The sequence below is a fragment of the Primulina eburnea genome, chromosome 7, assembly GCF_022965805.1.
Source record: "Primulina eburnea isolate SZY01 chromosome 7, ASM2296580v1, whole genome shotgun sequence".
Taxonomy (NCBI): domain Eukaryota; kingdom Viridiplantae; phylum Streptophyta; class Magnoliopsida; order Lamiales; family Gesneriaceae; genus Primulina; species Primulina eburnea.
This window is the reverse complement of record NC_133107.1, coordinates 17,218,916-17,291,004: the sequence shown is the minus strand read 5'-3', so window position 1 is coordinate 17,291,004 and position 72,089 is coordinate 17,218,916. Positions and strand designations below refer to the sequence as shown.

Sequence of the window (72,089 nt, the reverse complement as noted above, 5' to 3'; positions counted from 1 at the left end):
TCCCCGGGCGAGCTACGCTTCGGCGAACCAGTCTGCTCGCGCACACATCAACATCCAAATAACATCCAGTACTCAAACTAAACTATAATACCAACTCTTGTTTTAACCAATGATGATTAGCAAAACATCTCAAGCGATTACAGAAGATCCATATTCATGGACCAGAAAAAAATACAAGCTAATTGTTGACATAATTCATTCGATTAATTTCTACAAGTATATTTAGCAGATTTTAAACCTACTAATCGCAAGCAATTTTGAGTCGTGATCCGGAATGAATTGATTGTTAGAAGCATCTGATACTTTTGTGGAGACACGCAGAGTTCCTCGGAATCCAACGGCATGCAACCTTGTCGCAAACTCCATCTGCCTGCGTGTGTTTTCAAACAAAAAATTTAGGAGCATTTGTCTGCATATGTTCTATGTCATCAGAGATCTCAGCTTGGACGGGAAAGATGTGTTTAACTAGGAACATGGTTTGGAAACAGTGAAAAAAATTTGGCTCCCCGGACGAGCCACGCTTCGGCGAACCAATCTGCTTGCGCACACATCAACATCCAAATAAAATCCAGTACTCAAACTAAACTATAATACTAACTCTTGTTTTAACAAACGATGATTATCAAAACAACTCAAGCGATTACAGAAGATCCATATTCATGGACCAGGAAAAAAAATACAAGATAATTATTGAAAAAATTCATTCGATTAATTTCTACAAGTATATATAGCAGATTTAAAACCTCCTAATCACAAGGAATTTTTGCGATGTGATCCTGAATGAATTGATTGTGAGAATCATCTGATACTTTCGTGGAGACACGCAGAGTAACTCGGAATCCAAGGGCAGGCAACCTTGCCGCAAAATCCATATGTCTGCGTATGTTTACAAATACAGAAGTAGGAGCTAACAGAAGCTGTTGGAATCGATAGATCTTAGCACTATTTTTCTGCATCTGTTCTATGCTATCAGAGATCCCTGCTTTGAGGGGGAAGATGCGTTTAACTGGGATCATGGTTTGGAAAACAGTGAAAAATGTTTGGCACTTGTTGCTTGCAAAGTTAAAATTAGAAAAATCCAATGACAGATGAACATATTCTAATATCAATTCATTTTCAAAATAACATGTATGAACAGTTGCAAGCAACATGTGACAAAGTTCTACTGTTTCACTTACAAATCTCAATATCTGATCAACTACGAATTCTACCTCAAGTCGCTAGGTCTTCAAAATTCTGAACATGCAATTTTGCTTAATTTGGTTCAATTATATTTAATCGGACTCACGACTCATCCTTCAAAGTTGTAAGTGTGGATGAAACCAACAATTTCTTCAGGCGTCATATCAAAAAAGAATGCAACATCACCTGTGAATCCAAATTCCACGAGTCGTCTGATAGATCTCATTTTCTGTGGGGTTTCCTGTTGCGATCCCATCCAATAACACCTTCAGATCGTCTGATAGATCCCATCCAATAACACCTTCAGATCGTCAAGCTCCTGTTGCGCTTTGTCAAGTTTGTAGATTTTAGCATCAATATGAAGGAAGTGCAGGTTGCGATTCATCATGTTTCGAATTCCACACATCTTGAAAATTAAACTCATTATAGCATCTCTTCTTGTTATAATGCTTGCTGGGAATGTCCGACGAGCATCGGACTTCAATGTGTTTGAATGACTGAACATCATTTCCTGTTGCAGTTAAGTAGTTATTTCGACATAACTTTTGACTAGAACAAGAGTGTATTCATATAATGGTTTTCGACTATTGCTAGAAACTTCATAAGAGAAAAAACAACTGCTTGGCAAGTCAAATAGTAGGGGAGTTCACCAGGTTCTGCTACCACAAGGAAAATGATCATGAGAGAGCAGACACGCCATTTATGATTCCAACCTGGAAGGAAGACTAGTACAAATAAAGAATGTGATAGATATATATTTAAGGAGCTAGACAATATTTACTGGCTCAACAAAAATTTATTGAATTGGACTTAAGGAGGCCATTAAGCTTCATTATCAGTTAGGTATTCGTGGGGATTAAGTATTAGATTGGTTAATCTTTCAATATGATCTTCCCATACTCCTCAACTTTATAATATGTAATTATAGTGTCATCCGAGAGAGGGAGATGGAGAGGGACAGGGAGGGAGAGAGGGATAGGGAGGGAAACCTTTGGATAAGCATCATTCATCACTATTGTAGTGACAAACGAGGAAGGCACGACATAAAATACTTAAGAAGCTGGTATTGCCAGATGGCTCAACAGAAATTTATGGAACTGGATTACCGACACCAGATTGCTTATTTGTAGACAGTCATGGAGCGCAAAAGGTAAAAACGAGACTGGCGTAATTGCATTGACATGGGGAGTTTAGTGAAGATATGGAACTTGAATAAATTATCTGGTGTAATTATCGGTATTTTTAATTACCAAGGAGCCGAATACTGGTCACTAAAAGGTGGACCATAATACAACCCCATCACATCAGCTAAATCTCTAAATCTTTGTACGAAACTATTATTCCAATGTTTTTAATATTATTACTAGAAATCATAATTATATCATATTTCAAATATGTAGCACAATTTTTAAATGCTTGGTTTAATTATGATATAATTATTCTAAAATTTTATTTAATGAGTTAACATTTGTTATTTCATCCTACATTGATCAATAACCTACTTCAACCTAAAAACAAATATTATTAAATTTAGAATACTTTCTATATATATAAATGTGCTCATTTTGATGATAAAACAATGTGATGAAATCTATAACAAAATCCCGAAACTAATGGTAAATTTTAATTAAACTTTAAATTTCTTCCTCAAAAGATGATATTATTATTATAATATTATAATAAAAATAATTTATTATAAGTAAAAATGCATTCCTAAGATTTGTAATCGTGATACTGTTAGAGTTGGCAAGGAAATGGGTTGGGTCAAAAATATAATAACAATAAAAAGAATATTTTTTTTATTTCTTATTATTAGTTCGGCGGGATCAAATAGAGTCAAAGTGGATATATGGAAGAGACACAATCGACATTTAATTTATATTCAAGCCAGGCATCGACAGGTTATTTTATATTATTTGCAATTAGTAAATCTTCTCTCGTATTAACAAATTGAACTGTGAATTTCGAATTTAATTTATAAGTAGCAAGATTTCATTGTTTCATTAGATGTTTTCTTGATTTAAGTAATTCATAAAACCTTATTAATAGATGGTCAAATAAAAAACCTTATAAAGATTACTCTAGAAAAAAGAGAAACATAATTAATATATATTTCGTTTTAGAAAGGATAAACAATATATCAATATATAAATATATTTTTAGCAAAATTTGTTACAAGATTATATAATAATATATTTTTAGTAAAAAAAAAATCATGATTTGGTTATGGGCTTTTGTATAGGTTTGAAAGTTGAAAGGGAAAAAGAGGAAACATAAAAGAAAAGAGGAAACTAGGAGAAATAATGTATTTTTCTTTTTGAAAATTAAAGAAAGAAAAAAAAAGAAATTTTTGTTTTGTTTGGGAATTGTAGAGAAATGGGAGGAATTTCCTTACATTTCCTCTCTATTGGCCGTGGAGGAGAAGATTTTCCTTGTTTTTACTTTTCTATTATCTTACTTTAAAACTCCTATATAAAACTTTTTTAAAATTTTCTTTCAAATCTTTTATTTTCTCTCCATTGTGATCCTTGCAAATGAGAGTAGATTGGGCCGACCTAATTTACATATGTAATTCAAATTAATATTTTCAACATAAAAATAATAATTTTTTCATCAGTTGGGTTGGATCAGAGTTTTTTCTAACAATATTGATTGATGAGACGATCTGATAAGAATTTTTTTTACGAAAACAAAGTCTGTTTTTCTTGTGATTGTGCTTATAGTCTATTTCTCTTATTTTCTAATGACCTCATTAATGTTGCCAGCGTGGTACATTTTGTCTGATATTGTTACTTATAAAGAGTTTTATTATTTTCAATTTCAAGTGATGATGAACAATATATTTTCCTGTGTAGATAAAAAGGCAAAATGAAAATTTTTGTTATTTACCTCTTGGGAAGATACAAGGTACACCTTCTTGATTTCGTGGCATTAGCTATTCTTTTCTTCTTTGTTTTTTTTTTTTTTGGACAAAAGCGAGAAATTTTGAATCTCATAATACACGGTGATCAAGAAACAGTTTCTGAAAGATTAAGACAACTAGAAGTGAACTCTAATCCCAGTTAAGAAAAGTCACCGTTTTCAAATGCAAAAAAAAAAAAAAAACACTTGTATATTTGCTTTAACTTGATAAGCTTGGGTAGTGTTTAAGAATAAGAGGTATAAACCTATTTATACTACTCATTCTACTTTTCAGATTATTTTACAATTATATACAATGGAACTATTATAAAATATTTCACTCTATATACAATTACACGATTCTAGAGTATTCCAAGTTGCTACATTACTCTAGATTAATTTAATACTAACTAGTCATGTCTAGAATATCCTGTATCTTCCTACAAGATTATAAGATGCTCAAGACTCATAGACAATTCCACAAAACTCTTGAGTGATCTGGAACCTTATGAAGTTTTCTTTGATCATGTATGATTAGAACATGATGGATCTTTCCGGATTGAACTTTGCCTCTTGAAAGCATTTTCCTTCGACTCTCATGCCAAGTTCCGGTCCGTGCCACAAGACTCTTGTAAGGTTGTGAAGTAAAAATTTCACATAAAAACAATATCTAAATTTAATTGGTCACATATGAATTAAATTAATTTTTTGAGACTCCCGAATTAAATAGAACCATTTAGGACGTACCAATAGACTCGAGACTCGACCCATACATAAATACATCCTAACCTACTGCCCAAGACCATAAACCAGCCCGAACCATGCCTGAACCCCGTACCATGCACAAAGAACAATATAGACAAAAGCTGTCCAAAGAGTGATGCGACATTTATGCGTTTCGTAAGACTTCATATCGATTATAACTCGAACCAAACTCAAACCAGGCCCTATACTCGACCCTTGGACATCCCTTAAGCCTCTGTTCCAGCTCGTCGCAGCCCATAACGCACCACACCCCCTTAAATAACCCAATACCGTGCACCCTAGTCACGACTCTCCATATGCGCACATGGCGCGCGTTCCAAACTCCAACTGCTATTCCAACCAACCAGCCCTTAACCGACCCGTACCAAGATTCCACGGGACCCCAGGACCCCACCTAGACCCTAGCCATGCACCCTGGTCCAGCCTAACCCAACAACCCGAAGGGAACCCGTGGGTCCAGCGACCTATCGACCCTTCCTGGACCACTTAATGACACCTAAATGCAGGAGTTCATGCAAAGACGACGATCAAAAACTCGATAAAACGAAGGAGTTCATGTATGTTTCATACTGAAATGACATTTAATAACGTTCTAGCATACATATAATCAAACCAATGTATTTTCAAGCATATTTTTTTATTATCAAAATAGAGTATATAACATGATCAATGCATAAAATATAAGTTTAGACATATATACCTTTATGTTAAACACATGAAATAACGAAAAACGAACACGTGGGAAAACGGAGACTGAACGAAGATGGATTGCTGCGTTAATGGCTTGAAAAGGGGCTAAATAAATCAAGGAATGTTGTATGATGAACGCCTGCTGATGGAAGGAAAAATCGAAAACTCCAATGCCTTCCCTTTGCAAACTTCGGTCGAGCTTGGTGTGTTGCTAGTGTGCATTTTTGTGTGTGTGTCGTGTGGTGTGAGATAACTTAGAGCTAGGACTCTTTTATAGATTGCTTAGGATGTTTATTAGGTGTTTAGTTTAATTAAAACGCCACTTAAAATTACTAATTAAGCTTTTACAATTTAAATTACTAAGTAAGCCCTCAAATTTTGAAATTAAAATCCTAAAATTTTAAAATTCTACCCATAATTAAATACTACTTAATTACATTAATTAAGTCATATAAATAATTATTAAATATTTTATTTTGAGTGAGTATTTAAATCCCCCATTTCCGAATTTTGCTAATTAAAATACTTAGCATCTTTTTATTTCACTTGATAAATTAAATTTAGCCTTAAAATACTAAATTTAAAATATATTTTTAAATAATTAATTTATTGACTTAAAATAAAATTTAACTTATAATTTTAACATCTTAATCGTCTCCGGTTTCCTTTCTCGGTTCGGCATCGAATATTCATATGAAAACTAAAATTTGAGAAAACATTTTAAATTGCATATATATATATATATATATATATATATATATATATATATATATATATATATATATATAAACTAATTTAACACATAACATGCATCACCTAAATTATTAATTAAATAAATAAATTATTTCAATCATGTATGAGGTTTATGTGTACTAGTTTTGGGCATTACATGATCTACTTGTTCTTTTTCTGTCAAGTTTACACCCTGTATATTCTGCATCAGAATATCCAACTAGGTTGAATGTTGAGTCTTTAGAATATCATAATCCAAAATTTTGAGTTCCTTAACATGCGTTGCACGTGGTAAGATAGAGTTCATAAGAATTTAATGGACATAACATGTTTATATATATTTTTACAAAAAAAATCATGTGAAACCGTCCCATAATTAAATTTTGTCAGACGAATTTTCTAAATATGAATCAGATTGACACATTTCATAAATATAAATCTGTAAAATCGTCTTATAAGAGACTTATTCAAGATATATGGGAAACCAGTCTCTTTCCATTGAAAGGTAAATATTAAAACAGAAGTGGCATTATTCATGATTTGAAGCTTTTAGAAATAATAATCACAACAATAATCACAAGAAGATACATTTTGATGTTATCTCTTTTAACACCTGGCAAGAAAAAGATACACACAGAAACACATAATATAAATAAAAATATCAACCATAGACTTGGAAAAGAAACAAAAACTAAAATAACACAAATTGAAAATTATTATATATGAAAATATGAAAAATAAAACTAACATTGATGTTCCACTGCCAGTACATTATCCACTGAGGATAAATTTGTCGGAACAAAGACATCAACGTTTGATTGTCCAACATCATCTCCATGTTGGATCCCGGTTTTCTACACGTCCAAACGCAGCGGAAGTTTTAAAATTTTTATTTATTTTGACAATCAAAATATATTTTGCTTTGAGCGCTCGTATGATCGATTTTAACAAAACATTCATAGGATGTTAAAGAATTATACCTTTGGTGAATAATTTCACTTGGCTCCAACTATTCCGGTGTTAGCGGATATAGCTCTTGTTGAAAATCCCTACGAACTTTCTTCGATCTCCTTCTATTAAGTCCACGACCAGAAAATTTGTTCATCTTCTAATTTGCACTAGAAAATTAGAAGATATTTTTGCGTAGAGATAGAACACTAAAACCCGGCACAATCCTCAAACATTTTGAGTGGCCGAATTTTAGAGAAAGTGGGAGAAATTTTTTTTGAGATCTTCAATTCTCGTGCAATTATCATAAATCAAAACCACCGAAAAGCATGATTTGATAAGGATAAGAAATCCTTATTTTAATACAAATCCTTCATTTAACTTAATTAATCCAATTAATTAAATAAATTAAATATTCTTATTTTAGGCCAATCATGATTCTCGAATATTATGGCTTGAAATTAGTGGAGGCAACCTTTTTGTTTTTTTATTTATAAATTAAAAACAAGAGCTTTTAACCTAAATTCTATTATTATGGATTTAGGTTCCTTAATTAAATTCAATGGGCTTTGTTAATTAAATGAACTAGTCAAACTAGTTTAATTAATTATATTAAAGTCCATTAAGAACTTTAATCATTTAATATGTTGGACTTGTACTCCTACAAGCCCATTAAACATATCTCCTATCATATTTAATTTAATATTTAATAAACTCAACTATTGAGTTTAATAAATTTAATACATTATAAATTCAACATTTGAATTTATTATTATAAATTCAACTCCTTGAATTTTATCACCTCCCTAATTTAATATTTAATAAACTCAACTTTTGAGTTTAATAAATTAAATTATCAAATTTTATAAACTCAACTCCTTGAATTTATTTTCTCCAAATTTCATAAATTCAACTTCTTGAATTTACTATCTCATAAATTCAACTACTTGAATTTATTTTCTCAAAACTTAATTATCATAAATTCAACTCCTTGAATTTACTATATCATAATATAAATTCAACTCCTTGAATTTATTCTCTCAACGGGAACAAACGATCCAGTGCTTGTGTGACCCTCAATGGTTCAGGGATACAGCTAGCCGTGAGTTCACAACTCTTTGTGATTCAGAATAATATTTATTCTTATTCGGGCTTACCCTAGTTAGCCCCATTCTTTTCATCAACACCTTGATTAAGAATGTCAGAACTCATTTCTGATTGCACCCATCGGATCATGGTAAGAGCGTCTAGTAGTATCGCTCCATGATCCCCTAGGTATCACTGATAGTGTCTGGAAGAACCAGTCGATTATGATTAGCGTACAGTACGGTCCCTTCAGCTCATATATCCCGATCGAATCTGCAACCATTGGTTTATCGAGGGTTGCATATTAATTCGATAACTATGTGATAACTATAATAGTGGCATCGCGTGTATTAATGGAGAACTCCTTCTCCAACGTACATCTCGTACTCTGGCCAGAGATTTCATGCATTATTATTTCATCAGATCACACAGGATTTCCACACCCGCAGGTGAGCGGTGAATCCCCGACTACAATGCACTGGCTCCTATATGTGTCGTAACTGTACCCAACCTCGCCACCTGATGACTCTCCTGAAGCCGGTAAACGAGTCAAAGCACAGCCCTAGCATATAGAGCCTCGGTGTTGTCCCGGGTCGTAAGGACTAATGATGTACAATCATAACCACAGACTTATCCTCTCAATGAATGATAACCACTTGGAAAGTCCGATGGAGGGTTGTTCGGTATAATCATCATATGACTACCCATCTGCATATTTGGACATCTCTATGCCCTTACCAAGAAAAGCAGTGCACAACATCACAGATGCTAGTCTCGAGCTCAAGCGGCCTTTATCCTTGTTTTAGGCGGCTGAAACGACTAGGAACGAATTTAGAATATGCAGTGTTTACAAATGAGTTTCAACATCGAATTACGATTCATTTGTATTAAAGCATAATCAAGGACTTTATCTATGCTGTTTGCATGGGTATACATATAAAGTATAACAAGACCATAAAAAGTTAAATTATATTAAAATAAAGATTGTTTATCTCATTTGAGTCAATAAATTCTCTAGCCAACCGTTGGCTTGCAAGGCATCTACTCTAACAATCTCCCACTTGCCCTAGAGCCAACTACCCTTAATCTCATTGCTTCGCGATGCTTTTCAAACAATGGTCCTGGCAAGGGCTTTGTAAGTGGATCAACAACATTATCTGCAGAGAGGACTCTTTCAACTGATATGTCTCTCCTTCCCACAATCTCCCGTATGATGTGGAACTTCCTCAGTACATGTTTGGATCGCTGATGAGAACTTGGTTGCTTTGCTTGCGCAATGGCACCAGTGTTGTCGCAGTACAACGGGACTGGATCAACTCCATTAGGAATAGCGCCCAACTCTTGGACAAAATTCCTCATCCAAACTACCTCTTTGGCTGCATCAGATGCAATAATGTATTCAGCTTCAGTGGTGGAATCCGCAACGGTGTCTTGCTTAGAACCTTTCCAAGAGACAGCCGCACCATATAGCATGAATACAAACCAGAGGTCGATTTTGAATCATCCACGTCACATTGGAAGCTAGAATCCGTGTAGCCTTCCAATTTTAATTCTCCACCCCCATAGACCATGAACAAGTTCTAAGTCCTTCTCAAGTACTTAAGAATATCTTTCACGGCCTTCCAATGCATTGGACTAGGGTTCGCCTGATATCTGCTTGTAACACTCAGAGCGTAAGCAACATCAGGACGTGTCTATATCACACCATACATGATACTACCAATGGCTAACGCATATGGAATACGTGTCATCATCTCTATCTCTTCATCAGTTTTGTGACACAAAGCTTTAGATAGAGTAATACCATGATACATTGGTAAGTATCCTCTCTTGGACTCTTCCATAGAGAATCGTTTTATAATGGTATTGATATAGGTGGCTTGGGTGAGTCGGAGCATCCTCTTTGATCTATCTCTATATATTTGTATTCCCAATACGTATGATGCTTCACCCATGTCTTTCATGGAGAATTTACAGGCCAACCATACTTTAGTTGATTGCAATAATCCTACATCATTCCCAATGAGCAGGATATAATCAACATAAAGTATTAGGAATGTCACTACACTCCCACTAACCTTCTTGTACACGCACGGTTCCTCAGGCTTCTTAGCAAAACCAAACTCTTTGATAGTGCTATCAAATCTGAGGTTCCAACTCCTTGACGCCTGCTTGAGACCATATATTAATCTCTGAAGTTTGCATACCTTATGCTCACTTTCTACTGATGTGTATTCCTCAGGTTGAGACATATAAATTTCCTCTTTGATGTCTCCATTGAGGAATGCAGTCTTTACAACCATTTGCCATATCTCATAGTCATACCATGATGCTATGGCTAGTAGTAATCTAATGGACTTAAACATAGCAACTGGCGAAAACGTTTCCTCATAGTCAACTCCTTGCCTTTGAATATAATCTTTTGCAAACAGCCTTGCTTAGAAGGTCACTACCTTCCCATTCGCTCCAAGCTTTCTTTTGTAGATCTATTTGCACCATATAGGAATGATTCCCTCAGGTTGATCCACCAATGTCCAGACTTGGTTTGAATATATAGAGTCCATTTTTGACTGCATGGCTTCAAGCCATTTGATTGAATCAGTATCAGATATTGCTTCCCTAAAGTTCATTGGATCATATCCAACACAAGACTCATCATGGTCTTGTTCATGAAGAAGCGTATATCTAGCAGGTGGTCTAATAACCCTATCAGACCTCATAGAAGCTTGTACTTCAACTACTGGTTGTTGGAGATTAGGTTCAACTACTATAGTTGAGGGAGTATCTTGAATTTCTTCAAGTTCTATCATCTTGCCTTTTTCTATCTAATAGAAATTCCTTTTCCAAAAAGGTGGCATTTCTTGAAACAAACACTTTTGCTTCATTGGGACGATAGAAATAATACCCAACAGAATTCTTTGGATATCCTACAAAGTAGCATAAAGTGGATCTACTATCCAATTTGTCTCCCACTGTCTGCTTCACGTAAGTAGGACATCCCCATATTCTCTCGTAAGAATATTTGGGAGTTTTTCTCATCCATATCTCATATGATGTTTTATCAACTGCCTTAGTATAAAAATTATTCAACAACATTGCTGCAGTTTCAAGCGCAAAGCCCCAAAACGATGTAGGCAATTCAGTGAATCTTATCATTGATCGAACCATGTCCAACAAGGTTTGCTTATAATGTTCAGAAACACCATTCAATGGTGGTGTTGTTAGTGGAGTCCACTGTGAGAGAATCTCATTCTGTTTTAGATAACCCAAAAATTCAGCACTCAAGTATTCTCCACTTCGATCAGATCGAAATGCCTTAATACTTCTTTCTAGCTGGTTTTCTACTTCAGATCTGAATTCTTTGAACCTTTCAAATGCTTCAGATTTGTGTTTCATCATATAAACATACCAATACCTCGAATGATCATTAGTAAAGGTAATGAAGTAGGATTGCCCATATTTTGTGCTAACACTTAGCGGGCCACAAACGTCTGTGAAACGCCTGCTTATTCGTTTTCTTAAAAAGTACTAGAATATGTTTTTTAAAAACACTCGATTTCTCAGCCATGTACCTTTACCCCAAGAAAATATTTTATAAAAAATACTTTACCCTTTAAAAATAAACATCAACCAATTAGCATTTTAAAAATCAACTGCAATAGTCATAAAATAAAATCATAAATCGTTTTACCAAACCTAGAAAGCAATAAATGTTGAAAAATGTATCACATACTAAACCTCTCAAAATCTCTCAAAAACATAAATAAAATGTCGTAAAAATCTTTAACTTAAAATCATAAACTTAAATACGGAAATAGAAGCACTGGTCCTCGGGTTATGTGCACCAACAGTCCAGCAAGTCACTCGTCAAGACCTCCAATATCATAGTTATTTATATCACCTGCATCATACACACCTAGTGAGTCTAAAGACTCAACACGTCCTATCCTTGATAACAAGTAATACATAATACAGTTAACATATAAAAGTGAAAAATACTTGTACTTAAAATATCATTTTCTTGACTATGCATAAAATTTAAACTTAAACGTTTTCAAAATCTTAAACATATCACATAAACATATTCATATCATATCCATATACGTGTTCATGTCCATATTCGTATCCATATTCATGTTCATGTTCATGCTCGTGTTTGTTGAATTCAGATCGTGATTGTGACTCGTATTCTTAATCGTATTGGGCGATGGATCCATCTAAAGAAAACCACAGTACTGGGCGGCGAGGACACCAGCAACACTCTCACCGGTCAAGTGGGCATTGGCCTACGTATTAACACATTCGTATTTGTATCACGTATTCGTATTCGTATCATATCCAAGGAAACACGATCGTCGGGCTCCCACTGAGACCATAACCCTCACGATATTTCAAACATATTCAGTAGTCACAATCCCTTAACTTCTTTCAACATGTTATCATTACTTAATAAAAATATGCATATAATATCATTTTTATTTTGAAACCAAGCATGCAACATATCCTTTAAATGTCCAATTTAAATCATAAAAAAATCATAGACATTTAAAAATCATAACTTAACTTATTAAAAGTCATAAACAACTATGAACAGTTTTAAAATAAACATTTTAATTTTATAACGTTTAAAATAAACATTTAGATCATAAACATTTAAAATAAACTTTTTAGCATATTACATCATAAAACATTAAACATATTAACGTTTTAAAAATCCATAAACATTTCAAATTGACATATTAACATATAAACATCCATAATCATTGAAAATAATCATATTAACATATAAAACAGCATTCAGAAGACTGCCATGACGTTTACTAATTTTTAGGTGTAAAAAGACCATTTTACCCCTGGATGTAAAATTTCCTAGTTTTGACATTTTCTTAATTTCATTGACTCTAACATGTTCCAAATAATTATTTAAGCTTACATGAATTTTCTCATATTTTATTTAGCAAAATTCGATGACTTTTAAATTAATCTTTAAATGTGACGTATTAATGCGTTTTAATCCCGAATTAAACCAAACCTTATTATAAATTCCCAAATTAAAAACTTAGACTTATAATAATTATTTAAGCTTAACCCTAATTTTTCATAATTTTATAAAGCTTAAAACTAGGTGTTTCAATTAACTCGTTAATTAGCGTTTCGTGCGGCGATTAAATCCCGAATAAATCCAAAACTCATTATTTTGATCCAAAATTTTTAACATAAGCTTTTTATGATTTATTCTACCCTTCAAAGTCATGAGCCACACCCGTGGACCCATGGGTTCAATTTTAGTTCTTTAATTTCGAAATATGACACCTAACGAACCACCCGAGCCATCTCCCAAAATACTCGAGCCACGCCCGAGCCACCTTGGGCCAAATAGTAGCCAACATACCTAGGGACCCTACTGAGCAACCCCAGCCCAAGGAACCAGCCCCTAGCTCGCTCAAACCCACTTTAAACATGACCACAATTTCTGCATGTTTGAGAGTGAGTCTCCTAGCTTCTGTAGAACTCCTAACCCAATTAGGGCACTTCTAGCTGAGCCACCACCGAGCCCACACGACCCTCACCATCCCTGGACCACGCCCAGACCATACCCAGACTAACCCAAGCCCCCGGACGTTAGCAGCAAACCACTGAACCAGCGGCAGCAACTTCACGTGCTCCCTAGTTAGCTTGCTGCCATAACTCATGTTTTTGTTGCTAGGGCCCCAACCACCGAGCCACCCCTTGAACCAGACCCTCAAGCACTCTCCTAGGACCCTAACCACTTGACCTAACCAAGCCCAGAGCCCCCAGGCCGAGCCCTCTCTTCCCTGCACACGCTGCCAACCTGTGCCCCCTTGCTGTAACTCACGGGTGGGAGTCCTTCTTGGATAGGACTCCTCCCAGCCCACATATCTCGAGTCCTAGCGTGGCTAGGACTCTACCCCTGACCCATAACAGACCCTAGCCATGCCCTGGTCCCAACCGAACCAAAGCCAAGTCCTGCAACTCATAAAACCGAGCCCCTCAACCTCATGACAGAAAAGTGCTTCCAGCTTTTGTGTTTCTGATTTGTGCAATGTTTTTCGGTTGAGTTTTCTGACCCTAAAATTTTGTAAATTCATGCTTGATCAAGTCCTAATAATGGCAGCCCTTTTAAACACTTAAAAACATGATTTTGGAAATTAAAAACACCAATTTAAAACACATAAGCATGTAGTTACGAAAATTTAACTTGTGTGCTATGTTTTTCTTTAAAAATCATGCATAAACAAATACTATGGTGTGATGATGAGTAAAAGGAGAATATGGCATACCTTTGCGTTTTAAACGCACGACTTTTCATTGGACGATTGAAGAACTATGACGAGGAAACGACGGCTTGAATTTTCCTAGCAATTATCGATGCTTTCTTTGTTGTTTTCCCAAAATTTTTCTTGAATTGGAGGTGTGTGCCGTAACTTGAAGGGAGAGAAAAGAGTTTGAAGATTTGTGGGGTGTGGGGCGTGGGATTTTATGGGTTTAGGGTGGGGTTTATAACTTTAAATACTTAATTAAGTTGCTAATAAGGCTTAAGCCCACTAAGTAGGTAATTTAGGCCCATTAGTGCTTAATTAAATTATTAAAAATAATTTTGATTAATAAACTTTGTGAATTTATTAGCCGGGTTGCCAAAACGTTCGTATTTTTGTTGAAAAACCAACACCGATAAAAATTACGTCCCGACATATAAATCCATCTCAAAACCCCTTATTTTAAAAAAATAAGAAAAAACATTACCCATATTTTAAATAATTTTAAAACAATTATTCCATAAAAATATTTTCTATTTTTTTAGCCATCGGTCTCCGTTCTTCGATCGCAACTCGAATATCCTTAAAAAAATACATTTTAATGCAATCATGTAGAAAAGTATTTTTTAAACATGCAAATATGTACAACATAATTAATTAATGCAATTAAAACATTTAATTAAAATACACACAGAATTTAATAACTCGTAGGCATGTGGTTCGTGTGGACCTTCAAATTTTCGGGGCGTTACAGTCTGTGTGGATCAAATCCAGTAGACCATGTGCACGTTCCACTTTTCCATTGAATGGAGTCTTGGTCAATTTTCCTTTTAGACAGGACTTACAAGTAGGTAGAGAATTTATGTCAGACAAGTCAAACATGCTTTCTCCCACTAGCTTGTGCATCCTTCTTTGGGAATATGACCTACTCTAGCGTGCCATATTTGTGTGAGATTTGGATCATCTAACTTTCTTTTGGTTTTTGTGGAAGTCATGTTTACTTGGACATTTACTTATCATTTCTAGAACATTTCTGGAACATATAATTTCTTATGTCCGGACTTCTTGCAGTGAAATAAATATGTTCTAACTTATCGGGCTTTGTAGGCCTTTTAGGTGTCTTTCAGAGTTTGCCTCTTATTGGGATTGTTTTTCTTGTGAGGGGCGGAACATTTCTTTCTCTTACCTTGTGGGCTAATTTCCGTCTGACGAGAGGCCCATTAGAAAATCAACAATTCCCTGTGTTATGGTGATCTCACAAGTTATAAGCGTATAGACTAGCTCTTCAAGGCTATCATCTATCTTATTCAAATTGAAGTTCACCATAACACCGTCAAATGAGGAAGAAAAGACAACAAATTCATGTTACCTAGTAACTCTTTAGGAATCACATATTCCAGGCCCACCACATCCTCAATAAGCCCAGTCATACGTACACTACGCTCATGGACCAAAGCCCCATCTTACATGCGTGTAGTAGTCACGAGCTTTTAAAAGTGGTGTGCATCACTACACGAGTTTCATGTACCATGCAACTCTTGCATGTGTATTCGAATGTCAACAACATTCAAAATTTCCTCAAACTGTCCCTACAGTTCATTTGACATAGAAGCGAGCACATCACACTTTAGCTTGCATACTATGGTCCTAGCATCTTTCACGCTTTGTCAGTTCAGCAGGACTGACATTAGTGTGTATATCATTTTCTCTGAATTCAGAACAATTTTCCCAACCAGTCTTGAAAATTAGATTCGATTAGCTTGTTAATAATAAAAATTTATTACGTGACGAAATCGGAAAATATACTGATACGGAAACAGAATAATGGTTGCTGATTATTTTAAAATAATTTTAAGATATAAAATATGGATTTTATTTTATAAATCTCCCTCCCACTATTTTGACATTTCCACCACCCTCTGATGAAAAAGAGAAATCGTATTTCCTTAGTGGGCACGTAGAGTCCAATTAGCCAATTATAATCCCGAATAATATCAGCCATTTATAATTTCTAAAAGGTAGAATCCAATTGCATCCCTATGCAACCTCCGCGTGTTTTGCCTCACGTTTAATAAGGACCCAATAATATGACGTCGTTTATTTTCGCGTGTCAAACCAACCCATCAATATTGAATTGTAGTATACGGTCGCCATGAGTTCCCCCAATAATATGAGCCGAAGTCATGGGAGTTCCACTCAATTCACATCATATGTCCGGTGGAAGTCACAGCTTTCCGGCGTACAGGCCTCCCCAATAATATGAGCCAGACACTGTCCACGGGTAGCGATCAACATGCAACCACGGTTGATGGAAGGCAAGGAAAAATTAAACTATTTTAATTTTTACTTTTTCGGTTTGATATAAATTTTGAATCTTATTCAAAATGAGGAATTTTAATTTTAAAATTGTCTCATCATTTTAATTTAAAAATCGCGTGCCACGAGTTTGTATGTTTGCCGGATTCATGCAACTATATTATATAATAATATACATATATGCATACTACTATATATCACATATATCATAATATGACATTCAACAATAAATAAGGATGATCGATCGCCAACACTATTAGATCCATGTGAGCCATACATGGATCCAGGTCCAAACCTAGGTGAATGCAGGGATGCAAATGCAACTATTACAAGAGCTTCCAATATTTTACATGTCTTCATCTCGTTCATCGGACCCACCATCTTCCAGTCTTGATCTCCCACTATTTCTAAGAATTACATTTAAATAGCCATGGCACATAAGGGATACATCTCATGGGGTGGGAATGGGCCATAAACCAGGCCCACTTTAATAATATCAAATATTAAAAAAAAAACGAATAAAACAGTAAAATATCCTAACATACACCTAACACATTGGTCAAGGCTCTCGATCATCCTTCATGCATTTAACATCGAATATTAACATCAATTTAATTAATTGATAAATCATATATCTAATAATTTTATCACTAACCACCACAATTATTAAAGAATTTAATAAATTAAATAAACTCCTTTATTTAATTTCCAATTAAATCAATAATAATTGATTTCTTGTAAAACTCATTTTTACCATAAATAATTAAAATCATATTTTAATTATTTATTTCACAAGAAAATTATTAATTTTCTAAAAATCAATTTCCAAAAATAAAAATTGAACCACTTTTCAAAAATATCAATTTTACCCAAAAATTTTAAAATTCAGAAAATTGCACTCTAGGCCCGAACAATTCAGGCCCAATAGACCAGCACGCTTCCCGAGACGATCCTAGGCAGCCGCCCTCGCTGCCTGCCCGCTACCCGAATAGCCCTATCATTTTAATAAAAAAATATATTTTTTGAGTTGGCTGGAATCCGGCGACGGAGCTCCGGCGACGGCGATGACGACTAGGGTTTCCAAAAGTGTTTTGGATAATCAAACTGTCATGAGCCTTGATGTTGTTGGGCCATTAGATGGCTAACATATTTGTGAATTTTAAATGTGCCAAAATATTTTTGGTGAAAAATGAGTTTTTGGACCCTTAAGTTTAAATTTACAAAAGTTGCAAATATTTTCTCATGAAATAAATAATTGAAGTTGGACTTTAATTATTTATAGTAAATTGTGATTTACAAGAAGTTCGGTTATAAATAAATTAATCAGAAAGTAGACAAAGGTGTTTGTATACGTTGTTAATTTAGTTTATAATCGTGGCGGTTAGTGATTGGATCAAGATATATAATATTGGATCAATTAATTATTGTGATAATTAATTGATGGTGTATGATATGTGATATTATGCATGAAGGATGATCAAAAGCCCAAGCCCAATTTGCTAGGTGTATGCTAGGATATTTTGTGTTGAATGATTGTAATAATTATCAATTTATAAAGTGGGCTTGGTTTATGGCCCGTTCCCACCCACATGAGATGTATCCTTGTTTGCCATTGATATTTATCTGTAAATATTAGTATAGTGGAATATCAAGATGGAAGATGGTGGCCTTGATGATTATGAAGATCGAAGACATGTAAATATTAGAAACTAATGTAATAGTTGCATTTGCATCCCATGCATTTCCCTAGGATTGGACCTAGGCCCGTGTTTAGCTCACACGGGCCATTAGTATTGGGGCGATTGATCATCCTTGTTTGTTTACTGTTTATAATATATGCATGATATGTTATAAATAATGAGTATGTGCATTATTATTATGATAATAACAAAGTTGTATGAATCCGGCAAACATACGATCAAACATGGCGAGTTTTTAAATAAAATTAATGATGAGACCTTTCAAAATTAAAAACCCTCATTTTGAATAAGATTCAAAATTAATATCAAGCCCGAAAAGGGGAATTATAAATTTGTTTATAATTTCCATGTCTTCCATCGACAATGGGTGCATGATGAATGCTACCCGTACTCGGTGCTCGGCTCATATTATTGGGGGGGCCCTGGGTTCCGGAAGCTGTGACATCCATTGACATGGTGATGTGAACTACGTGGAACTCCCATGATTTCGGCTCATATTATTGGGGAACTCATGTCGACCGTCCATTAAGGTTCAACATCGATGGGTAAGGCTTGGCACGTGAAGATGAACGACGTCATATTATTGGGTCCTAATCAAACGTGAGACAAAATTTTACGTAGAAGATTGCATTGTGATACAATTGGAAACTACCTTTTAGGAATTGTGATTGGCTGATATTATTCGGGATCATAATTCGCTAATTGAACCTTACGTACCTACTGAGGAAAGGAGTTTCCCGTTTTCACTAGAGGGTAGTGAAAATGTCAAAACAGTGGGAGCGAAAATTTATAAAGTTAAAGTCCAAACTTTATATCTTATTAAATATTTTAAAATAGTCATTAACATTTATCTGTTTTATTTTTCAGTACAAAACTTTGAAAATGTCTTCGATTCGCAACCCGCTATCCGCTATACTCGAAAAACATGTGTTAGCCGGACCTAACTATCTCAATTGGCTAAGAAATCTGAAAATCATCCTAAACTCAGAAAAGATTGCATATACACTGACTGAGTCGCCCCCTGCTGAGGCTCCGACTAGCTGCACTCCTGAGGAATTGCAGACCTACAAGGATTGGTGTGACCATGACTGGAAGGCTAGGTGTTATATGCAGGCTTCTATGAACGATGAGCTGCAGAGGTGTTTTGAGGATGCAAAGAATGCTGCTGACATTCATTTGCACCTCAAGGAGCTCTTTGGTGAGCAGACTCGGCCTCTTAGGCATTCTACCGTCAAGGAGTTGATCACTATGCGCATGCGAGATGGGACCTCGGTCCATGAGCATGGCCAGAAGATGATTGGGCTCGTGGACAAGCTCGTTGGCATGGATCTGATCTTGCCTTCGGAGTTGACCACCAACGTATTGCTCTTATCGTTGCCTAGCTCATTTGATCCTTTTGTGGTGAACTTCAATATGAACAAGATGGAGCCGACCCTTGAGGAGTTGGTGAACATGCTTGTGACCTTTGAGTCCACCATCAAGAAAGAGAAGCCGGTTCTTTTTGTGGGCTCTTCATCTGGTACGAAGACCGGTCCACCTGGGAAGGGAAAGAAGCGTTCTTTCCAACGTCCCAAGAAGAGTGTGCCCTTGAAGAGGCAGACTTCGGGTCCCGTACTGGCAGCCACACCAGTGAAGACTGACAAGACTGTTGACATCTGTCATCACTGCAAGAAGCCTGGACATTGGAGGCGTAACTGCAGGGAATATCTTGCCCAGAAGTGTTATGGAAACGGTATGTTCTATATCGAAGTAAACATTTCGATTAACTCTACTTCTTGGATATTGGATACCGACTGTGGCTCACATCTCTGTAATGATTTACAGGTGATGGGAAGAAGTAGGAGGCTCAGGGAAGGTGAGACCTTCTTGAGGATGGGCAATGGGGCAAGAGTTGCTGCCAAAGCTGTTGGAGATGTTTCTTTACTTTTGAACAATTATTTTAAGTTGTTGTTAAGAGATGTTTTGTTTGTACCAGACTTGGTGAAAAACATTATTTCCATTTCTATGTTAGACAAAGATGGATTTTCTTGTTTATTTAGCAAAGGTGTTTGCAACATTTACAAGAATGAATGTTTAGTTGGTACCGGAGAACTTGAAAACGATCTCTATAACTTAAAATTGAAAGATATTCCACTAAACAATGTCCAAGCGATAATAACAACAAACAAGCGCAAACAAGATACTTTTAATATGGCACAATTATGGCATGCTCGATTAGGACATATTTCCCTAAGAAGGATGAACAAGCTAGTGGAGTTGGCATGTTTGATATGTCTGATATTAATGCTCTCACGACTTGTGAATCCTGTCTAAAAGGAAAGATGACCAAAATTCCATTTAAGGGCCATGTGGAGCGAGCCAAAGGGTTATTGGATTTGATCCATACCGATGTGTGCGGTCCGCTTAGCATCACCACTAAGCATGGACATGCCTACTTCATTACCTTTACCGATGACTTTTCGAGGTATGGGTATGTGTATTTGATGAAATACAAGTCTGAAGCCTTTGAAAGGTTCAAAGAATTCAGAAGTGAATTAGAGAAGCAATTGGGACGAAGCATCAAGACACTTCGATCGGATCGAGGTGGTGAGTACTTGAGTGCCGAGTTCCTAGAGTATCTGAGGGAGAATGGGATTCTCTCGCAGTGGACTCCGCCCGCTACACCGCAGTTGAATGGTGTTTCGGAGCGTCGTAACCGGACTTTGATGGACATGGTTCGGTCTATGATGGGGTTCACGGAGTTTCCGCCATCCTTTTGGGGATATGCACTTGAGACAGCGGCAATGTTGTTGAACAATGTCCATACAAAGGCAGTTGATAAGACACCATATGAGATATGGATGAGTAAGCCACCCAAATATTCTTATCTTAGAATATGGGGGTGCCCTGATTATGTGAAGCAGGTAGTGGGAGATAAATTGGATAGTCGATCCATTTTATGTTACTTTGTGGGATATCCAAAGAATTCGGTTGGATACTACTTCTATCATCCCAAGAAACAAAGGTGTTTGTTTCTAGGAATGCAACTTTTTTAGAAAAGGAATTTCTATTAGGTAGAAAAGGCGAGATGATAGAACTCGAAGAGGTTCGAGGTACACCCACAATTGTAGAACCCACACCCGAAGAGTCAAGAGAGGAGATACAAGCTCCTAGAAGATCCGAGAGAGTCTCGAGACCACCTATGAGGTATGGTCTGCTTCTTGAAGAGGGCCATGATGAGCCTATCCATGAAAGTGATCCAAGGGACCTTCAAGGAAGCATTATCTGATGTCGATTCATCCAAGTGGCTTGAAGCAATGGAATCTGAGATGAATTCCATGCATTCGAACCAAGTGTGGAATCTCGTGGATCCACCTGAGGGAATTTTTCCCATAGGGTGCAAATGGATTTACATGAGGAAACTTGGGGCGGATGGGAAGGTATTGACCTTCAAGGCGCGATTGGTGGCAAAATTATATACTCAAAGACAAGGAGTTGACTTTGAGAAAACCTTTTCTCCAGTTGCAATGTTCAAGTCTATAAGGTTATTGCTAGGCATAGCTGCATTGTATGACTATGAGATATGGCAGATGGATGTCAAGACAGCCTTTCTTAATGGGTACATTAAGGAAGATATTTACATGTCTCAACCGAAGGGTTTACATCTATCGGAAGTGAGCATATGGTATGCAAACTTCAAAGATTTATTTATGGTCTAAAGCAGGCATCTAGGAGTTGGAACCTCAGATTCGATAGTACAATCAAAGAGTTTGGTTTTGCTAAGAATCCTGAGGAACCATGTGTGTATAAGAAGGTCAGTGGGAGTGCTGTGACATTCCTGGTGTTGTATGTTGATGACATGCTACTCATTGAGAATGATGTAGGGATGTTGCAATCAACTAAGATATGGTTAGCGAGTAAGTTCTCGATGCAGGACTTGGGTTAAGCATCTTTTTTATTGGGAATACAGATCTATAGAGACAGATAAAAAAGATTGCTTGGTCTCACCCAGTCCACATACATTGATACCATCGTGAAGCGGTTCTCGATGGATGAGTCCAAGAGCGGACATCTACCAATGTGTCATGGCGTGTCTCTATCCAAGTCTATGTCTCCCAAGACTGATGCAGAGATAGAGGCGATGACACGCATTCCGTATGCATCTACGATTGGTAGCATCATGTATATGTTGATATCTACACGTCCTGACGTGGCTTTCACAATAAGTGTAGTGAATAGATATCAATCGAATCCTGGTCTTCCACATTGAAAGCTGTGAAAGACATCCTCAAGTATTTTAGAAGGATCAATAAGTTGTTCTTGGTCTATGGGGGTGGAGAACTGAAATTGGAAGGCTATACCGACTCTAGCTTCCAAAGCGATATCGATGACTCGAAGTCAACCTCTGGGTTTGTATTTATGCTCAATGGTGTTGCTGTCTCTTGGAAGAGTTTCAAGCAATACAGTACTGCGGATTCCACCACTGAGGCCAAATACATTGCTGCATCAGATGCAGCAAAGGGAGGCTATTTGGATAAGGAATTTCGTCCAAGAGTTGGGCGTTATTCCTAATGGAGTTGCTCCTGTCCCGGTGTTGTGTGACAACACGGGAGCTATAGCTCAAGCAAAGGAGCCAAGGTCTCATCAGAAATCCAAACACGTATTGAGAAAGTACCACATCCTCTGAGAGATTGTGGAAAGAGGAGATGTCTCGATAGACAAAGTCGGCTCCGCAGATAATGTTGCTGATCCACTAGCTAAGCCTTTACCTGGACCATTATTCGAGATGCATCGCGAATCAATGTGTTTGAAGCATATGGGTAGTTGGCTCTAGTGCAAGTGGGAGATTGTTAGAGTAGGTGTACGTCGAGCCAAGTGTTGGCCGAGTGTTCACAATGAAACTCTATGTATAAGCAATCTTTATTTTAATAATATTTGAAATTATTGTTTTGGCACTTCTTTATATGTATACCCATCCTAGTTGCATAGATAAAACCCTTGAATATACAAATAGTAGAAAAAATATGAGATGCTCATATGATGAGTATCATGAAACTCATATTTGGAATACTGTATATTCTAAAGAGTTCCTAGTCGATTCAGCCGCCGCTAAGAAGGATATAGGTCGCTCGAGTTCGAGACTAGTATCTGCGATGTGAGTACCATGTTTCATTGGTAGGGGACATTGTGATGTCCGAGCATGCAGATAGGTGCTCCTGGTAGAGTGCACTGAACAACCCTCCATAAAAGGACTTTCCAAGTGGTTCTCACTTATCGAGTGGAAACGTCCTGGTTTATGGTTGTGCACCATTAGTCCTTATGACCCGGGATAACATTGAGACTCTATATGCTAGCATTACTCTTTGACTTGTTTACCGACTCTCAAGGGGTCATCAGGTTGCAAGGTTGGGTGTTTTGTCGAAACATATAGGAGTCGATGCATTGTAGTCGGGGATTCACCGCTTACCTTCGGGTATGGATATCCTATGTGTATGTAGTATGAAATCTCTGATCAGAGTATGGTGGTAATTATGAAAGAGGTTTCATAGATTACACCATCGATGCAACTACAACATGACACATAGTATCGATTCATTGACAACTCTCGATATACCAATGGTTTTCGAATCGGTCGGGATATATGAGTTGAAGGGACCGTACTGTACGCTAATCATAATTGAATGGTTCTTGCAGGCACTATCATTTGATACCTAGGGAATCATGTAAGCGATGCTGCTAGGCGTTTAACATGATTGAATGGGTACTATCAGACTTGAGTTCTGACGTTCTTATTATCAAGGAGTTGATAAATAAGAATGGAGCAATTGGGGTATGCTCATATAAGGACATGTTTAGTCCGAATCACATGGAGATGTGAACCCACGGCTAGTTATATCAATGAACCATTGAGGGCCACACAAGTGCTAGCTTTTTAGATCCCGTTGAGAAGTTAAAATAGTTCAATGTGTTGAACGGCTTATAAATGAGTTTATAAGCGTAAGGAAAAATAGAAGTATGACTTCTATGAGAGAAATGTAACTTTTAATTTGTGGAAGTGTTCCTAAATTAAAAGTTGGCAAAATAAATAATGTATTTGAAAATTGTGATTTTCATAAACATTATTATGGACTAAATTAAATTAATTCAAGTGTTGAATTAATTAAACACTAGTGGGCCTAGTAGAGTCCAAATAATTAAATTAATTCAAGTGTTGAATTAATTAAACTACATTGGGCCTTGTAGAGCCCAATTAGAAATAATTATTAAACTAGTGGGCTTGAATAAAATCAAGAAATTATTAAATGGTCTCAAATGGGTTTGAAACATTTAAATAAAAGTCCATGAGCTTTGTATATATTACAAGCCCACTTACATTGCATGCTTGGGAGGTGAAGAGTTGGAGATTACTTTTGATTAAAAAATTGTTTGGCATGCAAAAAGGTGATGACTACTTTTTCAAACACCAAGACAACTCATTCCCTCCCTCCTCAATCTCACATGGCCGAAATTTTGGCAAGAAGAATTCTCTCATTTTGGCTTCTTCAATAGTTGAAGATTGCTCTCACTTCTCAAAGAAAAATACCATAATTTTTCTAGTGCAAAATTAGGGTGGTTCTAGCTAGTTGGTGGTGGGCTTGATTTGAAGTAAGGAGTCCAAAAGCTAGGTGAAGCTTGTAGATTGTCTACCATTGAAGAGCCAAGTTGTTTACAACTTGGTTGGAGCCATCATCAACCTCAAGAGGTTGATAGGTAACTATTTCTCGACACACTATGTATGATTTTGGCGTTTTAGTATATGTTACACAACTAGTACATGGTGTTCGAATTTTTGAAGATTTTCCTCAAAAAATTTCGGTTTTCAAGTTTAGAAAACATTTTGAACTTCCGTTGCGCATTTGAACATCCTAAAATCGATCCATTTAAGTAGTGTTATAACAGCGTTGATCCAAAACAACATTCTTGCAAATATGTAACATGATGTGAATTAATGTTTATAAATATATCTATTAACTGCCACAATTAGCTCGTCTACATCAGTATTAGTTATAACATCATCCTATTTAGCAAACTATTGTCATTATCTCAAAAATACTGTAAGAATTTATATATATATATGTGTATATATATATATACATATATATACATATATATATATACACACACATATATATATATATATATATATATATATATATATATATATATATATATATATATGGGTTAATGGTAATGGGTCGCCCATGAGGCCGACCAGACCCGACCCAAACAAGTCAAATTGGTAATTTGAATTTATGGAGGGAGTGGTTATTTTTCTAAATAACTTCCCTAATCCTACTCCACAATATTATTGATGATATAAAAAGGGCCGAGACTTAAGTTCTTCAAGATTATTGAAACAAAAATCATATCACAATTGTTAAGCATTTGTTTTGTGAAATATCGATTCCCTTCCGTTCGTGATTGACGTCGTGACATTGAAGTGTATTAATATATCCGGAACAAGGTTAGTAATTCAACTACAAGGATCCTAAATCAAAGTATGAATTATACGATATTCGAGTTAGATTTTTCGTCATTGGTATCAGAGCATGTGTTAGTTGATGTTCTAACTTGTTTTCCAATTTATTAATTTGATTCGGAAGTTTTTTTTGTTCATTAATTGAAAACGATTGATCCAAACGAAAGTGAAACGATTGATCCAAACGAAAGTGAAACGATAGTGATATATTTGTTGTTTCAATTGAAAATTGATATTCGGTCAGTGTGTTTTTCCAAAGGACAAAGAAAAAAATGAATTTGACTTCCGTATAAATATATTTGTTGCAATAATTACTTGTCAAGCGGTGAATTTTTTTTAATTTGGATTGTAAAATATTGAATCTACTTCATCGAATCAATTCATGAAATTACCGCATGCACCACGTTTTCATCTTGCTTCATGGTGGCACGTTTTCATTTTTTTTAAAATGAACCACTGGACATTGGACATGACATGGTTATGTAAATATTACCTATATATTTTACATGCAAAAGTTAAGAATTCGATGCTTCATGATTATGAATTTGAAGAGATTTACAAATTTTATTTGAGAAAATTGAATATTCTTTGTGTTGGATCTGGGTTTTCTACACGCCCAAACGCAGCGGAAGTTTAAAAATTTTATTTATTTTGACAATCAAAATATATATTGCTTTGAGCGCTCGTATGATTTTAACAAAAACATTCATAGGGTGTTAGAATTATACTTTTATGAATTAAATCACTTGTCTCCGACTACGCCGGTATAAGCGAACGTAGCTCTTGTTGTAAATCCCTACTAACGTTCTTCGATATCCTAATCCGGTCCACGACTGGAATATTTGTTCCTCTTCTAAATTGTACTAGAAATTGTAGAAGATATTTTTCATAGAGATAGAACACAATTTGGTTCAAAACCTTTTGAGAGCAAAAGGAATGCCGATGTCAAAATTCTCCTTGTTCTAAAAACCATTTTTGAAAGCTTCGATACCTTTTTAAAAATAAGGAAGAAGCCGAAATTAAACTCTTTCCCAAAAGCTTCTCGTATGCATCTTATGTTATTAATAATAAAGTATTCTAATTATTTATTTAATCCATCATTTACTTAATTAATCTAATTAATTAAGTAAACTATAGATTCTAAAATGCATGCCTTTCCATTCTCGATTGTATGCCTTTTTCATGTATATCTTTCCACCGAATGCATATATATGAATAAGGATAAGAAATCCTTATTTTTATACTAATCCTTCATTTACTTAATTAACCAATTAATTAAGATAATGAAAGATTCTTATTGCATGCCCAATTATGGTTCTCGAATCTATGCATATATTTTGAGAATATTATGCATCAATATTATTTTATTTTGCGTGCAAGTTTCTAAAATATGGTGTCAGGAATATTTCTATATTACATAAATCAATACCATATTTTATAAAAATTTAATGGGCTGTATTTTAACTCATTAAAATATAATTTAATTATTAAAGCCTATTTGAGCTTTAATAAATTAGCATGATGAGCTTATACTTTTACAAGTCTATGATCCATGCTCCCATTACATTAATCTCTTCATGATCCAAATCGACGATCCAATATCATCGATGTGACAAATTCAACTTATTTGTTTTTATGATGCACACTTTAATTTCGAGATCACCAATATCTAAATAAGGAAGGTGTACTCATTTTGACTGTATTAGCATTCATGCTCTCAAAATTTCTATAAGCTTTATAAACTTTATTTATAAGCTTATCGATTGATTACATCAAACTTATTTCTTATAAATTCAAATCATTGAATTTATTATCTCAGGGATACAGCTAGCCGTGGTTTCACAACTCTTTGTGATTCAGAATAACATTTATTCTTATTCGGGCTTACCCTATTTAGCCTCATTCTTTTCATCAACACCTTGATCAAGAATGTCAGAACTCATTTCTGATTGCACCCATCGGATCATGGTAAGAGCGTCTAGTAGCATCGCCCATGATCCCCTATGTATCACTGATAGTGCCTGGAAGAACCAGTTGATTATGATTAACGCACAGTACGGTCCCTTCATCTCATATATCCCGATCGAATCTGCAACCATTGGTTCATCGAGGGTTGCATATTAATTCGATAACTATGTGATAAGTATAATAGTGGCATCACGTGTTCTATTTGGAGAACTCCTTCTCCAACGTACATCTCGTACTCTGGCCAGAGATTCCACGCACTATTATTTCCTTAGATCACATAGGATATACACACCCGTAGGTGAGCGGTGAATCCCCGACTACAATGCACTGGCTCCTATATGTGTCGCAACTGTACCCAACCTCACCACCTGATGACTCTCTTGGAGCCGGTAAACGAGTCAAAGCACAACCCTAGCATATAGAGCCTCAGTGTTGTCCCGGGTCGTAAGGACTAATTGTGTACAATCATAACCACGGACTTATCCTCTCGATGAATGATAACCACTTAGAAAGTCCGAGGGAGGGTTGTTCGATATAATCATCATATGACTACCCATCTGCATGTTTGGACATCTCCATGCCCTTACCAAGAAACGCAGTACACAACTTCACAGATGCTAGTCTCGAGCTCAAGCGACCTTTATCCATGTTTTAGGCGGCTGAATCGACTAGGAACGAATTTAGAATATGCAGTGTTTACAAATGAGTTTCAATATCGAATTACGATTCATTTGTATTAAAGCATAATCAAGGACTTTATCTATGCTGATTGCATGGGTATACAGATAAAGTATAACAAGACCACAAAAAGTTAAATTATATTTAAATAAAGATTGTTTATTTCACTTGAGTCAATAAATTCCCTAGCCAACCGTTGGCTTGTAGGGCATCTATTCTAACAATCTCCCACTTGCCCTAGAGCCAACTACCCTTAACTTTAATCCCATTGCTTCGCGATGCTTCTGAAACAATGGTCATGGCAAGGGCTATGTAAGTGGGTCAGCAACATTATCTGCAGATGGGACTCTTTTGACTGGTATGTCTCCCCTTCCCACAATCTCCCGTATGATATGGAACTTCCTCAGTACATGTTTGGATCGCTGATGAGACCTTGGTTCCTTTGCTTGCGCAATGGCACCAGTGTTGTCGCAGTACAACGGGACTGGATCAACTCCATTAGGAATAGCGCCCTACTCTTGGACAAAATTCCTCATCCAAACTACCTCTTTTGGCTGCATCAGATGCAATAATGTATTCAGCTTCAGTGGTGGAATCCGCAACGGTGTCTTGCTTAGAACCTTTCCAAGAGACAGCCGCACCATATAGCATGAATACAAAACCAGAGGTCGATTTTGAATCATCCACGTCACATTGGAAGCTAGAATCTGTGTAGACTTCCAATTTTAATTCTCCACCCCCATAGACCATGAACAAGTTCTTAGTCCTTCTCAAGTACTTAAGAATATCTTTCACGGCATTCCAATGCATTGGACCAGGGTTCGCCTGATATCTGCTTGTAACACTCAGAGCGTAAGCAACATCAGGACGTGTCTATATCACACCATACATGATACTACCAATGGCTGACGCATATGGAATACGTGTCATCATCTCTATCTCTTCATCAGTTTTTGGGACACAAAGCTTTAGTCATACCATGATGCTATGGCTAGTAGTAATCTAATAGACTTAAACATAGCAACTGGCGAAAAAGTTTCCTCATAGTCAACTCCTTGTCTTTGAATATAATCTTTTACAACCAGCCTTGCTTTGAAGGTCACTACCTTCCCATTCGCCCCAAGCTTTCTTTTGTAGATCCATTTGCACTCTATAGGAACGATTCCCTCAGGTTGATCCACCAATGTCCAGACTTGGTTTGAATACATAGAGTCCATTTTTGACTGCATGGCATCAAGCCATTTGGTTGAATCAGTATCAGATATTGCTTCCTTAAAGTTCATTGGATCATATCCAACACAAGACTCATCATGGCCCTGTTCATGAAGAAGCTTATATCTTGCAGGTGGTCTAATAACCCTATCAGTCCTTCTAAGAGCTTGTACTTCAACTACTGGTTGTTGGAGATTAGGTTCAACTACTATAGTTGAGGGAATATCTTGAATTTCTTCAAGTTCTATCATGTTGCCTTTTTCTATCTAATAAAAATTCCCTTTCATAAAGGTGGCATTTCTTGAAACAAACACTTTTGCTTCATTGGAATGATAGAAATAATATCCAACAGAATTCTTTGGATATCCTAAAAAGTAGCACAAAGTGGATCTACTATCCAATTTGTCTCTCACTATCTGATTCACGTAAGCAAGATATCTCCATATTATCATGTAAGAATATTTGGGAGTTTTTCCCATCCATATCTCATATGGTATTTTATCCACTGCTTAAGTATTGACATTATTCAACAGCAGTTCCACAGTTTCAAGCGCAAAGCCCCAAAATGATGTAGACAATCCAGTAGACCCATCATAGATCGAACAATGTCCAACAAAGTTTGATTACGACGTTATGAAAACACCATTCAATTGTGGTGTTACTGCTGGAGTCCACTGTGAGAGAATCTCATTCTCTTTTAGATAACCCAAACATTCAGCACTTAAGTATTCTCCACTTCGATCTGATCGAAGTGCCTTAATACTTCTTTTTAGCTGGTTTTCTACTTCAGATCTGAAATCTTTGAACCTTTCAAATGCTTCAAATTTGTGTTTCATCATATAAACATACCAATACCTCGAATGGTCATTAGTAAGGGTAATGAAGTAGGATTGCCCCTATTTTGTGCTAATACTTAGCGGGCCACAAACGTCTGTGTGGATCAAATCCAGTAGACCATGTGCACGTTCAACGTTTCCATTGAATGGAGTCTTGATCAATTTTCCTTTTAGACAGGACTTACAAGTAGATAGAGAATTTATGTCTCACAAGTCAAACATGCTTTCTCCCACTAGCTTGTGCATCTTCTTTTGGGAAATATGACCTAGTCTAGCGTGCCATATTTATGTGGGATTTGGATCATCTAATTTTCTTTTGGTTTTTCTTGAAATCGTGTTTACTTGAACATTCACTTATCATTTCCAGAACATTTTTGGCACATATAATTTCTTATGTCCGGACTTCTTGCAGTGAAATAAATATGTTCTAACTTATCGGGCTTTGTAGGCCTTTTAAGTGTCTTTCAGAGTTTGCCTCTTATTGGGATTGTTTTTCTTGTGAGGGACGGAACTTTTCTTTCCCTTACCTTTTGGGCTATTTTTCGTCTAACGAGAGGCCCATTAGAAAAACAACAATTCCCTGTTTTATGGTGATCTCATAAGTTATAAGTGTATTGACTAGCTCTTCAAAGCTATCATCTATCTTATTCAAATTGAAGTTCGCCATAACCCCGTCAAATGAGGAAGAGAAAGACAACAATTGATGTTATCTAGTAACTTGTTAGGAATCACATATTCCAGGCCCACCACATTCTCCATAATAACCCCAGTCATATGTACACCATGCCCCATGCCAAAGACCTGTCTTGCATGCGTGTAGTCATGAGCTCCTTGAAAGTGGTGTACATAGTTTCATGCACCATGCAACTCTTGCACGTGCATTCGAATGTCAGCAGCATTCAAAATTTCCTCAAGCTGTCCCTACAGTTCATTTGACGTAAAAGCGAGCATGTTACACTTTAGCTTGCATACTATTGTCCTACCATCTTGCATGCTTTGTCAGTTCAACAGGATTGACATTAGTGTGTATGCCATTTTCTCTGAATTCAGAACAATTTCCCATCCAGTCTTGAAAATTAAATTCGATTAGCTTGTTAATAATAAAAATTTATTACGTGACGAAATCGAAAATATACTGATACGGAAATAGAATAATAGTTGCAGATTATTTTAAAATAATTTTAAGATATAAAATATGGATTTCATTTTATAAATTATTCTCCTACTATTTTGACATTTCCACCACCCTCTGATGAAAAAAAGAAATCGTATTTCCTTAGTAGGCACGTAGAGTCCAATTAGCCAATTATAATCCCGAATAATATCATCCAATTATAATTTCTAAAAGGTAGAGTCCAATTGAATCCCTATGCAACCTCCGCGTGTTTTGCTTCACGTTTAATAAGGACTCAATAATATGACGTCGTTTATTTTCGCGTGTCAAACCAACCCATCAATATTGAATTGTAGTAGACGGTCGCCATGAGTTACCCCAATAATATAAGCCGAAGTCATGAGAGTTCCACTCAATTCACATCATATGTCTGGTGGAAGTCAGAGCTTTCCGGCGTACAGGCCTCCCCAATAATATGAGTCAGACACTGTCCGCAGGTAGCGATCAACATGCAGCCACAGTTGATGGAAGGCAAGGGAAAATTAAACTCCTTTAATTTTTACTTTTTCAGTTTGATATAAATTTTGAATTTTATTCAAAATGAGGGATTTTAATTTTAAAATTGTCTCATAATTTTAATTTAAAAATCGCGTGCCACGAGTTTGTATGTTTGCCGGATTCATGCTACTATATTATATAATAATATACATACATGCATACTACTATATATCACATATATCATAATATGAAATTCAACAATAAATAAGGATGATCGATCGCCAACACTATTAGATCCATGTGAGCCATACATGGATCCAGGTCCAAACCTAGGTAAATGCAGGAATGCGAATGCAACTATTACAAGAGCTTCCAATATTTTACATGTCTTCATCTCGTTCATCGGGCCCACCATCTTCCAGTCTTGATCTCCCACTATTCTAATAATTACATTTAAATAGCCATGGCACATAAGGGATACATCTCATAAGGTGGGAACGAGCCATAAACCAGGCCCACTTTAAAATATCAAATATTAACAAATTAATAAAACAATAAAATATTCTAACATACACCTAACACATTGGTCAAGGCTCTCGATCATCCTTCATGCATTTAATATCAAATATTAACATCAATTTAATTAAACAATTTAATTAATTGATAAATCATATATCTAATAATTTTATCACTAACCACCAATTATTAAAGAATTTAATAAATTAAATAAACTCCTTTATTTATTTTCCAATTAAATCAATAATAATTGATTTATTGTAAAACTCATTTTTACCATAAATAATTAAAATCATATTTTAATTATTATTTCACAAGAAATTTTTTAATTTTCTAAAAAACAATTTTCCAAAATAAAAATTGAACCAATTTTCAAAAATATTAATTTTACCCAAAAATTTTAAAATTCAGAAAATTGCACCCTAGGCCCAAACAATTCAGGCCCAACATTCAGCACGCTTCCCGAGACAATCCCGGGCAGCCGCCCGCGCTGCCTGAACGTTTAGGGCAGTGGCTGCAGCTGCGCGCACAGGTGCGCGCGCGCTGCGCGTTGGCGTGCAGGACGCCGTGCGCTGGCGTCCCCACGCCGCGCGCTGCCGTCTGCGCGCGGGAGTCCGACGCCGCGCGCTGTCGTGCGTGTCCCTGCGCCCACGACTGCCCGGAACAGTTCCGGGCAGATTAATTTTTTTTTGTTTTCTGAAATTTTTTTTTTCTTGGTGCTATAATTTTCTGAAAAATTTTCTTGTGCGGTTATAAATAAATTATTCAATATCAAACCATACGATTTAGAAAAAACTTTGGCTCTGATACCACTGTTGGATCTGGGTATTCTACACGCCCAAACGCAGCGGAAGTTTAAAAATTTTATTTATTTTGACAATCAAAATATATATTGTTTTGAGCGCTCGTATGATTTTAACAAAAACATTCATAGGGTGTTAGAATTATACTTTTATGAATTGAATCACTTGTCTCCAACTACGCCGGTATAAGCGAACGTAGCTCTTGTTGTAAATCCCTACGAACGTTCTTCGATATCCTAATCCGGTCCACGACTGGAATATTTGTTCCTCTTCTAAATTATACTAGAAATTGTAGAAGATATTTTTCATAGAGATAGAACACAATTTGGTTCAAAACCTTTTGAGAGCAAAAGGAATGCCGATGTCAAAATTCTCCTTGTTCTAAAAACCATTTTTGAAAGCTTCGATACCTTTTTAAAAATAAGGAAGAAGCCGAAATTAAACTCTTTCCCAAAAGCTTCTCGTATGCATCTTATGTTATTAATAATAAAGTATTCTAATTATTTATTTAATCCATCATTTACTTAATTAATCTAATTAATTAAGTAAACTATAGATTCTAAAATGCATGCCTTTCCATTCTCGATTGTATGCCTTTTTCATGTATATCTTTCCACCGAATGCATATATATGAATAAGGATAAGAAATCCTTATTTTTATACTAATCCTTCATTTACTTAATTAACCAATTAATTAAGATAATGAAAGATTCTTATTGCATGCCCAATTATGGTTCTCGAATCTATGCATATATTTTGAGAATATTATGCATCAATATTATTTTATTTTGCGTGCAAGTTTCTAAAATATGGTGTCAGGAATATTTCTATATTACATAAATCAATACCATATTTTATAAAAATTTAATGGGCTGTATTTTAACTCATTAAAATATAATTTAATTATTAAAGCCTATTTGAGCTTTAATAAATTAGCATGATGAGCTTATAATTTTACAAGTCTATGATCCATGCTCCCATTACATTAATCTCTTCATGATCCAAATCGACGATCCAATATCATCGATGTGACAAATTCAACTTATTTGTTATTATGATGCACACTTTAATTTCGAGATCACCAATATCTAAATAAGGAAGGTGTACTCATTTTGACTGTATTAGCATTCATGCTCTCAAAATTTCTATAAGCTTTATAAACTTTATTTATAAGCTTATCGATTGACTACATCAAACTTATTTCTTAGAAATTCAACTCATTGAATTTATTATCTCAACGGGAACAAGTAAATCAGTGCTTGTGTGACCCTCAATGATTCAGGGATACAGCTAGTCGTGGGTTCATAACTCTTTGTGATTCAGAATAACATTATTTTTATTCGGGCTTACCCTATTTAGCATCATTCTTTTCATCAACACCTTGATCAAGAATGTCAGAACTCAATTTTGATTGCACCCATCGGATCATGGTAAGAGCGTCTAGTAGCATCGCCCCATGATCCCCTATGTATTACTGATAGTGCCTGGAAGAACAGTTGATTATGATTAACGCACAGTACGGTCCCTTCATCTCATATATCCCGATCGAATCTGCAACCATTGGTTAATCGAGGGTTGCATATTGATTCGATAACTATGTGATAACTATAATAGTGGCATCGCGTGTACTATTTGGAGAACTCCTTCTCCAACGTACATCTCGTACTCTGGCCAGAGATTCCATGCACTATTATTTCATTAGATGACATAGGATATCCACACCCGTAGGTGAGCGGTGAATCCCCGACTACAATGCACTAGCTCCTATATGTGTCGCAACTGTACCCAACCTCGCCACCTGATGTGTAATAGTCCAACCTTTTATCATGTTAACCCTTATGGTTTATTATTGTTATGATCATGTTTTATGCTTTACTGGTTGAGATTATGTTGAATGGTTATTGTTTATGGATATCTTTATTGAAACAGTTATTGTTTTGGCATAATGTTTGTAGTTGGTGATGATTATGGAAATGAATGGGTAGAATAGAAAGTTGATCTTGAGCCAAATAGAAAATGAAAGTGCATAAATGGTATGACAAATGTGGCAGTAGTTGGGGTTTTTAGTATAATGTTTTGTATATTGATCCAATTGATGTGAGGCCGCTTCCACTACAGAGATAAGATAAAAGGCTATAATTTTCTTGTTTTGAGTTTTATTCAAATCCTTAGGCAAGACGAGCCAAAAGCGGTCCGAAGTGTGTCGTGTGTTTCGTTGTTCCTGCAATGACACATGTTGATAGAATGGGCATAACTTTTTACTCAGACCTCCAAATGATCTGAAATTTGGAGATATTCACGAAAGCACATAGGGATACAACTTTCATGTTTACCACGTTGGCTAATTCCGAAGAAAAAGTGCAGGTTTGGCCCTGGCAGTGGGTAGACGGACCCCTACCCGGACCCCTACACGGGGTCTGGGTCTTGCCATGAAAAATGAGTGATTTCTCGAGTGTACACGGACCTATACACGGAGGGGGGCACATGGTCCGTGTCTATGGCATAGAAAACACGTTTTTGAAGGAATTGGATGCTTATAAACCTTACTCTAGACTCTTCTACATATTTCCTATCTTTCTCCTCTCTCTCCCATCGATTTAAACCCTTTTCCCTCAAGGTTTTCTTCTCTCCAATTCCCTAATCCAAGTGCAAGAATTATAGTTATTTCTTGGTTGCCCCTACCTTAGAATTCAAACTACAAAGTAAGGGTTATATTATTTTGGAGTTTAGAAAGGTTGGTTTTATTGAAGGGTTAAGTTTTGTTTATTGATTCATTGGATTATTGGTGATGATTTTTGGTTATATTGTGTAATTTGGTTGTAGGATTTCCTTTAAGATCATCATTAGCAACCATTGTGCTTGTGGTTGTAAGTAGAAGCTTCCCTTTTGTGCTCACATGATATTTATATGTATATAAGCCATGTTTAATGATAATTAGCTCCTTTCATTGGTATATCTTTGATCTATATATTGTTATATGTTCATTGTTCAAGGATTTTCATTGAATATATTGATCAAGGAGCTAATACACCATTGTGCCTACCAAGTGTTTGTATAAATGCCTCAATAAGAGTTCCTATGATTAAAGCCAAGGAATGATAGTAATTCATGCATGTCATTGGCCAATCACATGATTATGAGTATCTCTCACACTTTTGATATATTTATATATCAAAGAGATACTATCCACAGGTAACAGGTCACAGACTATCATTTCCTTTCCTTTCACTCATGCCATGAGATACTATCCATATTGCCTTGATTATGTAATGTTCATTGAAGATAGTATCACTCTACTATTATTGCCATTGCTATAGCCACGTTTTAAGCCAAAGTTATATATATGTAATTGCTATGTATAGCTTTCTACGTACTGAGTTTATTCTCATTCCAGTTATGTCATGTGATGCAGGTGATAAAAAGGATTGAAGCGATTGTCCGAGGCAGGAGAAGTCATATAAGAGGCCAAGGAAAAGACTTTTTGGTTTTGTCATTTTGAATTGTAGTGGAGTGAACATATATAAAGTTTTAAAATGTCATGTAGTTTGGATGAATGAATGAAAGGAAAGATTTGTGTTGGCTTTTGGTTATGTTATGGATAATACATTGTGAATGATCTTGTACATTAGTTATTGAAAATGGTTTTGATGTAATGGTATATGGTACTTTCCCTTTGCAATGTTAAGGTTTCGGCGTACGTTAGTTCACTTAAATGTTATTGTCATGGGAGTGGGTTGTTCCAATTGGTATCAGAGCGAAAGTTCTCGGACCGTATATGACTTCTTCTACCTAGGACAATCCGGTATGTTTTCGATCCTGCATCTATTGATTTTAACATTGAGAGTTGATCATATTACATTGTTATTGATGTATTCTTTCTTCTTTCCTATGTTAATGTGTAGGAAATGCCTCCTAAACGAAAGGTTACTGAAGGGGATGATAGGACCCCTACTACTGATAGGACTACCAACGTTGTAGATGAATTCAGTAAATTAATAAAAGAACTGGCGAAAGTTCATGGTGAACAAATTCAACAGTTGTTGAGCCTGCATACCTCAACCCAGGGTCATGGTCAAGGAAGAGGACAGAGTAGAGTGGAAAGCACCGAAGGTAGTTCTTATGAAATGTTCAGGCGTATGAATCCTCCCGAATTTGTCGGTGGTGCCGATCCACTCGTAGCTCTTGAATGGGTTAAATCTTTGGAGGCTATATTTGACTATTTGAAGTTCACTGATCGAGATAGAGTTAGTTGTTCTGTGTTTATGCTAGTGAAAGCTGCTCGCATCTGGTGGGAAGCTACGAAAGTGACTGTCAATGTTCGTGAGTTAAAATGTGATGATTTCAAAGAGTTATTTTATGCCAAGTACGTTTCAAGAGAAGTTAAAGCAAAGAAAGTTAAGGAATTTCTGGCATTGAGCCAAGATTCCTTGTCTGTTGCTGAGTATATATTGAAATTTGAAGAAGGATGCGTGTTTGTTCCATTTATTGCTGAAAATAATAAAGACAAAGGAGAAAACTTCCTTCGTGGGTTGAACCGGAAATTCGAAGGGATGTGCATATGGCAAAAGTGATCACCTATCAAGACATTGTGGAAAGAGCCTTACTTGCCGAACATGATGAACAGTAAATTGAAAAGGAGCGGCAATTAAGAAGACAAGTTTTTCAAACTAGAGGGCAAGGTGCAAGTGCTAGTACTCGAGGTGGTTACAAAGGAAAGGGCAAAATGGAGCAACGCAATAAACCTTCCGTGCCTTCTTCAGATGTGGAGCGATCGTTATGCCCTAAGTGTGGCAAGCCACACAAAGGTGAGTGTCTGGTTGGAAATGGCCGATGTTATAGGTGCAAAGAAATGGGGCATACCGCACAAAAAAGTCCTCTCTCCTCTGATAAAGGAAAATTTCAAGGAAGAATCTTTACGATGACAAAAGAAGGAGCCAATCCTGATTCTTCAGTCATATCAGGTAATATTCTAATATCTGAAAAGGAAGCACTTACATTGATTGATACTGGTGCAACTCATTCCTTTATGTCTGAAGTATTTATGCACTCCTTATCTCGCGAGCCTACTATCATGCCTTTACAATTCAATATTATGTTGCCTTCTGGTGATAAAATTTGTCCTACAAGTATTCTTAAGGCATGTCCAGTACAGATAGGTTCGAGATTGTTGTATGCTGATTTTATTGTAATTTCGATGGTTGCTTTCGATGTTATTTTGGGTATGGATTGGTTATACGCTTATCGTGCCGTTATTGACTGTGTGGAAAAGACCGTGAAGTTTTTAACTGGTGATTATGATAGTGATGAATTTTTTGGGCTAGGTTCATCGCTCAGTATTCCCCTTGTTTCTTGTCTACAAGCTACAAAATTATTGAATAAGGGGTGTACTGGTTTTCTGGCCTTAGTATCGGATGTGAATAGGGACAATAATTTGCAAATTCAGGATATTGATGTGGTTCAGGAATATCCTGATGTATTTGCTGATGATGTGCCTAGCTTACCTCCTGATCGAGAGGTAGAGTTTGTTATTGAATTGAGTCCAGGTACAGCCCCAATTTCTAAAGCTCCGTACAGAATGGCTCCAATTGAAATGAAAGAATTGAAGAATCGATTGCAGGAGCTAATAGATAAAGGGTTTATCCGTCCTAGTTCCTCGCCATGGGGAGCTCCGGTTTTGTTCGTGAAAAAGAAGGATGGATCATTGAGGTTATGCATTGATTATCGAGAACTCAACAAGGTAACTATTAAAAATAAATATCCTTTGCCTCGTATAAATGATCTTTTTGATCAATTGCAAGGGGCCACCGTGTTTTCAAAAATCGATCTTCGATCCGGATATCATCAATTGAAAGTGAGAATGGAGGACATACCCAAGACTGCTTTTAGAACGAGGTATGACCATTATGAATTTTTGGTGATGGCGTTTGGATTAACTAATGCTCCTTCAGTGTTTATGGATTTGATGAATCGTGTCTTTAAGCTATATTTGGATACTTTTGTGATTGTGTTTATTGACGACATTTTGACATATTCTAAGACACGAGAACTTCATAGTGAGCATTTGAGGATCATATTACATACATTGAGAGAGAAGCAATTTTATGCAAAGTTAAAGAAATGTGAGTTTTGGTTAGAGCAAGTGGCGTTTTTGGGCCATATTGTGTCAAAAGAAAGAATATCAGTCGATCCGTTCAAGATTGAAGTTATTAAGCAATGGTCCATTCCAGACAGTTTCAGAGGTACGGAGTTTTCTTGGTTTGGCAGGGTATTACAGACGATTCATAGCAGACTTCTCGAAAATAGCATTGCCATTGAAAAGCTTGACACGAAAGACTATTAAATTTGAATGGACCATAGAATGCCAACAAGCATTCCAAACCTTGAAAGATAAGTTAACTTCTGCCTATGTATTAGTACTTCCTTGTGGTACTGAGGATTTTGTTGTATATACAGATGCCTTAAAGCAGGGTTTAGGTGCTGTACTGATGCAACGTGTGAAATTAATTGCTTATGCTTCTCGTCAGCTAAAAAATACGAGAAGAATTATCTCACGCATGATTTGGAGTTGGCGGCTGTGGTATTTGCCTTAAAGATTTGGCGACATTATTTATATGGTGAGAAATGTGAAATTTTTACAGACCATAAAAGTTTGAGGTATTTGTTTTCGCAGAAGGAATTGAATATGAGGCAGCGGAGGTGGTTGGAGCTGCTAAAAGACTATGATTGCACCATTAGCTATCATCCTGGAAAAGCTAATGTCGTTGCAGATGCTTTAAGCTGTAAATCCATTTATTTATTGGGTTCCATGATTCAGAAACCATTATTACTCGATTTGCAAAGGAACGAAATAACTCTGGTATCTACAGGTACAATAGATAAGTTATCTGCACTAGTTCTTCGCTCTACTTTGATTGATGGTATTCTAAAGGAGCAACAATTGGATATTCAGTTATTAGAGTTGAAGAATAAAAATGATTTAACAGGAGTTTCTGAATTTGTTTTGAATCGTGATGGTTTATTGACCTTTCGAGGTAGAATTTGTGTTCCTAGGGGTTATGACATTCGGAAAGATATACTTATTGAAGCTCATACAATGCCATATTCAGTTCATCCTGGCAGTACCAAAATGTATCAAGATCTTCGACGTCTTTATTGGTGGCCAGGTATTAAGAAAGATATCATGTTATTTATTTCTGAATGTCTAACCTGTTAGCAGGTTAAGATAGCATCAAAGACCTGCGGGGACTTTGCTATCTCTCCCTATACCTCAATGGAAATGGGAACACATCACCATGGACTTTGTAACAGGGCTTCCAAGAACATCAAAGGGTTACAATTCCATCTGGGTAATTGTTGATAGGTTAACCAAGTCGGCTCATTTTCTTTCAGTCAAGACAACGTTTACAATGAACCAGTATGCTGAAGTCTATGTAGCTGAGATTGTACGACTTCATGGAATCCATGTGTCAATTGTATCTGATCGTGACCCAAGGTTTACTTCTGAGTTCTGGAAGAGTTTGCACAGAGCCTTGGGCACCAAGTTGGCCTTTAGCACAGCATATCATCCTCAGAGTGACGGGCAATCCGAAAGGGTAATTCAAATTCTGGAAGATATGTTACGAGCTTGTACAATTGACTTCCCAGGAAGTTGGGATTCCAAATTGCCTCTTTTCGAATTTACGTATAACAACAGCTACCAATCTTCAATTGGCATGACACCCTATGAAGCTTTATATGGAAGAAGGTGCCGATCTCCATTATACTGGGAAGAAGTAGGTGAAAGGAAGATGTTGGGCCCGGAGTTGGTTCAACAAACAGCAGATGTTGTGGCATTGATCCAAGAAAGAATGAAGACTGCCGAGTCTAGACAGAAAAGTTACGCTGATGTACGTCGACGGCCTTTGAAATTCGAGGTAGATGATCATATTTTTATTAAAATATCCCCTTGTAAGGGAGTGATGCGATTTGGCAAGAAAGGTAAGTTAAGTCCTCGATACATTGGGCCGTTTGAAATTCTCGACAAGATTGGAGATAGAGCCTATCGTCTTGCGTTGCCACCGGACTTGGATCGAGTTCACAATGTCTTTCACGTTTCTATGCTACGTAAATACCTTCCCAATCCATCGCATGTTCTTTGACATGAATCATTAGATCTTTTGCCTAATTTAAGCTATGAAGAAGTGCCGATTCAAATACTTGATCGTAAGGTTAAAGTGTTAAGAAACAAAGATATTGGTATTGTCAAAGTCCTTTGGAGAAATCAAGTGATTGAGGAGGCGACTTGGGAACCGGAAGAAGAAATGAAACATCGTTATCCCAATTTATTCAAAGGTAATAAATTTCGGGGACGAAATTTTTATAAGGAGGGGAGATTGTAATAGCCCAACCTTTTATCATGTTAACCCTTATGGTTTATTATTCTTATGATCATGTTTTATGCTTTACTGGTTGAGATTATGTTGAATGGTTATTGTTTATGGATATCTTTATTGAAACAGTTATTGTTTTGGCATAATGTTCATAGTTGGTGATGATTATGGAAATGAATGGGTAGAATAGAAAGTTGATCTTGAGCCAAATAGAAAATAGAAGTGCATAAATGGTATGACAAATGTGGCAGTAGTTGTGGTTTTTAGTATAATATTTTGTATATTGATCCAATTGATTTGAGGCCACTTCCACTAGAAAGATAAGATATAAGGCTATAATTTTCTTATTTTGAGTTTTGTTCAAATCGTTAGGCAAGACGAGCCAAAAGCGGCCCGAAGTGTGTCGTGTGTTTCGTTGTTCCTGCACTGACACATGTTGGTAGAATGAGCTTAACTTTTTACTCAGACCTCTAAATGATCTGAACTTTGGGGAGATTTAATAAAACACATAGGGCTACAACTTTCATGTTTACCACTTTGGCTAATTCCGAAGAAAAGGTGCAGGTTTGGCCCTGGCAGTGGGTACACGGACCCCTACCGGGACCCCTACACGGGGTCCGGGTCTTGTCATGAAAAATGAGTGATTTCTCGAGTGTACACGGACCTATACACGGAGGGGGGCACAAGGTCCGTGTCTATGGCATAGAAAACACGTTTTTGAAGGAATTGGATGCTTATAAACCTTACTCTAGACTCTTCTACATATTTCCTATCTTTCTCCTTTCTCTCCCATCGATTCAAACCCTTTTCCCTCAAGGTTTTCTTCTCTTCAATTCCCTAATCCAAGTGCAAGAATTATAGTTATTTCTTGGTTGCCCCTACCTTAGAATTCAAACTACAAAGTAAGGGTTATATTATTTTGGAGTTTAGAAAGGTTGGTTTTATTGAAGGGTTAAGTTTTGTTTATTGATTCATTGGATTATTGGTGATGATTGTTGGTTATATTGTGCAATTTGGTTTTAGGGTTTCCTTCAAGATCATCATTAGCAACCATTGTGCTTGTGGTTGTAAGTAGAAGCTTCCCTTTTGTGCTCACATGATATTTATATGTATATAAGCCATGTTTATTGATAATTAGCTCCTTTCATTGGTATATCTTTGATCTATATATTGTTATATGTTCATTGTTCAAGGATTTTCATTGAATTCATTGATCAAGGAGCTAATACACCATTGTGCCTACCAGGTGTTTTTATAAATACCTCAATAAGAGTTCCTATTATTAAAGCCAAGGAATGATAGTAATTCATGCATGTCAATGGCCAATCACATTATTATGAGTATCTCTCACACTTTTGATATATTTATATATAAAAGAGACTCTATCCACAGGTCACAGGTCACAGGTCACAGACTATCATTTCCTTTCCTTTCACTCATGCCATGAGATACTATCCATATTGCCTTGATTATGTAATGTTTATTGAAGATAATATCGCTCTACTTTTATTGCCATTGCTATAGCCACGTTTTAAGCCAAAGTTATATATATGTAATTGCTATGTATAGCTTTCTACGTACTGAATTTATTCTCATTCCAGTTATGTCATGTGATGCAGGTGATAAAAAGGATTGAAGCGATTGTCCGAGGTAGGAAGTCATATAAGAGGCCAAGGGAAAGACTTTTTGGTTTTGTCATTTTGAATTGTTGTGGAGTGAACATATATAAATTTTTAAAATGTCATGTAGTTTGGATGAATGAATGAAAGCAAAGATTTGTGTTGGCATTTGGTTCTGTTATGGATAATACGTTGTGAATGATCTTGTACATTAGTTATTGAAAATGGTTTTGAGGTAATGGTATATGGTACTTTCCCTTTGCAGTGTTAAGGCTTCCGCGTACGTTAGTTCATTTAAATGTTATTGTCATGGGAGTGGGTTGTTTCATGATGACTCACCTGGAGCCGGTAAACGAGTCAAAGCACAGCCCTAGCATATAGAGCCTCAGTATTGTCCCGGGTCGTAAGGACTAATGGTGTACAATCATAACCACGGACTTATCTTCTCGATGAATGATAACCACTTGGAAAGTCCGAGGGAGGGTTGTTCGGTATAATCATCATATGACTACCCATCTGCATGTTTGGACATCTCCATGCCCTTACCAAGAAACGATGTACACAACATCACATATGCTAGTCTCGAGCTCAAGCGACCTTTATCCATGTTTTAGGCGGCTGACTCGACTAGGAACGAATTTAGAATATGCAGTGTTTACAATTGAGTTTCAACATCGAATTACGATTCATTTGTATTAAAGCATAATCAAGGACTTTATCTATGCTGATTGCATGGGTATACAGATAAAGTATAACAAGACCATAAAAAGTTAAATTATATTAAAATAAAGATTGTTTATTTCACTTGAGTCAATAAATTCCCTAGCCAACCGTTGGCTTGCAGGGCATCTACTCTAACACTTTGTTCATATATAGATGAATGTGGGTCTGTTACCGTTTTAAAATGGTATATGTTGGTAACCATTTGAAAATGGTGCAATTTCCTTTTTAAGTTTATGAATGGCATAGATAAAAAAAAATTATGGCTACATGTGATCCATAATAAGAGTTTCATGTGTTTTTTAATATCAAAAGATAGTTTGCCAATAATATTGAGAATGAGAGATTGTTATGATGTATGAATTTTTTTCATCTTCAATATTAAATATTAAGGTTGGTTTTCGTGTCCAATCTAATATTTCCTCTCATCTTAAAGATATGGCAAGGATTAAACACACTCTAAGTATCCTCCGGGGAGCAGCTAAAGTTCAAAGAGCTCGTGAACGAATAGCAAAGTGTCATATGTTTAAGCATTATAAAATGGATCCACACACACCTTGCCTCAACATATTAAAGTTTGGGATAGCAAACGTTTATATCTTATGCATTTGGGTCATCACTTTGAACATGATATAATAGTTGGACTATTAAGAGATTATCTAAATGGACGTTGGAAAAGCATAATCGATGATTTGCTTAACCAAAGGGGATCAATGATCTACCTTGATGAGTTGAAGTCATAATTGATTAAGAGATGGGAGAAAGATGTTGAACTTGAGATGAAGAAGATATTATCTTTACAGATAAATTCTGGAGTTCGTCTTTTGAAGTTCACTCCATCAGATATGCTCTCGAAGGGAATGACCAAAATGATATCCCGCATAAGTAAACATAAAAAGAAATTAGATTTTCATTAGAAAGATGACTTGTTATTATGTATGTTTATTTCAATCTTTAATATTTGAGCATGTTATGTGACATATGTAATGTAGTGTGTGTTTTATCTATGTTTAAATAGAAGCATGCATGTATTGTAAACTTTGATGTTAGTTTATTTTAATACATGTTTATCTACATATGTTTATTTGGAATTTATTGATATTTTCCAAATTAAGTGGGAGTTCTTAGGTTGGTTATTCTCACCTAAAATCAATTGATATTTTTTTTGTTACTTAGAAATTAAATTTATAATGATGAAACATTAGGATTGTCGATGATGATTGGGAACTTGGTGAACTTTCGAGTCTATGCCTCATGTTAAATCATTATAGATGATAATTCTAAGTACAAAACCAAAGTGTACATTTAATGAGCATTAACATGTGTTATCACCTCTAAAATAAACAGACCATGGAATCAAAATCTATCATTGCTGATCTCAACAAGGGTGACAAACTGAATGGTGACAACTATGATACTTGGTGCCATAAGATTGGGTATGTGCTTGATGAGCAAGATGCCTTAGAGGGTATCAACCAAGTCATGCAGGATCCCGGTGTGGGTAACACTGCTTAGCAGAGGAGAGATCAGGAAGCTTACCAGGCATGGAAAAAGAAATATTCCACTGATCGTGCTATACTGGTGAGTTCTGTGATTTATGATCTCATCCATGAATGTGAACAACATCTCACTGCTCATGATATTTGGGTGTACCTGAGAGAGAAATATGGAGGTACTACTATCACTCGTCTGAGGCAATTGACTATCAAGTTTGACATTTACAAGAAACAGGCTGATCACAACATCAAACAACATTTGAGAACTATGTCAAACATGATACGTGAATTGACTTCAGCTGGTCATATCCTCTCTGATGAGCAACAGGTTCAAGCTTTGATCCGATCTCTTCCTGAAAAGTGGGAGCATCTGAAAGTCAATTTGACTCACAATGATAGCATTAAAACTTTCTCTGATGCTGCTCGACATGTTGAGCTTGAGGATGAGCGGCTTGGTGCTGCTAAGTCCATAACAAGTGCTTTTGTGGCTGAATCTAGTTCCAAGAAAGCTTCGGGCTTTAAACGCTTTAAGAACTGGAAGAAAAACTTGAAAGGGAAGAATGTTGTGGAAGGGTCTAAGAAGAACAACTTCAAGCCAAACCAAAAGAACAAGCGTAAGAGGTTTGGGAAGAAGAAAGATAAGAGCAAAATGAAGTGATTCAATTGCCAAGCATTTGGTCATTTTTCTCGTGAGTGCCCTGAACCTAAAAAGGTAGCACTTACTAACGCTTTTGTGAGTACTATATGTGTCTCTAGTACTGTTTTACTAACTGAATCTTATCCTGTGGGGATTGTAGACTCAGGAGCAGCAGACCATGTAACTAGAGATCGTGAAGCGTTTGTAGATTTTCGTCGAGTTCCTTGTGGCACGAGATGGATATATGTAGGAAATAATGCGAAAGTTGAAGTCAGAGGCATCGGTACTTGCAAACTAGAGTTGCATGGTGGCCGGACTCTTATCTTACATGATGTCCTCTATGCACCAGAGATTTGACGAAATCTAGTATCTATTGTTGTTCCTTTAAGACTAGGATTCAGTTTGAACTTTAGTTGTGATCTTTTTCATATCTACTATGGCAATATGTATTATGGTTGTGGACATATTAGGAATGGTTTTATCTTGTTGGATTGTGAAAGACAAATTTTTAACTATTATGTTGATCGTTGTCTTTCGTTAAATGTTTATTCATCTAGTAATTCAAATGTGGATGCTTACACTTGGCATGCTAGACTAGGTCACATTGGAAATGACAGGATGAATCGACTAATCAAAGCAGAACTTTTAGGTTCTCTATCTAAACTTGATTTGTTGGATTGTGAACACTGTCTTGCTGGTAAAATGACACGAAAACCATTTGGAAAAGCAATTAGGGTAGAATTTCCATTGAAATTGATTCATTCAGACATATGTGGTCCAATGAATGTGAAGGCTAGACATGGAGCTTCTTACTTCATTACATTTATAGATGATTTCACTCGTTATGGTCATGTCTATTTGATTTCACATAAATCTGAAGCATTGGAATGTTTTATACGTTATGCAAATGAAGTAGAAAATCAAATGGATAAGACAATAAAGGCCTTGAGAACTAACAAAGGTCGTGAATATCTGTCTGATCAATTCAAGGATCTATGTAATGAAAAGGGAATAATTAGACAAATGAAAATTCCTTACACACCTCAGCAAAATGGTGTTGCTGAAAGAAGGAATAGAACATTGTTAGACATGACAAGGTCCATGATGGCGCAAGCTAATTTGCCAATTTCCTTTGTGGAGATGCTTTATTAACTGCGGCCTATATACTAAACAAGGTGCCTTCAAAGTCAGTTCCTTCCACGCCATATGAACTATGGACTGGTAGAAAACCAGACCTAAGTAACCTTATACCTTGGGGGTCAGCTGCATATATTTATGACTCAACAAGTAAATATGGAAAGTTGGGCCCTTGAGGAAAGAAATGTATTTTTGTAAGATACTCTGAGCATTCTAAGGGTTACGTGTTCATTGGTGAACAAGAAAATGGAAGCATTACTGAGATTGAATCGCGAAATGTAAAATTTCTGGAGAATGACTTTCCTAAGAAAGGTGAGATAAAGGGGAATGAACCTTTATTTGAGTTATCTAATTCAGATAATGAGTTGTTGCCAAATGAATCATCAAAAGCTCAAGTAGATGACTGGAGAAATCCTGATAACGATGATTCATTTGATCCGAATGGGATTAATTCCAATGGGAACAATCATGATCACAATGGTTCATGTGATCCTAGTGGGAGCAATCCTGATCATTTTTATTCATCTGATCCCCAACTTCGAAAGAGTAATAGGAAAGGTATGCCCAAACGTCACTATTAGATTGAAGGGCATGCTTATGTCATATCTGCAATAGATGATGAAGAGCCTAAAAACATAGGTCAGGCTCTATCTTGTCCTTCAAGGGACAAATGGATGAATGCAATGGAAGAAGAAATGGATTCAATGAAATCAAACCAAGTTTGGGAACTAGTTGAACTTCTAAAGGGACGTAAAGCTATTCGGAACAAATGGGTTCTCAAAATTAAGCGAAAGTCTGATGGAACTACAGAGAGGTATAAGGCTCGACTAGTGGCAAAAAGTTATACTCAACAAGAGGGTATTGATTATGAAGAAACCTTTTCACCAATAGTGAGATTTACTTCTATTCGCTTATTATTGGCCATAGTTGCTAATTTGGATTTAGAATTATATCAAATGGATGTAAAGACTGCTTTCCTAAATGGAGAACTTGAGGAAGAAATCTACATGGAACAACCAGTAGGTTTCGTTGTTAAAGGTCAAGAAAACAAAGTTTGTAAATTGAATAGATCAATTTATGGCCTTAAGCAGTCTTCTAGACAATGGTATTTGAGATTTCACAGAGCAATAATCTCATATGACTTCATTATGATAGATGAAGACTATTGTGTATATGTGAAGAGATCCAATATATAGTTTGTAATTCTATCTCTTTATGTCGATGACATATTGTTAGCTGGGAATGACAAGGAGTACATAGAAACCATTAAGAAATGGTTATCCTCAAATTTTGAAATGAAGGATATGGGTGAGGCAGATTACATCCTAGGTGTTAAAATTCACAGAGATCGTTCTAAGAGACATCTTGCACTGTCTCAAGAATCCTACATTAAAAAGATTCTAGAACGGTTTAGAATGTCAAATTGCAAACCCATTGATACTCCTGTGGCTAAAGGTGAAAGATTAAGTCGTGAAATGTGCCCAAACACTTCTGAAGAAATCCATGATATGTCTGAAGTGCCATATTCTATAGCTGTTGGGAGTTTAATGTATGCAATGATGTGTACTCGTCCCGATATTTGTTATGCCGTGGGTCTGGTCAGCAGGTATCAATCTAATCCAAGAAGAAGACACTGGAGTGCAGTTTAAAGGATTCTAAGATACCTAAAAGGCACTACAGATTACTTCCTTTGTTATTAAGGAAAAGATTTAACATTGAAAGGATACACATATGCTGATTGGGGTGGTGATTTAGATGAACGAAAATCAACTTCTGGTTATGCTTTCTTGCTAAATGATGGATGCATCTCTTGGAGAAGCAAGAAACAAATTTGGGTATCACTATCCACAATAGAAGCAGAATTTGTGGCATGTGATTCTGCAGTGCAAGAAAGTGTTTGGTTAAAGAGATTCCTATGTCATTTGGGTATCGTAAGCAGTCCAGTGGGAGCTTTAACGATTTATTGTAATAGTCAATCGGCAATTGCTTACACAAAAGACCCCAAATACCATGGAAAAACCAAACACATTGACACGAAGTACAACTTTATTAGAGATATAGTTGAAAACAAAGAAGTAATTTTGAAATACATTCCTGCACGCATGATGGTGGCTGATCCGTTTACTAAGCCAATACCAAGAGACATATTTATAGATCATATTAGATCTCTTGGACTACGTAGGATATGATTGTAACTAAACACATGTATTTAAGACATTGTACTCATTATTACAATGATGTTTTTCATTATGTGTAATGTGTACACTTTATGAATTATTAATCTGACGTATGTCTGACAAGTTGAGATTGGCTCTCTCACACGAGCAATCACCTCTGGTGCTGAGAAACATACAGAGATGAGACGATATTGGTTTTGTTGAGAACAAATCCATACATATGTTTCCTTGGTATATATATTACCAAGATGAGATTACTTATTTAGAATTTATTGTAATCGAAATGGATTTTCCCGCAATCCGTTTAACTTGTCTTATAGCCAGATTAGAGTTTTCTTTATATTGATACATGTTGGAGGATAAGTAAAAAGAAAACTCAAGTTAAGTGTTGAGATGCACTTGAACTAAGGAATTTTGCGTCGTGATCCTGAAGGAATTGATTGTCAGAAGCGTCTGATACTTTCGTGGAGACACGCAGAGTTCCTCGGAATCCAAGGGTAGGCAACCTTGTCCCAAAGTCCTTCTGCCTGCGTGTGATTACAAACAAAGAAGTAGAAGCTAACAGAAGCTGTTGGAATCGATGGATCTCAGCAGCATTTGTCTGCATCTGTTCTATGTTATCAGAGATCTCCGCTTGGAGGAGAAAGATGCGTTTAACTGGGAACATGGTTCGGAAAACAGTGAAAAAAGTTTGGCTCGCCGGACGAGCTATCCAGTACTCGAACTAAACTATAATACCAACTCTTGTTTTAACCAACGATGATTAGCAAAACATCTCAAGCGATTACAGAGGATCCATATTCATGGACCAGAAAAAAATACAAGCTATTTCTTGAAAAATTTCATTCGATTAATTTCTACAAGTATATATAGCAGATTTAAAACTCCTAATCGCAAGGAATTTTTGCGCCGTGATCCTGAATGAATTGATTGTGAGAAACATCTGATACTTTCGTGGAGACACGCAGAGTTCCCAGCAATCTAAGGGCAGGCAACTTTGCCGCAAACTCCATCTGCCTGTGTGTTTAAAAACACAGATTTAGGAGCTAACAGAAGCTGTTGGAATCGATGGATCTCAGCAGCATTTGTCTGCATTTGTTCTATGCCATAAGATATCTCAGATTGGAGGGGGAAAATGCGTTTAACTTGGATCATGCTATGGAAAATATTTAAGAAAGTTTGTTTCGCCGGACGAGCTACGTTTCTGCAAACCAGTCTGTCGCGCACACATCAACATCTAAATAACATCCAGTACTCAAACTAAACTATAATACCAACTCTTGTTCTAACCAACGATGATTAGCAAAACATCTCAAGCGATTACAGAAGATCCATATTCATGGACCAGGAAAAAATACAAGCTAATTGTTGACAGAATTCATTCCAATAATTTCTACAAGTATACATTGCAGATTTAAAACCTACTAATCGCAAGGTATTTTGCTTCGTGATCCTGGATGAATTGATTGTCAGAAGCATCTGATACATTCGTGGAGACTCGCAGAGTTCCCCGGAATCCTAGGGCTGGCAACCTTGCCGCAAACTCCATCTGCCTGCATGTGTTTACAAACACAGAAGTTGGAGCTAACAGAAGATATTGGAATCGATTGATCTCAGCAGCATTCGTCTGCTTCTGTTCTATGCCATCAGAGATCTCCGCTTGGAGGGGGAATATGCGTTTAACTGGGAACATGGTTTGGAAAACCGTGAAAAAAGTTTGGCTCGTCGAACAAGCTATGCTCCAGTGAACCATTCTGCTAGCACACACATAAACATCCAAATAACATCCAGTACTCAAACTAAACAATAATACCAACTCTTGTTTAAAGTAACAATGATAAACAAAACATCTCAAGCGATTAGAGAAGATCCATATTCATGGACTAGAAAAAAAATACAAGATAATTTTTGACAGAATTCATTCGATTAATTTCTACAACTATACATAGTAGATTTAAAACCTCCTAATCGCAAGGAATTTTGCGATGTGATCCTGAATGAATTGATTGTAAGAAGCATCTGATACATTCGTGGAGACACGCAGAGTTACGAGGAATCCAAGGGCAGGAAACCTTGCCGCAAAGTCCATCTGCCTGCGTGTGTCTACAAACACAGAAATAGGAGCTAACAAAAACTCTTGGAATCGATGGATCTCAGCAGCATTTGTCTGCATCTGTTATATGCCACCAGAAATCTTAGATTGGAGGGGGAAGATGCGTTTAACAGGGATCATGGTTTGGAAAAAAGTTAAGAAGTTTGTCTCACCAAACGAGTTATGCTTCGGCCGACCAATCTGCTCGCGCACACATCAACATCCAAATAACATCCAGTACTCAAAATAAACTATAATACCAACTCTTTTTTTAACCAACGATGATTATCAAAACATCTCAAGCGATTACAGAAGATCCATATTCATAGACCAGAAAAAAATACAAGCTAAATTTTGTCAGAATTCGTTCGATTAGTTTCTACAAGTATACATATAGCAGAATTAAAACATACTAATCACAAGGAATTTTGCTTCGTGATCCTGAATGAATTGATTGTCAGAAGAATCTGATACTTTCGTTGAGACACGCAGAGTTCCTCGGAATCCAAGTGCAGGCAACCTTGTCGCAAACTCCATCTACTTGCTTGTGTTTACAAAAAAATAATTAGGAGCTAACAGAAGCTGTTGGAATCGATGGATCTCAGCAGCATTTGTCTGCATCTATTCTATGCCATCAGAGATCTCAGACTGGAGGGGGGAGATGTGTTTAACTGAGATCATGATTTGTAAAAAAGTTAAGAAAGTTTGTCTCACCAGACGAGCTACGCTTCGGCAAACCAATCTGCTCGTGCACACATCGACTTCCAATAATATCTAGTACTCAAACTAAACTATAATACCAACTCTTGTTTTAACCAACGATGATTAGCAAAACATCTCAAGCGATTACAGAAGATCCATATTCATGGACTAGAAAAAAATACAAGCTAATTGTTGAGAGAATTCATTCGATTAATTTCTTCAAGTGTACATAGTAGATTTAAAACCTCCTAATCGCAAGGAATTTTGTGCCATGACCCAGAATGAATTGATTGTAAGAAGCATCTGATACTTTGTGGAGACACGCAGAGTTACTTGGAATCCAAGGGCAGGCAACCTTGCCGCAAAGTCCATCTGCCTGCGTGTGTTTACAAACACAGAAGTAGGAGCTAACAGAAGCTGTTGGAATCGATGGACCTCAGCAGCATTTTTCTGCATTTGTTCTATGCCATCAGAAATCTCAGATGTGAGGGGGAAGATTCATTTAACTGGGATCATGGTTTGGAAAATAGTTAAGAAAGTTTGTCTCGCCAGACGAGCTATGCTTCGGCGAACCAGTCTGCTCGCGCACACATCAACATCCAAATAACATCCAGTACTCAAATTAAACTAGAATACCAACTCTTGTTTTAACCAACGATGATTAACAAAATATCTCAATCGACTACAGAATATCGATATTCATGGACCAGAAAAAATACAAGCTAAATATTGACAGTTCATTCGATTAATTTCTACAAGTGTACATAGCAGATTTAATATCTCCTAATCGCAAGGAATTTTGCGTCGTGATCATGAATGTATTGATTGTAAGAAGAATCTGATACTTTCGTGGAGACACGCAGAGTTCCCAGGAATCCAAGGGCAGGCAACTTTGCAGTAAACTCCATCTGCCTGCGTGTGTTTACAAACACAGAAATAGGAGTTAACAGAAGCTGTTGGAATCGATGGATCTATGCAGCATTTGTTTGCATCTGTTTTATGCCATCAAAGATGTCACGAACCTTATTTTTTAAATAATTTAAATTTGCGGAAAAATAAAAATTTTCTTAAATAAGTATAAATTATCAATCTTCGTTCATAAATATTTGCTCATCTAAAATATTTGGAATAAAACAACTATCAACAGTTGCGACAAGTAAACGTTTAAAATATTGAAAACACCAATCCTTTAAATCTGAATAATTGACACATGCAAAAAATCTTAAAACATGGGCGGTCCTCGGGTTTATCCTCCTACACAAACCAAGCCATCTCACTGGTCCCCACCCCTCATCTCCTCAAATTCATCCTCACCTGCATCGATCGAGTCTAGTGAGTCTAAAGACTCAACATGTATAAACTGGATATAACAAGTGATACGTAATAAAACACATGCATCTTTAAAATAGAGCATACATACTTGAAACTTGGACGTAATAGCATAAACATAATTGAACTTTACTTGAACTTGAACGTAATAGCATAAACATACTTGAACTTGAACGTAATAGCATAAACGTAGACGTGCCATCATCATAAAATTTTTCTTAAACATGATTGCATCATACATACTTGAGCATACATAACATCATTTTGCGTAGAGATATGTTTCAAAGCAAGTGACCCATACATAAATGTGCCTGATGAAACTAAATCACAGTACTGGGCTGACAGGAAAAATCCACTGCCACATACATGAGATCCCCAGTCATGCTTTACCGGGTGGATTGGTCTCTAGTCATGCTTTACCGCTTTCCAATCCTGATCTAAACCCAGTCATGCTTTACCGGGGTGGAGAGGTCCTCGACCACGTTCGCCAACTTCCAAACCCGTTCATAATTTGGTCACAAAACAATTAGCATACCTCAAAAACTTAAAAGTATTTTCTTTTGCACGTCGAACATACTTACTTGGCGTTGAGGGATTCGTTGGATCTCGCTTGGGCCCACTGCTGCACATACTAACATGAGTTCAAACACTCATCTTTCGTAGCTTAGACGTAGGTATTCATGCTCACCACCGAATTAAATAAATAGCTTATGACAATTCTAGATCACTCAGGACATGACCTCGTTTAATTATCGTACTATACCATGACATAGAACCCCAAAATAAATCATCTATTTTATATTCATAAACACAAGACAAATTCTATATTTTATATACATATTTTAAAAAAAATTAAATTTTTTTTTTATAAAAAGAGGTACACGACCCCGTGTAGGGGTTCGGGTAGGCACGAAAATTTCGTATTTTTGATGGAAAAAGGACACGGATTCTGTGTCGAGGTCCGGGTACATGCTGGACATAGAAATTCACGAAAATTCACTAACTTAATGAATAATTCTTCCAACCCAAGCCTAAGGACCATGAACCAACACCTCAAGACTCATCCTAGAATGCTATTACGTTGATTCAAACCCGTAAAAACACACCAAACGTCTTCAAGCATCTACAAGTAACTTCGATACAAAAAATAACTCGTAATTCGACATCGTTTCGCTTCCTACGACTTCTATTACATCCCAAGCCAATCCCGACCCAAACGAACCACAAAATAACACCTAAACACATCCCATAACATACCTAAATGCAGTAGCACAAGCCCGGCGATGTCCAACGAAGCCTGCAACTCAAAAACTTCAAAACATGATAAACATCATTTTCATAAGATTGCAGGTTTGAGCAGTCACCCAAAAACAACCATAACTCACTCGTTTCTTATCCAAATATTTCGAATTTACTGTCAAATCGAAGGTATCAAAAAGTTCTACGTTTTATATGTTGAAAGCTTTTCCAGAATATTGAACGAAAAGTCTTCAGTTTTTAAAATGACAGCAAACTCGTGTTTTGAGATCCAAAATGTTTCCGAAATCGATTCAATGCATAATCGCTCAAACTTTTCTCATAACAATCAAATTTTCACGCATAACATACATAAAAATATCTACTATGACGAGATCGATGCATAAAACGAAAGAATATACATGCCTTTGATCTTTAAAACTCACGATACGGTGAATATCGAAGCAACACGGCGCGGGAAATGATCCGGGCGACTTGAGGCACGATTTTTGCTGCTAAATCAACGAAGGATTATTGAAGGAAATTTGGAGAGGAAGATGTTGATATGGAGGCTGCTGAAAGAGAGTTTCAAGAAGACTTCTCTTCTCCTCTTACCATAATAGAGTAAATGAATTGACCAAGTAATGTTTATGTGTGTGGTGTGTGTATACGTGAATATACGTGTGTGGTGTGTAGGGTGTTTGCATCCACATAATTGGTAAGTATAAGGTGTGTGTGTTTTAATTAAGGGAAAATTTGTTTAATTAATTAATTAATCATGCCAATTAAAATGTTAAACCAATTATCAAGTTAATAAAACTCTTATCCCATAATAAATTTACTAAAATCCCCTAATTAAAATAAATTCCACAATTGATAAACTTTAAAAATTTAAAATCTTAAAATCACCTAATATTTAATTAGGCTTTAAAAATGTTAAAACTTCATAAATAATTTAAAAGTGTCATTTTCTTGACTTGAAATAAAATACCACATTTTAAAATTGCCAAAAATCGTCTCCGGTCTCTTTCCCTCAATCCCGCTTCGAATATTCGCATGTAACATAAACTTGAGAAAATATTTTACCGTGCATCAAATAAACATAAATAATTAAAATAATGAAATTTCATAAATCATGCATTTCTAAAATCATTTTAAACTTAAATAATTAATTTAACAAATTAAATAAATGCACGAGTTTTACGTATACAAATTTTGGACTCTACAGTTTCTCCCTCACTTAAATAAATTTTGTCCTCGAAATTAAATCTTACAAAATAGTTCCAGATAGTGACTTTTCATATCTGCTTCGGTCTCCCAAGTGGCCTCCTCCACCGATTGATTCAGCCACCGGACTTTGACAAACTTGGTCACTTTGTTCCGAAGTCTCCGCTCTTGTATGTCTAGAATTTGGACAGATCTTTCCTCATACGACATATCTGGAGCCAACTGCAACGGCTCAAAACCCAAAACATGCGAAGGATTTGATATATACTTCCTCAGCATCGAGACATGGAACACATTGTGCACTCTAGCCATATTCGGCGGTAGGGCTACACGATAAGCTAGTGTCCCAACTCTGTCAAGAATTTCAAACGGTCCAATAAATCTCGGACTCAGCTTGCCTCTTTTCCCAAACCTCATAACACCTTTCATAGGTGCTATTTTTATGAATATGTGGTCTCCTACGGCAAACTCAAAATATCTCCTCCTCTTGTCATCTTAACTCTTTTGACGACTCTATGCGGTCTTCATCCTGTCTCGGATCTTGACCACCACATCTGCAGTCTGCTGAACAATCTCTGGACCAAGTTTTGATCTCTCACCAACTTTATCCCAATGAATCGGAGATCTGCACTTCCTCCCATACAATGCCTCGTAGGAAGCCACACCTATAGAGGATTGAAAACTGTTGTTGTAGGTAAACTCCACTAGAGGTAGCTTCGTTTCCCAATTCCCATGGAAATCTATCACACAGGCTCGCAACAGATCTTCCAATATCTGAATCACTTGCTCAGACTGACAATCTGTCTGAGGGTGAAATGCATTACTGAATAACAACTTCGTCCCCATGACTGTGTGTAAACTCTTCGAAAAGGACGATGTGAATCTCGGGTCTCTGTCAGACACAATAGAACATGGAATCCCATGCAAAAGAACTATCTCCCGGATATAGAGCTCTGCATACTGAGTCATGGAGAAAGTCGTCTTCACCGATAAGAAATATGCCGACTTAGTTAGTCGATCCACTATAACCCAAATGGCATTGGATCCTTTGACTGACCTCGGCAAACCAACCACGAAATCCATGATGATATTCTCCCATTTCCACTCGGGAATAGGAAGTGGCTTAAGCATCCCTGCTGGCCTCTGATGCTCTGCCTTCACCTGACAAGTGAGACATTCAGACACAAATCAGCGGATGTCTCGCTTCATACCTGACCACCAATACAGCATCTGCAAATCCTTGTACATCTTGGTACCTCCTGGATGGATGGAATACGAAGATGTATGTGCCTCTAACAAAATATCTTCTTTGATTGAATCAACACTAGGCACCCACATTCTCCCTCTGTACCTCACAATATCATCAGACACTGTGTAAAGTACACTACCCTTGGTCTCATCCTTCAGTCTCTATTTCTGTAATTGCTCATCTCAAGGCTGTCCTTTACGGATTCGGTCTAGCAAAGAAGAAGGACTGTCAGATTAGACAGCTTGGGATCTCTATCCTTAGGATAAACTTCTAAGCCAAACCTTTGAATCTCTGACTGAAGAGGTCTCTGCACTGACAGCTGTGCTAAGATTGCTACCTTTCTGCTCAAAGCATCTTCCACAACATTAGCTTTCCCTGGGTGGTAGCTAATTTCACAATCGTAGTCTTTTACCAACTCCAACTACCATCTTTGTCTCATGTTAAGCTCTTTCTGCGTGAAGAAATACTTGGGACTCTTGTTATCAGTGAATATCTGGTATTTCTCGCCATACAAATAATATCTCCAAATCTTCAACGCCAAGACCACGACAGCTAACTCTAGATCATGAGTCAAATAATTCTTTTCATGCACTTTTAACTATCTAGAAGCATAAGCTATAACCCGGCCATGTTGCATCAACACTGCGCCTAATCCGAGCTTAGATGCATCGGTGTACAACACAAAATTGCCTTGCCCTGATGGCATGGATAAAACTGGGCAGAAATAAGAGCTTTCTTCAAGGTATCGAAGCTCTTCTGACACTCTTCACTCCATACGAATTTGACATTTTTCTTTGTCAATGAGATAAGTGGCACTGCTATCAAAGAAAATCCTTGAATAAACTTTCTGTAGTAACCTGCTAAGCCTAGGAAACTGCGGATCTCTGATGCATTCTTCGGCTCAACCCAATCCTTAACGGCTTCCACTTTTGCTGGATTCACCTCAATACCACTGCTAGATACTATATGGCCCAAAAATGCTATTTTCTCCAACCACAATACACACTTACTGAATTTTGCATACAACTTGTTGCTCTGCAAAACCTGCAACACTGTTCTCAAATGCTGACTGTGCTCCGCATGGCTCTTCGAGTATATAAGAATGTCGTCAATGAAAACTATGACGAACTGATCTAAGTAGGGTTGAAATACTCGATTCATGAGGTCCATAAAAATTGCTGGATCATTCGTCAGTCCAAACGGCATCACCAAGAACTCGTAATGCCCATATCTGGTTCTGAAGGCTGTCTTATGAACATCTGCATCATTTACCTTCAGCTGGTGATACCCTGATCGATGATATATCTTAGAGAACACTGTAGCTCCCTGCAACTGATCGAATAGGTCCTTGATTCTTGGTAGTGGGTATTTATTCTTGATTGTTACCTTGTTCAAATCTCGGTAATCGATGCACAGTCTCATGCTCCCATCTTTCTTCTTCACAAAGAGCACGGGTGCGCCCCATGGTGAGAAACTAGGGCAAATATATTCCTTGTCAAGAAGCTCCTGAATCTGCTATTTAAGCTCTAACAAATCAGCTAGAGCTAGACGGTACGGTGCCTTAGATATTGGCACAGTGCCTGGCGCAAGATCAATGGCGAACTCCACCTTTCTCTGTTGTGGAAGGCCTGTGACGTCATCTGGAAAAACGTCAGGAAAATCTCTTACTACTGGCACATCAAATATCGACGGAGTGGGTACGTCAGGTGCAAAAATAATATTGGCCAAGAAAGCCTGACATCCCTTTTGAATAAGTCTCTGTGCCTGCATGCAAGAGATCATGCGAGGGAAACTTCTCCATCTGTCTGGCTAAAAAAGAAACGGCTCCATGCCCAATGGTCTTACTAACACTGATCTTTTCTGGAATTCAATAAGAACTCTGTGTTTTGTTAGCCAGTCCATTCCCAAAATAATATCGAATTCTGGCATCGGCATACACTAGGTGGCCCTGTAGTTCAAGATCGATGTCTCTGACCACACTAGTAGCTGATAACTCTTCCCTTGATGGGACTGTCACATAATAATTCACATCGAGCCCAATGGACTTGATGTCCAAATGATTAGCGAACATCTCCAAGATAAAGGAGTGAGTGGCACCTGAATCTATTAAGGTCTTCGTGGCAAATCTCTTTATGAAAATATTTCCTAAGAGGTGTTAGCACAACACAAAACTTATATCCCAAAATTCTAACCTTAACCTCAAGTAATGAAAGACACCATATGTACTAACTAGCACACTAATAATCCCGAATTAGTACGAAACATGCATGGCAAAACTAATACTGTGCTGAACTAAATAAGTTACCAGTCAACAAGGTCGTGACTGGGTCCGCCTCCTGAGCATGCATGACGAACACCCTTCCCTGAGTCACCCTTACCTAGGTCGGCTGCATCCACTGTGGGCAGTCCTTCAACATGTGGTCTCTGGCTCCACATTTAAAGCATTTGCCCGATCCCCACAAACATTGTCCCGGATGTTGGCGATTGCACTTCGGTCACACCAAGAAATTACCAGGCCTCTGAGGAGCCTTCTGCTGAGGGATAGGACCCTTGCCCTTCGGCGGTCCCTGAAATGGCCCCTTCCTCTGCTGTCCCTGGAAAGGTCTCTTAAACTGGGGTCGCTGCTGTTGCTGCTGTTGAGATGCCTGATAGGGCCTCTTGCCCTGTCTATCATTCTCGATGTCTCTTTGGTCCTGCTCTGCTGCCAAGGCTCTAGATATGGCAAAAGTATAAGAATTCGGACCAGCAACCCTCCCATCACGACGCAAGATCGGTCGTAACCCATCAATAAAATGCCTCAGCTTCTCCCGAGCATCATTTGCAATTTGGGGCACGAAATGACACGCCCTCTCGAACTTCCTCACAAACTCTTCTACGATGTTGTCTCCCTGTCGCAGCGTCATGAACTCCCTGGTCAGTCTGGATCGTACTTTATCAGTTAAGTACTTGGAGTAGAAAACTTCTTTGAACCCATTCCATGTCAGTGTTTGCAAGTTCACTGACACTGATGCACTTTCCCACCAAAGCCTGGCGTCTCGTGACAGAAGGAATGTGGCACACCTGACCCTGTCTGCATCTTGCAGCTCCATGAAATCAAAAATCACCTCGATGGATTTAATCCATCCCTCAGCTATCATCGGGTCAGTAGTCCCCGAGAACTCTTTCGGATCCATCCTCCTGAACCTCTCATACACTGCCTCTGGTTTGGGCCTCGCCTCTGTGTCCACTGCAGCATTGTTCCTTGCCAACTGTGCGAAGAACTAAGTCATACCTGCAAGCATCTGTGCCAGCATATCTGGCGGTGGGCGAGGAGGAGTGGCCCTCTCCCCATCACAAGCCTCTCTGTAATCATCCCTTGCTCCACGGGCAACCAAATGTCAGGGAGGCATACCGTTCTAAAATTTACCCAACACAAAACCCAGCATACAATAACCTAATATCAGTATCGTAGGATGCACAAAGTTTGAACTTAGAAGATGTACATGCTGAAATCGTGACTTGATGCTTACTACATAAAAGAATTTAAAACTTTAAAACTTACAGACTTGAGGTGTGACTTCGTGAGCTTCTTGTAACTGGCAAAAGGCATAACCCTTTACAAGAACACCGCTCTGATACCAACTGTCACGAACCGTACTTTTTAACTACTTTAAATTTGCAGAAAAATAAAAATTTTCTTAAATAAGTATAAATTATCAAACTTCTTTAATAAATATTTGCTCATCTAAAATATTTGGAATAAAACAACTATCAACAGTTGCGACAAGTAAACGTTTAAAACATTGAAAACACCACTCCTTAAAATCAGAATAATTGACACATGCATAAAAGCTTAAAACATGGGCGGTCCTCGGGTTTAGCCTCTTACACAGACCAAGCCATCTCACTGGTCCCCACCACATATCTCCTCAAATTCATCCTCACCTTCATCGATCAAGTCTAGTGAGTCTAAAGACTCAACATGTATAAACTGGATAAAACAAGTAATACGTAATAAAACCACATCCATCTTTAAAATAGAGCGTACATACTTGAAACTTGAACGTAATAGCATAAACATACTTGAACTTGAACGTAATAGCATAAACGTAGACGTGCCATCATCATAAAACTTTTCTTAAACATGATTTCATCATACATACTTGAGCATACATAACATCATTTTGCGTAGAGATATGTTTCAAAGCAAGAGACTCATACATAAATGTGCCTGATCAAACTAAGACACAGTACTGGGCTGACAGGAAAAATCCACTGCCACATACATGAGATCCCCAGTCATGCTTTACCGGGTGGATTGGTCTCTAGTCATGCTTTACCGCTTTCCAATCCTGATCTAAACCCGGTCATGCTTTACCGGGGTGGAGAGGTCCTCCACCACGTTCGCCGACTTCCAAACCCGTTCATAATTTGGTCACAAGACAATTAGCATACCTCAAAAACTTAAAATTATTTTCTTTTGCACGTCGAACATACTTACTTGGCATTGAGGGAATCGTTGGATCTCGCTTGGGCCCACTGCTGCACATACTAACATGAGTTCAAACACTCATCTTTCATAGCTTAGACGTAGGTATTCATGCTCACCACCGAATTAAATACATAGCTTATGACAATTCTAGATCACTTAGGACATGAATTCGTTTAATTAATGTACTATACCATGACATAGAACCCAAAAATAAATCCTCTATTTTATATTCATAACCACAAGAGAAATCCTATATTTTATATACATATTTATAAAAAAAAATTAAATTTTTTATTTTTTCCTAAAAGGGGTACACGGACCCCGTGTAGGGGTCCAGGTAGGCACGAAAATTTTGTATTTTTGAAGAAAAAAGGACACGAACTCTGTGTCGAGGTCCGGGAAAGGGTCCGGGTACATGCTGGACATGGAAATTCACGAAAATTCACTAACTTAATGATTAATTCACTAAATTTCAAAAATCATGCATCTTTAAAATCATTTTAAACTTAAATAATTATTTTAACAAATTAAATAAATGCACGAGTTTTACGTATACTAATTTTGGGCTTTACAAGATATCTCAGATTGGAGGGGGAAGATGTGTTTAACTAGGATCACCGGACGAGCTACGCTTCGGCGAACCAGTCTGCTCGCGCACACATCAACATCTAAATAACATCCAGTACTCAAACTAAACTATAATACCAACTCTTGTTTTAACCAACGATGATTAACAAAACATCTCAAGAGAGTACAGAAGATTGATATTCGTGGACCAGAAAAAAATACAAGCTAATTATTGACAAAATTCGTTTGATTAATTTCTACAAGTGTACATAGCAGATTTAAAACCTCCTAATCGCAAGGAATTTTGCGCCGTGATCAGGAATGAATTGACTGTAAGAACATCTGATACTTTCGTGGAGACACGCAGAGTTCCCGGGAATCCAAGGGTAGGCAACTTTGCCGCAAACTCCACCTGCCTGCGTGTGTTTACAAACACAGAAGTAGGAGCTAACAAAAGCTGTTGGAATCGATGGATCTCAGCAGCATTTGTCTGCATATGTTCAATGCAATCAGAGATATCAGATTGGAGGGGGATGATCCGTTTAACTGGGATCATGGTTTGGAAAAAATATAAGAAAGTTTGGCTGACCGGACGAGCTACGCTTCGGCGAACCAGTCTGCTCGCGCACACATCAACATCCAAATAACATCCAGTACTCAATCTAAACTATAATACAAACTCTTGTTTTAACCAAAGAAGATTAGCAAAACATCTCAAGCGATTACAGAAAATCCATATTTATGGACCAGAAAAAAATACAAGATAATTGTTGACAGAATTCATTTGATTAATTTCTACAAGTATACAAAGCAGATTTAAAGCCTACTAGAAGCTGTAGGAATCGATGGATCTTAGCAGCTTTTGTCTGCATATGTTCGAGGTCATCAGATATCTCAGCTTGGAGGGGAAAGATGCGTTTAACTAGGAACATGGTTTGGAAAACCGTGAAAAAAGTATGGCTCGCCGGACGAGCTACGCTGCGACGAACCAATCTGCTCGCGCACACATCAACATAAAAAAAAATCCAGTACTCGAACTAAACTATAATACCAACTCTTGTTTTAACCAACGATGATTAGCAAAACATCTCGAGCGATTATAGAAGATCCATATTCATGGACTGTAAAAAAAATACAAGCTAATTATTGAAAAAATTCATTCGATTAATTTCTACAAGTATATATAGCAGATTTAAAACCTACTAAACTCAAGGAATTTTCGCGCTGTGATCCTGAATGAATTGATTGTGAGAAGCATTTAATCTTTTCGTGGAGACACGTAGAGTTCCCAGCAATCTAAGGGCAGGCAACTTGGCCGCAAACTCCATCTGCCTGCGTGTTTTTACAAACACAGAAGTAGGAGCCAACAAAAGCTGTTGGAATCGATGGAACTCAGCGGCATTTGTCTGCATCTGTTCTATGCCATCAGAGATCTCAGACTGGAGGGGGAAGATTTGTTTAACTGAGTTCATGGTTTGTAAAAAAGCTAAGAAAGTGTTTCTCACCGGACGAGCTACGATTTGGAAAACCAGTCTGCCCGCGTACACATCAACATCCAAATAACATCCAGTACTCAAACTAAACTATAATACAAACTCTTTTTTTAACCAACGATGATTAGAAAAACATCTCAAGCGATTATAGAAGATCCATATTCATGGACCAGGAAAAAATACAATCTAATTGTTGAAAGAATTCATTCGATTAATTTCTACAAGTATACATAGAAAATTTAAAACCTACTAATCGCAAGGAATTTTATATCGTGATCCTGAATGAATTGATTGTAAGAAGCATCTGATACTTTCGTGGAGACACGCAGAGTTCCTCGGAATCCAAGGCCAGACAACCTTTCCGCAAACTCCATCTGCCTGCGTGTGTTTACAAACAAAGAATTAGGAGCTAACAGAAGCTGTTGGAATCGATGGATCTCAGTAGCATTTGTCTGCATCTGTTCTATGCCATCAGAGATCTCAGATTGGAGGGGGAAGATGCGTTTAATTGGGATCAAGGTTTGGAAAAAATTTAAGAAAGTATGGCTCGTCGGACGAGCTCCGCTTCGGCGAACCAGTCTGCTCGTGCACACATCAACATCCAAATAACATCCAGTACTCAAACTAAACTATAAAACAAATTATTTTTCTAACAAGCGATGATCAACAAAACATCTCAAGCGATTACAGAAGATCCATATTCATGGACCAAGAAAAAAATACAAGCTAATTTTTGTAAAAATTCATTCGATTAATTTTTACAAATATATATAGCAGATTTAAAACCTCCAAATCGCAAGGAATTTTTGCGCCATGATCCTGAATCAATTTATTATGAGAAGCATCTGAAAATTTCGTAGAGACACGCAGAGTTACTCATAATCCAAGGGCAGGCAACCTTGCTGCAAACTCCATCTGCCTGCATGTGTTTACAAACACAGAAGTAGGAGCTAACAGAAACTGTTGGAATCGATGGATCTCAGCAGCATTTGTCTGCATCTATTCTATGCCATCAGAGATCTTTGCTTGGAGGGGGAATATGCATTTAATTGGGAGCATGGTTTGGAAACAACTGAAAATTTTTTTGGCTCGCCGGACGAGCTACGCTCCGGTGAACCAGTCTGCTCGCGCACACATAAACATCCAAATAACATCCAGTACTCAAACTAAACTATAATACCAACTCTTGTTTTAAGCAACGATGATTAACAAAACATCTCGACCGATTACAGAAGATCGATATTCATGGAATAGTAAAAAAATACAAGCTAATTATTGACAGGATTCATTCGATTAATTTCTTCAAGTATACATAGCAAATTTAAAACCTCCTAATCTCAAGGAATTTTGCGCCGTGATCATGAATGAATTGATTGTAAGAAGCATGTGATACTTTCGTGGAGACTAACAGAGTTCTCAGGAATCCAAGAGCAGGCAAATTTGCCGCAAACTCCATCTGCCTGCGTGTGTTTACAAACACAGAAGTATGAGCTAACAGAAGCTGTTGGGATCGATGGATCTCAGCAGCATTTGTCTGCATCTGTTCAATGCAATCAGAGATCTCAGATTGGAGGGGGAAGATGCGTTTAATTGGGATCATGGTTTGGAAAAAAGTTAAGAAAGTTTGGCTCACCGGACGAGCTACGCTTCAGCGAACCACTCTGCTCGCGCTCACATCAACATCCAAATAATATCCAGTACTCAAACTAAACTATAATACAAACTATTGTTTTAACCAAAGAAGATTAGCAAAACATATCAAGGGATTATTGAAAATCCATATTCATGGACCATAAAAAAATACAAGCTAATTGTTGATAGAACTCATTCGATTAACTTCTACAAGTATACAAACCAGATTTAAAGCCTACTAATCGAAAGGAATTTTGCGTTGTGATCCTGAAGGAATTAATTGTCTAAAGGATCTGATACTTTCGTGGAGACACCTAGAGTTCCTCGGAATCAAATGGCAGACAACCTTGTTGCAAAGTCCATCTACCTGTCTGTGTTTACAAACAAAGAAATAGGAGCTAACAGAAGCTGTTGGAATCGATGGATCTCAGCAGCATTTGTCTGCATATGTTCTAGGTCATCAGAGATCTCAGCTTGGATGGAAAGATGCGTTTAACTGGGAACATGGTTTGGAAAATAGTGAAAAAAGTTTGGCTCGCCGGACGAGCTATGCTTCGACAACCAATCTGTTCGCGCACACATCAACATCAAAAAAAATCCAGTACTCGAACTATACTATAATACCAACTCTTGTTTTAACCAACGATGATTAGCAAAATATCTCAAGCGATTACAGAAGATCCATATTCATGGACTGGAGAAAAAAATACAAGCTAATTATTTAAAAAATTCATTCGATTAATTTCTACAAGTATATATAGCAGATTTAAAACATCCTAATCTCAAGGAATTTTTGCGTCGTGATCCTGAACGAATTTATTGTGAGAAGCATCTGATCTTTTCGTGGAGACACGCAGAGTTCCAAGAAATCTAAGGGCAGGCAACTTTGCCGCAAAATCCATCTGCCTGCGTGTGTTTACAAACACAGAGGTAGGAGCCAACAGAAGCTGTTGGAATCGATGGATCTCAGCGGAATTTTTCTGCATTTGTTCTATGCCATCAGAGATCTCAGACTGGAGGGGGAAGATGTCTTTAACTGAGATCATGGTTTGTAAAAAAGTTAAGAAAGTTTTCTCACCGGACGAGCTACGATTCGGCAAACCAGTCTGCTCGCGCACACATCAACATCCAAATAGCATCAAGTACTCAAACTAAACTATAATACCAACTCTTGTTTTAACCAACGATGATTTGCAAAACATCTCAAGCGATTACAGAAGATCCATATTCATGGAGCAGAAAAAAATACAAGCTAATTGTTGACAGAATTCATTCGACTAATTTCTACAAGTATACATAACAAATTTAAAACCTACTAATCGCAAGGAATTTTATATCGTGATCCTGAATGAATTGATTGTCAGAAGCATCTGATACTTTCGTGGAGACACGCAGAGTTCCTCGGAATCCAAGGGCAGGAAACCTTGTCGCAAACTCCATCTTCCTGTGTGTGTTTACAAACAAAGAAGTAGGAGCTAACAGAAGCTGTTGGAATCGATGGATCTCTGCAGCATTTGTCTGCATCTGTTCTATGCCATCAGAGATCTCATATTGGAGGGGGAAGATGCGTTTAAATGGGATCATGGTTTGGAAAAAATTTTAGAAAGTACGGCTCGCCGGACGAGCTACGCTTCGGCGAACCAGTCTGCTCGCGCACACATCAACATCCAAATAACATCTAGTACTCAAACTAAACTATAAAACAAATTCTTTTTCTAACAAGAGATGATTAGCAAAACATCTCAAGCGATTACAGAAGATCCATATTCAAGGACCAAGAAAAAAATATTAGCTAATTATTGAAAAAATTCATTCGATTAATTTCTACAAGTATATATTGCAGATTTAAAACCTCCAAATTGCAAGGAATTTTTGCGCCATGATCTTGATTGAATTGATTATGAGAAGAATCTAATACTTTTGTAGAGAAACGCAAAGTTACTCGGAATCCAAGGGCAGACAACCTTGCTGCAAACTCCATCTGCCTTCGTGTGTTTACAAACACAGAAGTAGGGGCTAACAAAAACTATTGGAATCGATGGATCTCAGCAGTATTTGTCTGCATCTGTTCTATGCCATCAGAGATCGCGTTTAATTGGGAACATGGTTTGGAAACCAGTGAAAAACGTTTGGCTCGTCGGACGAGCTACGCTCCGGTGAACCAGTCTGCTCGCGCACACATAAACATCCAAATAACATCCAGTACTCAAACTAAACTATAATACCAACTCTTGTTTTAAGCAACGATGATTGACAAAACATCTAGAGCGATTACAGAAGATCAATATTCATGGAATAGAAAAAAAATACAAGCTAATTATTAACAGGATTCATTCAATTAATTCTTCAAGTTTACATAGTAGATTTAAAACCTCCTAACCGCAAGGAATTTTGCGCCGTGATCATGAATGAATTGATCGTAAGAAGCATCTGATACTTTCGTGGAGACACACAGAGTTCCCATGAATCCAAGGGCAGCCAACTTTGCCGAAAACTCCATATGCCTGCGTGTGTTTACAAACACAGAAGTAGGAGCTAACAGAAGCTGTTGGAATCGATGGATCTCAGCAGAATTTGTCTGCTTCTGTTCTATGCCATCAGAGATCTCAGATTGGAGGGGGAAGATGCGTTTAACTAGGATCATTGTTTGGAAAACAGTGAAAAACGTTTGGCTCCCCGGACGAGCTATGCTTCGGCGAAGCAGTCTGCTCGCGCACACATCAACATCCCAATAAAATCAAGTGCTCAAACTAAACTATAATACCAACTCTTATTTTAACCAACGATGATTAGCAAAATATCTCATTCGATTACAGAAGATCCATATTCATGGACAAAAAAAAAATACAAGCTAATTGTTGACAGAATTCATTCGATTAATTTCTACAAGTATACATAACAGATTTAAAACCTCCTAATCCCAAGGAAATTTTGAGCCGTGATCTTGAAGTAATTGATTGTGAGAAGCATCTGATACTTTTGTGGAGACACGCAGAGTTACTTGGAATCCAAGGGCAGGCAACCTTGCCGAAAACTCCATCTGCCTGCATGTGTTTACAAACAAAGAAGTAAGAGCTATCTGAAGCTGTTGGAATCGATGGATATCCGCAGCATTTGTCTGCATTTGTTCTATGTCATCAGAGATATCAGCTTGGAGAGGGAAGATGCGTTTAACTGGGAACATGGTTTGGAAAACAGTGAAAAAAGTTTGGCTCGCCGGACGAGCTACGCTTCGGCGAACCAGTCTACTCGTGCACACATCAACATCCTAATAAAATCCAGTACTCAAACTAAACTGTAATACCAACTCTTGTTTTAACCAACGATGATTAGCAAAACATCTCAAGCGGTTACTGAAGATCCATATTCATGGACCGGAAAAAAATACAAGATAATTATTGAAAAAATTCAGTCGATTAATTTCTACAAGTATATATAGATGATTTAAAACCTCCTAATCGCAAGGAATTTTTGCGCCCTGATCCTGAATGAATTGATTTTGAGAAGCATTTGATACTTTCGTGGAGACACGCAGAGTTACTTGGAATCCAAGGGCAGGGCCGCAAACTCCATCTTCCTGCGCGTGTTTACAAACACATAAGTAGGAGCTAACAGAAACTGTTGGAATCGATGGATCTCAGCAGCATTTGTTTGCATCTGTTCTCTGCCATCAGAGATCTCAGCATGGAGGGGGAAGATGCGTTTAACTGGGATCATGGTTTGGAAAAAAGTTAAGAAAGTTTGTCTCTCCAGACGAGCTACGCTTCGGCGAAGCAGTCTGCTCGCTCACACATCAAATCCAAATTACATCCATTACTCAAACTAAACTATAATACCAACGATGATTAGCAAAACATCTAAAGCGATTACAGAAAATAGATATTCATTGACCAAAAAAAATACAAGATAATTATTTTCAGAATTCATTCGATTAATTTCTACAAGTATACATAGCAGATTTGAAACCTCCTAATCGCAAGGAATTTTGCGCCGTGATCCTGAATGGATAGATTGTGAGAAGCATTTGATCCTTTTGTGGAGACACGCAGAGTTACTCGGAAATACAAAGGCAGACAACCTTGCCGCGAATTCCATCTGCCTGCATGTGTTTACAAACACAGAAGTAGGAGTTATCAGAAGATGTTGAAATCGATGGATCTCAGCAGCATTTGACTGCTTCTGTTCTATGCCATCAGAAATCTCAGATTGGAGGGGGAAGATGCGTTTAACTGGGATCATGGTTTGGAAAAAAGTTAAGAAAGTTTGTCTCTCCGGACGAGCTACGCTTCGGCAAACCAGTTTGCTCGTGTGCACATCAACATCCTACTAAAATCCAGTACTCAAACTAAACTATAATTCAACTCTTGTTTTAACCAACGATGATTAGCAAAACATCGAAAGCGATTACTGAAGATCCATATTCATGGGCTAGAAAAAAAAATACAAGCTAATTATTGGAAAAATTCATTCGATTAATTTCTACAAGTATATATAGCAGATTTAAAACCTCCTAATCGCAAGGAATTTTTGCGCCCTGATCCTGAATGAATTGATTGTGAGAAGCATCTGATTATTTCGTGGACACATGCAGAGTTACTCAGAATCCAAGGGCAGGGCCGCAAACTCCATCTTCCTGCGTGTGTTTACAAACACAGAAGTAGGAGCTAACAGAAACTGTTGGAATCGATGGATCTCAGCAGCATTTGTCTGCATCTATTCTATGCCATCAGAGATCTCAGATTGGAGGGGGAAGATGCGTTTAACTGGGATCATGGTTTGGAAAAAAGTTAAGAAAGTTTGTCTTTCAGGACGAGCTACGCTTCGGCGAAGCAGTCTGCTCGCGCACACATCAACATTCAGTACTCAAACTAAACTATAATACCAACGCTTGTTTTAACCAACGATTATTAGCAAAACATCTCAAGTGATTACAGAAGATCCATATTCATGACCAGAAAAAAATACAAGCTAATTGTTGACAGAATTCATACAATTAATTTCTACAAGTATACATAGCAGATTTAAAACCTCCTAATCCAAAGGAATTTTTGAGTCGTGATCCTGAAGGAATTGATTGTGAGAAGCATCTGATACTTTTGTGGAGACACGCAGAGTTACTCGGAATCCAAGGGCAGGCAACCTTACCGCAAACTCCATCTGCCTGCATGTGTTTACAAACACATAAGTACGAGCTATCAGAAGCTGTTGGAATCGATGGATCTCAACAACATTTATGTGCATCTGTTATATGTCATCAGAGATCTCATCTTGGAGGGGGAAGATACGTTTAATTGGGAACATGGTTTGGAAGACAGTGAAGAAAGTTTGGCTCATCGGACGAGCTACGCTCCGGCAAACCAGTCTGCTCGCGCACACATCAACATCCAAATAACATCCAGTACTCAAACTAAACTATGATACCAAATCTTGTTTTAACAACCAATGATTAGCAAAACATCTCAAACGATTACTGAAAATCCATATTCATGGACCAGAAAAAAATACAAGATAATTATTGAAAAAATTGATTCAATTAATTTCTGCAAGTATACATAGCAGATTTAAGACCTCCTCAGCGCAAGAAATTTTGGGCCGTGATCATTAATGATTTGATTGTAAGAAGCATCTGATACTTTCGTGGAGACACACAGAGTGCGCAGGAATCCAAGGGCAGGCAACTTTGCCGCAAACTCCATCTTCCTGCGTGTGTTTACAAACACAGAAGTAGGAGCTAACAGAAGCTGTTGGAATCGATGGATCTCAGCAGCATTTGTCTGCTTCTATTCTATGCCATCAGAGATCTCAGATTGGAGGGGGAATATGCGTTTAACTGGGATCATTGTTTGGAAAAAAGTTAAGAAAGTTTGTCTCTCCGGACGAGCTACGCTTCGGCGAAGTAGTCTGCTCGTGCACACATCAACATCCATATAACATCCAGTACTCAAACTAAACTATATTACCAGCTCTTCTTTTAACCAACGATGATTAGCAAAAGATATCAAGCGATTACAGAAGATCCAAATTCATAGACCAGAAAAAAATACAAGCTAATTGTTGACAGAATTCATACAATTAATTTCTACAATAAAACCTCCTAATCCCAAGGAATTTTTGTGTCGTGATCCTGAAGGAATTGATTGTGAGAAGCATCTAATACTTTTGTTGAGACACGCAGAGTTACTCGGAATCCAAGGGCAGGCAACCTTACCCCAAAC

The 72,089-nt window shown here is 37.2% G+C and overlaps 1 protein-coding gene across 1 annotated transcript; it reads left to right on the top strand.

The window, feature by feature from the left end:
* The first annotated feature begins 38,444 nt into the window (after positions 1-38,444).
* LOC140835740 (uncharacterized) lies at positions 38,445-45,944 on the top strand. The gene is made up of 6 exons (XM_073201146.1): positions 38,445-39,392; positions 40,392-40,884; positions 41,030-41,698; positions 41,873-42,052; positions 43,114-43,157; positions 45,777-45,944. Exons 1-6 carry the CDS (start codon positions 38,445-38,447, stop codon positions 45,942-45,944), a joined length of 2,502 nt encoding a protein of 833 aa, XP_073057247.1.
* The last annotated feature ends 26,145 nt before the right edge of the window (positions 45,945-72,089 follow it).

Bases quoted from the DNA above. Each gene is read 5' to 3' on its own strand.
- LOC140835740 (XM_073201146.1), top strand. From the start codon at position 38,445: ATGGAGCAACGCAATAAACCTTCCGTGCCTTCTTCAGATGTGGAGCGA. The intron at 40,885-41,029 runs GTATTAAGAAAG...ACTTTGTAACAG, and splicing joins ACGTCTTTATTGGTGGCCAG to GGCTTCCAAGAACATCAAAG. The intron at 41,699-41,872 runs GTAAGTTAAGTC...ATGAATCATTAG, and splicing joins GATGCGATTTGGCAAGAAAG to ATCTTTTGCCTAATTTAAGC.